Genomic DNA, 72089 nt, shown 5'->3' with positions numbered 1-72089 from the left:
GAACAAGAACAAGTCTTTTAGGACTCCAAGTGTCGTCCCTCCGTAGATAGTCCACAGCACGTCCGGATCCGCCTTAAGATTGACCAACTAGAATCGCCCTTAAGGTACTAGAAAATTTCGGCACTTTATGAGCAAGATGTGTTTTAATTTTCTCTCAAAAACTCACTTTTGAATACTTTGAAACTTGTGTATAAATTATGACCCCTAGGCCTTTATTTATAGAGTTATGGAAAAGGAATCGTAATCCTAGTAGGATGCGAATTAATTGGAATTAGAATTCTACATGAATTCTATTTAATTAATTTATCCAATTAGGAATAGAAATTTAATCATACACTGACTCTTGTAGATTCAGGAATCACGCATGAGCACAAACTCACACACACACGGCAGCCACAAGGGCTGCCCATGCGCGTGCGAGCAGCAGCCCGCGCAGCACGGCCCACGCAGCCGTGGCCCTTGGCGCGCGCTGGGCCTGCCTTGCGGTAGGCCTGGGCGCTGCCTTGGCTGGGCTTGTGGCGCGCATGCTTGCTGGGCGATGGCCCCGGCTTCGTGCTGGGCCTTCGTCCGGCAAGCCTCGTCCGATGCTAATTCGTACGATACGCTTCCGATTAAATTTCCATTTCCGGAATCTATTTCCGATACGAACAATATTTAATATTTCCGATTCCGGAATTAATTTCCGTTTCGAACAAATATTTAATATTTCCGTTTCCGGAATTATTTTCCGATTCCGGCAATATTTCCGATTCTGACAATATTTCCGTTTCCGGCAATATTTCCGATTCTGGTAATATTTCCATTTCCAATAATATTTTCCGATACGTACCATGTTTCCGTTTCCGGCAACATCTACGACTTGGATAATATTCATATTTCCGATACGATCCATATTTCCGTTTCCGGCAATATCATCGTTTCCGGAGTATTCATTTCTTGCCTGTGACGATCTTAGCTCCCACTGAAACCAAGATCCGTCGGTTCCGAATATTCATAGATGGAGTATTTAATGCCATTAAATACTTGATCCGTTTACGTACTATTTGTGTGACCCTACGGGTTCAGTCAAGAGTAAGCTGTGGATTAATATCATTAATTCCACTTGAACTGAAGCGGCCTCTAGCTAGGCATTCAGCTCACTTGATCTCACTGAATTATTAACTTGTTAATTAATACTGAACCGCATTTATTAGACTTAACATAGAATGCATACTTGGACCAAGGGCATTATTTCCTTCAGTCTCCCACTTGTCCTTAGGGACAAGTGTGCATTTCCTAATTCCTTTGTCGCTCGATGCTTGCTCTTGAACATAAGGTAAGAGTTGTCATCCTTATTATGTCCAGAGGTGTTCCTCGGTTTCAGAGTTCAACTGATCAAATAAACAGATAATCATAGCCTATGATTCATCCGAGCACGGCCATGCATTTCACAGTTTCTAGCTCTCCGAGTGGCCTTGTACAACTTTTAAGCATCTCATCCCGATTTATGGGAGGACAATCCCAATCTTGCGATCTTGAGATTAGACTTCGTTTGATAGGTGATTACCTGAGCGTTGCCTTTATAGCCTCCTTTTACGGTGCGACGGTTGGTCAACGTCAAAGCAACCAGTTCTCAAACAAGTAATCTCAAATCACTCAGGTATTGAGGATTTAGTGTCTAATAATTTAATGAAATTTACTTATGACAGACTTTCATCTCTTACAGTAAAGTTTCATAGGTCTTGTCCGATACTAGTCTTCCCAAAGTAAGTATCTATGCAAATGATTATGACATTGCCATGTCCACATAGTTCAAGAAACAGAACTACTAGTCATCTTGCACTCTAATCGTCTAACGTTTTCTATGCGTCCAATTTTATAGAAAACTCCAATTAGGGACCATTTTCAACCTTTGACATTCAAGTTCACTTGATAGACATTTCTTAGTCACAGGACTGGTCCTGACAGTCTATCTTGAATATATCGTCAAATTGAAGGGACTCATCATTTAATAAACCACAAATTAAATGGAAAAATGAATTTCTTTCATTTATTGTGAATGATTAACCAATAATGTTTTACAAAGATTTAAACTCTAAAACTTTAAAACATTAAACAGAGACATCAAAGCCATTCTCCAATATGCTTGATTCCCATAGCTGCAGTGTGCGAGTTGTGCTTCGCTTGCGGCAGAGGTTTAGTTAATGGATCTGATATGTTGTCATCAGTTCCAATTTTGCTTATCTCGACTTCTTTTCTTTCAACGAACTCTCGTAGAAGGTGAAATCTACGAAGTACATGCTTGACTCTCTGGTGGTGTCTAGGCTCTTTTGCCTGTGCAATAGCTCCGTTATTATCACAATACAGGGCTATTGGTCCTTTAATGGAGGGGACTACACCAAGTTCTCCTATGAACTTCCTTAGCCATATAGCTTCCTTTGCTGCTTCATGTGCAGCAATGTACTCCGCTTCAGTTGTAGAATCCGCAATGGTGCTTTGCTTAGCACTTTTCCAGCTTACTGCTCCTCCGTTGAGGCAGAAGACAAACCCAGACTGTGATCTGAAATCATCTTTGTCGGTTTGGAAACTTGCGTCCGTATAGCCTTTAACAATTAATTCATCATCTCCACCATAGACCAGGAAGTCATCTTTGTGCCTTTTCAGGTACTTCAGAATGTTCTTGGCAGCAGTCCAATGCGCCTCTCCTGGGTCTGACTGGTATCTGCTCGTAGCACTGAGTGCGTACGCAACATCCGGGCGTGTACATATCATAGCATACATTATTGAACCAATCAATGATGCATATGGAATCCCATTCATTCGTCTACGCTCATCAAGTGTTTTTGGGCACTGAGTCTTGCTTAGAGTCATTCCATGAGACATGGGTAGGTAGCCTCGCTTGGAGTCCGCCATCTTGAACCTATCAAGCACCTTATTGATATAAGTGCTTTGACTAAGTCCAATCATCTTTTTAGATCTATCTCTGTAAATCTTGATGCCCAATATGTACTGTGCTTCTCCTAGATCCTTCATCGAAAAACATTTCCCAAGCCAAATCTTGACAGAGTTCAACATAGGAATGTCATTTCCGATAAGCAATATGTCGTCGACATATAATACTAGGAAAGCAATTTTGCTCCCACTGACCTTCTTGTATACACAAGATTCGTCCGCGTTCTTGATGAAACCAAAGTCACTGACTGCTTCATCAAAACGTATATTCCAGCTCCTGGATGCCTGCTTCAATCCGTAGATTGACTTCTTTAGCTTGCATACCTTTTTAGCATTCTTTGGATACTCAAAACCTTCAGGCTGTGTCATAAACACAGTTTCTGTTAAAATGCCGTTTAAGAAAGCAGTTTTGACATCCATCTGCCATATTTCGTAATCGTAATATGCAGCGATTGCTAACATTATTCGAATAGACTTTAGCATTGCAACTGGTGAAAAGGTTTCATCGTAATCCACACCGTGGACTTGCCTGTAACCTTTTGCAACCAATCTAGCTTTGAAAACTTCAAGTTTCCCATCCTTGTCCTTTTTCAGTTTGAAAACCCATTTGCTTCCAATGGCTTGGTAGCCATCTGGCAAATCGACCAAATCCCATACTTGGTTTTCAGACATGGAGTCTAATTCAGATTGCATGGCTTCTTGCCATTGCTTGGAGCTAGGGCTCGTCATAGCTTGCTTGTAAGTCGCAGGTTCATCACTTTCAAGTAATAGAACGTCATAGCTCTCGTTCGTCAAAATACCTAAGTACCTTTCCGGTTGAGATCTATATCTTTGCGATCTACGCGGGGTAACATTTCTAGATTGACCATGATTCTCACCAGATTCTTCTAAAGATCTCTGAGTTTCATCCTGAATGTCATCTTGAGCATTCTCTAGAGTTTGTTGTTCGACTCGAATTTCTTCGAGGTCTACTTTTCTCCCACTTGTCATTTTGGAAATGTGATCCTTCTCCAAAAAGACACCATCTCGAGCAACAAACACTTTGTTCTCAGATGTATTGTAGAAGTAATACCCCTTTGTTTCCTTTGGATAGCCCACAAGGATACATTTGTCAGATTTTGGATGAAGTTTGTCTGAAATTAATCGTTTGACGTATACTTCACATCCCCAAATCTTAAGAAAAGACACATTTGGAGGTTTTCCAAACCATAATTCGTATGGAGTCTTTTCGACAGCTTTAGACGGAGCTCTATTTATAGTGAGTGCAGCTGTATTTAGTGCATGTCCCCAAAATTCTAATGGAAGTTCGGCCTGACCCATCATTGACCTGACCATGTCTAGCAAGGTTCTGTTCCTCCGTTCTGACACACCGTTCCATTGTGGTGTTCCAGGAGGAGTCAATTCTGATAGAATTCCACATTCTTTCAGATGGTCATCAAATTCATAGCTCAGATATTCACCGCCTCTATCAGACCGCAGTGCCTTGATCTTCTTGCCTAATTGATTCTCTACTTCACTCTGAAATTCCTTGAATTTGTCAAAGGATTCAGACTTATGCTTCATTAGGTAGACATAACCATACCTACTGAAGTCATCAGTGAAAGTGATAAAGTAGCTGAAACCACCTCTAGCATTTGTACTCATTGGTCCACATACATCTGTATGGATTAAACCCAATAGTTCATTTGCTCTTTCTCCGACTTTAGAGAAAGGTTGCTTTGTCATTTTGCCAAGTAAACATGATTCGCATTTACCATAATCCTCTAAGTCAAATGGTTCTAGAATTCCTTCCCTTTGAAGTCTTTCTAAGCGTTTCAAGTTTATATGGCCTAATCGACAATGCCACAGATAGGTGAGATCTGAATCATTCTTTTTGGCCTTTTTGGTATTTATGTTATATACTTGTTTGTCGTGATCTAATAAATAAAGTCCATTGACTAATCTAGCAGATCCATAAAACATCTCTTTAAAATAAAACGAACAACTATTGTCTTTTATTATAAAGGAAAATCCCTTAGCATCTAAGCAAGAAACTGAAATGATGTTTTTAGTAAGACTTGGAACATGGAAACATTCTTCCAGTTCCAAAACTAGCCCGGAGGGCAACGACAAATAGTAAGTTCCTACGGCTAATGCAGCAATCCGTGCTCCATTTCCCACTCGTAGGTCGACTTCTCCCTTGCTTAACTTTCTACTTCTTCTTAGTCCCTGTGGATTGGAACATAAGTGTGAGCCACAACCTGTATCTAATACCCAAGAAGTTGAATTAGCAAGTATACAGTCTATAACGAAAATACCTGAAGATGGAACGACTGTTCCGTTCTTCTAATCTTCCTTTAGCTTCAAGCAATCTCTCTTCCAATGCCCCTTCTTCTTGCAGTAGAAGCATTCGGATTCAGAAGTGGGTTGACTGACCTTCCTCTTTGCAGATTTGGCGCCAGTTTGCTTAGTTGGGCTGGCCTTGTTGCCACCTTTCTTAGCATTCCTCTTCTTTCCAGATTTCTTGAACTTGCCCCCACGCACCATAAGCACATCCTGCTTATCACTTTTGAGCGTCTTTTCAGCGGTCTTCAGCATACCGTGAAGCTCAGTGAGCGTTTTGTCCAGACTATTCATACTGTAGTTCAGTTTGAACTGATCATACCCGCTATGAAGAGAATGGAGGATGGTGTCTATAGCCATTTCCTGAGAAAATTGCTGATCCAGCCGACTCATATTCTCAATGAGTCCAATCATTTTGAGAACATGTGGACTTACGGGCTCGCCTTTCTTAAGCTTGGTCTCAAGAATTTGCCTATGAGTCTCGAATCTTTCGACTCGAGCCAGATCTTGGAACATGTTCTTCAACTCACTGATGATTGTGAAAGCATCTGAGTTGATGAACGTTTTCTGCAGATCCGCACTCATGGTGGCGAGCATTAGACATTTCACATCCTTGTTGGCATCAATCCAACGATTGAGGGCAGCCTGAGTGACCCCGTCGCCTGGAGCTTCGGGCATCGCCTCATCTAGGACATACTCCTTTTCTTCCTGCATAAGAACTATTTGCAAGTTCCTTTGCCAGTCAAGGAAGTTTTTCCCGTTCAACTTCTCCTTTTCGAGAATTGATCGAATGTTGAATGAATTGTTGTTTGCCATATTAAAAACTACAATTGAAAAGAATAAACAAATAAATAACCATTCACAGTTTCTCTTAATAAACTTAAATTCTAGCATACATGCATAATTCAATGTTTATTAAGCATTTTATTCAAGTTATGTGTTCCGGCAGGTGTGAATAAAATGATTCCAAGATCCTAAAATCATTGAAGAACTAAGCACAGTTTGTCGACTTAATCCTAGAACATCTTAGGTAAGCAAAAGCCTTTTGCTAATAGTCTAGAAACTATTCTTGGTTGATAGGTACGTCTAAGAACTTATTAGGTAAACCTATCGAATTTGCCACGACATAAAAGGACTCCTTACTTATATCGTTGAGTTTCACCAAAACTAACATGTACTCACAATTATTTGTGTACCTTGCCCCTTTAGGACCAATAAGTAACACCTCGCTGAGCGAAAACTATTACTAGATTGATGTAAAGGATATCCAAGCAAGTGTATATTTTGGCATGGCACCTTTTAACTCAATTTTTAAGTTTGGAACTTAAGGCTCTTACTATGTTGGTTAGATTTTAAGTGAACTAAAATCCTTAATCATGCAACATAATCAAGCTTTTGATCTCATGCATTTTAAGACATATTTAAAGCAATAAATAACTTAAAACATGCATAAGATATTTGTGATCTAGTATGGCCCGACTTCATCTTGAAGCTTTGACTTCAAAGTCCGTCTTGAAAATCTCCGTGGGAGGCACCATTTTCTTCAAATAGGATAAGCTATAACTAATTACAACTATTTGAGGGTACGCAGACCATTTTGAATTGAAAAATAACTTTGGTGCTTTAGACCAATTACATTCAAATTAATGGTACGCAGACCATATTTTCTATCCTATTTGGGCCATACTAGTCACTTCATAACCTGCAAAACAGTACATATACAATATATACCATTCACCCATTCATTATCATGAATGGCCCACATAGCTGGTTAGTAAAACACATTATGCATCACGTAAACATTTGCAGCAATTAATCAAGGGCACCAATAATCTACCAATTATTCAGTCCTTATTAATTCTAATCAAGTTGTTTTAACCTTAAGGATTTGTAGACCTAATCAAGAGTTTATGACTAAAAAGCGCTCCCACTCAAACCAATAAATTCATATGCTTTACTAATTTTAAACATAAAATTGTATTTCTAGTCTAACCGGAAACATACAAATTTAATTAAAATTTAAAGCTCATATAAATTTATAATTGAATCCAAAAAGTTTAATTTAATTTCATTCGTATTTAAATTAATTCATGATTTTAATTTTAGTAAAATAATTAGAATAAATAAAATTTCATTGCTGGCCATGTGCGCGCAGCTCATGCGCTCGTCGCATAGCTGCCGCTGTCCTATCGCAAGCCTCCGCACAGCGCCCCATCGCACGCGAGCTATCGCTCGCAGTGCGCGCGCGCGAGATCGCTCGCTGGGCGCGCTGGCTCGCTCGCTGTGCGCGCGAGCCATCGCTCGCTGGGGCGCGACATCGCTCGCTGGGCGAGCGACATCGCGCGCTGCGCGCGCGAGCTATCGCTCGCTGGGGCACGACATCGCTCGCTGGGCGAGCGACATCGCGCGCTGCGCGCGCGAGCAGTGCTGGGCGCAGCGCTCGTGGCACGCGAGCTTGCGCTTGCTGCGCGCGAGGCTGCGCGCACTTGTGCGAGGCAGCGCGCGTTGTGGCGCAGCTCGCTTGCTGCCCACACGCGACTGCCTTGGCTCGCCCTTCGCCCATGCCCATTCGTTCATTGCTCGTGGCACACGACACAAGGCAGGGCTGCTGCCTTGTGCTCGTGCACTACGCCCTTGCTCATTGCATTCGTGCCGCACGGGTGACGAGCTCCCTTGCTCGTCGTCGCATGCCCGCATTGTACAACACCCCTTAAGGGTAACACGAAGCGTCCATTGCTTCGTGCGTGCAAGTTATTTGAACGAATCGCATAAAAATTTAAAATTTATATTTAAAATTAATGACAAATTAATAAATATTATTAATTTCATAATTTTAGGGCGAAAAAATCGAAAATTTATTATCCAATTGATTTCCGATTGATATGGATTCAAGTCTAGGTCATAAAAATTTAAAATTTATCGTAAATTTACAATTTTTATGGTGGTTTTTAATCATAGGTTTCTAATTAAATTACAATTAATTATGAAAATCAAATTAATTCTAAATTATTCTAATTTTCAACAAATTAATCATAATTACAAATTAGATTGCATAATTAACAAGACTAGGCATTCAAACTTGTTAAACATATGCAGTAGGTCAATCAAAAATTCAAGATTTATCAACAGGAATCGCAAATATTTAATTTAACATCTTAAATTTACGAAATTTTGCATTCGAAAAACTAAAACCTTCGAAAAGTCATAGTTAGGCTTCGAATTTGAGAATTCTGGGTTCGGCAGAAAAATACTATTTTTGTCAAAATTTTAGAATGCCTTTTACATGCGGAATTGACACAAAAATCACTCAATTCGGATGAGTAATGAAGAAACTGCCGAAAAACTGCGTACATATAATTAAATAAACGCAATTTGCAATTAATTAACAATTACGAAAATTAATCACCCCTTTTAATTCTTGCAAATTTGTAATATTTAACCATGTTCATGCAATTTAGATTATGAAAATAATAAGGGGCTCGTGATACCACTGTGAGGTTATGATACATATGACACTACATAGATCATGCGGAAACAACCATTAACCCAGGACAACATATTATTTACACATAATCATATAGCATAATTTAGATGCATACTCTTTGTTGCGTGCCCTCCCTAGCTGCGCCCGAACCGAACAAGAACAAGTCTTTTAGGACTCCAAGTGTCGTCCCTCCGTAGATAGTCCACAGCACGTCCGGATCCGCCTTAAGATTGACCAACTAGAATCGCCCTTAAGGTACTAGAAAATTTCGGCACTTTATGAGCAAGATGTGTTTTAATTTTCTCTCAAAAACTCACTTTTGAATACTTTGAAACTTGTGTATAAATTATGACCCCTAGGCCTTTATTTATAGAGTTATGGAAAAGGAATCGTAATCCTAGTAGGATGCGAATTAATTGGAATTAGAATTCTACATGAATTCTATTTAATTAATTTATCCAATTAGGAATAGAAATTTAATCATACACTGACTCTTGTAGATTCAGGAATCACGCATGAGCACAAACTCACACACACACGGCAGCCACAAGGGCTGCCCATGCGCGTGCGAGCAGCAGCCCGCGCAGCACGGCCCACGCAGCCGTGGCCCTTGGCGCGCGCTGGGCCTGCCTTGCGGTAGGCCTGGGCGCTGCCTTGGCTGGGCTTGTGGCGCGCATGCTTGCTGGGCGATGGCCCCGGCTTCGTGCTGGGCCTTCGTCCGGCAAGCCTCGTCCGATGCTAATTCGTACGATACGCTTCCGATTAAATTTCCATTTCCGGAATCTATTTCCGATACGAACAATATTTAATATTTCCGATTCCGGATTTAATTTCCGTTTCGAACAAATATTTAATATTTCCGTTTCCGGAATTATTTTCCGATTCCGGCAATATTTCCGATTCTGACAATATTTCCGTTTCCGGCAATATTTCCGATTCTGGTAATATTTCCATTTCCAATAATATTTTCCGATACGTACCATGTTTCCGTTTCCGGCAACATCTACGACTTGGATAATATTCATATTTCCGATACGATCCATATTTCCGTTTCCGGCAATATCATCGTTTCCGGAGTATTCATTTCTTGCCTGTGACGATCTTAGCTCCCACTGAAACCAAGATCCGTCGGTTCCGAATATTCATAGATGGAGTATTTAATGCCATTAAATACTTGATCCGTTTACGTACTATTTGTGTGACCCTACGGGTTCAGTCAAGAGTAAGCTGTGGATTAATATCATTAATTCCACTTGAACTGAAGCGGCCTCTAGCTAGGCATTCAGCTCACTTGATCTCACTGAATTATTAACTTGTTAATTAATACTGAACCGCATTTATTAGACTTAACATAGAATGCATACTTGGACCAAGGGCATTATTTCCTTCAAGAGCACCATTAGTAAAAAAACGCCTAGTAGTTCTTTAGATTGATAGAAAAAAATAATAGAGACTTTAGATGGTCCTAAGGCCCCTTAGAATATGGGTCAGTTTTATTTCAGTGTGTTTTCCTTACTTTCCAAATCAATAAAGGCGTAATATTTCTCCTAAAAATTTTATTCTAACACTAAATAAACACCAAATGTACTTGCAAAATAAAAAATAAAAAGGAAGCACCCCACTCTAGGCCCAACAAACAAAGCCCACTCGGTTTTGAAATAATGCCATGTGAACCAGTTCCCGAAACCCACAAAATAAACCACACTATCCCATCCTCAAAACCTAAAAAGCCAACCAATGTCATCATAAGAGCCAATCCATGCAACCCAAAATCAAAAGGAAATCAAAAATTTAAAACAAATACAAATGTTACCAAAAAAATAAATTCATAAAACATAGATTCCATCATACCCTTCACTACCAACCTACCTCCAAAGCCTACACAAAGATCTTCATAAGTTCCGCACCCTAACTCCATTTTCAAAACTGTTTTGAGTCACCAATAGAAAAAATTAATCTGGACAAAAATGCGTTTCACGCTAACAGTCAAAAAAGCCTCCAAAACAGCCTCAAAATTAACTTTAACTACAAAGCAAAATATCAAGGCACCAAAAACGAAATAGAAATAAACGCAAGAACATGTGAAGCAAAACGTCAAAAATTGACCGCCCAAGTCATTTTCAGCGCCCAGGGCTGGGCGCCGAAATTTCTGACGCCCCAGCCTGGGCGTTGAAACTCTCTGCCTGCCAAAGGTTTTCTCTTTCGGAAGTGCTCGTCATTTTATCCGCACACACCGGAAAAACAACGAACACTTGGGGGGTACAGTACGTATCCAAATAGGTTTACCAACAAATTGGTCGAATTTTACGCAACCTATAAAAAAACGGCAGATGAAAATAAATGGCAAATACTTCACTCATTTGACCGATTAAGTAATATGTTTCCACTTCAGGACATATCTACCGAAATCCGGCATACTAGAACTTATTCTAAAGCTAGAACTACGCGCGACCTAATTCTGACAAGATACGTAGGCAATCCTTACCAAGGATTCGGTCCAAATAATAATAAAAAAATTATATTCTTTGTGTAAAAAAGTGTTAGACATATAAACAAAATTGAATGGAAACTAAAAATACGCCTTTATTAAAATATAATAAGAAGGAAAACAAAGTGCTAGAAATAAAAAACAAACACAACTGAAATAAATAAAGGGCACCTACAGCCTAGCAAGAACTACACTACTCTAGTTCTTCCGGATAATCAAATAAAGTCTTGTAGAGAGCAATGTTCGCAGGATCCACCCCCATAGTCTTTTGCGCTGCCCCAATATCAATCTCCATAAGAGCCGGCTCCTGGACACTAACATCCAAAGATGTCAAGGCTTCAGAAATATTCTCGATTATAGCCCGCTCAGCCTCGAAGGCACAGGCAATGGTGGGAGAAGGACTACTATCGTCAACTGGACTAGCCACTGTTTCTACAGGCGGCTGAGCCTTCCTAACCCATACATTGTTCCGGCGACAATCTCCGCGAGAGCTTGCATTTCTTTTAACAACAGCAGGCCCCTTCATGGTAGGCATCTTTTTAGGCCTGACACTGGAACGGGGAAGAACTTCCTTTCGCTTTCGATCAGGACGAGCTTTCACAGTCTTAAAACTATAGGTACGAGGTCTGGCAGAATCAGGACCCTCATACTTAACACGAATACGAGGTATCAAAAGCTCAGCCGGCTCCCCATTACGAGCCTCGATCCTCACATCTTTGTCATCGGAACTCATCCACAACTTATAGTTTGCAGAAAGACCCACAAAGCCATTTGTAGCTACGGCCCAACGCGGGAGACCATCATAATACCTAGCCCACGCTAAGACCCGTGTTTGTGAAAAGGCCGCTACCTTAGGTGGTAGCGTATCAGAAAAGGGGATAGTCTGCCTTAAACCATATTGACGCATGACTCGGTAAGGGAAAATATAAATGGGACAAGATAGCCCCAACAAAGAAACATAAACCGATACATCAGACCCCCCTGTCATAGTAGTCAAACCCCACCATGGTACCACCCACTTAATAGAACAAATGCCATAAGTAAAAAAGGAGGTCCATTCGGCCTCGTCCTGGCCTTGGTGCAAGTATTTTCGGTTACCCAAAGCTATAGGGCGATAATGTTTAGGATCGGCAGGAGCTTCCAAAAGTCTAAGCCGTTCCGCAAGCCAAATCTGCAAAAACAGGTACGATCGAATCAAAAGAATGAAAAGAAAGAAAAAAAAGGGTTCCTCGGGCGCAGTTTCAACGCCCAGGACCAGGCGCCGAATATTCCAGCGCCCAGCCCTGGGCGCTGAAACTCAGCCCCAGGCAAAAAGAAATATATAAAAGTGATGTATGTATGAGCAAAGAAAAAATAGATTACCTGCAGTAATAGGGGGCTTCCCTTAAAAATTTCGGATTTGGCATCCTTCTTCAGCTCATCCGCACTCAGCAAAGTCTCAGCAACAACCAACGGCATAATAGAATATCAACTTTCCATCTGGCTAATCAAGGGGATCAGCCTTATGTCACCGAACTCACCATTATTATTCGACAGCAAATAATGATTCAACAAGCAAAATACAAGGGCTCGAATGTTCAATTTTTGTTCGGTCATATTCTTACTAGGCCTAAAATGATGTTTTGCGAGTTTCGCCAAGTTAACCTTATCGTCTACAACAAGTTCAGCAAACATGTTATCATCTAGCCCTAGGAAAGCCCTTATGGTTGTTTTACCCTCTTCAATAGTGCCAGGGGTAACAGGAGTAGCATTAGTAGGATAACCAAGGGTCGCAGAAAATTCATCAGGCAAAGGACATATTTCATTGCCCCGAAAGGAAAAAACATGATGATCGGAGTCCCAAAAGTTTAGGGCAGCATGCAGAAAATTATAATCAATATTAATTTGTTGTAAACCTAAAAGTGCCTCTAAGTGGTATTCTTTTAACAAAGCCTTTTCTATGGGAGTAAGGGCTCGTAACCAACGCCTAACAGTCCGTTGGAGTGAGAAAGTAGGGATCGACATGGCAAAAGCAGTAAATAATTAGAGCACAGCAAAAGGAGAGAAAGAATTTGAGAATGGTGGAAAATAAGTACGTACCTAGCCCCTATATATAGCTGAACGCACCCAATAACATCCTGATCCCATTCGGAAACGTGTTTAGAAATCCGAAAATCAAATATTACAAGGAAAGAACTTTCAGCGCCCACCTCTGGGCGCCGAAATTTTTAACGCCTGAGCTTGGGCGCTGAAAATGCAGCCCAAGGCCCAGATTTCACAAAACACGGAATAGGAAAGGACTTAAGACCGTGTTGCTAAAACACGAGGCCCTATTACAAGTAAGATCAAGCCCAAAGCACCTTTAGTTCCCAAATAAGCAAAAAATAATAATAACATTGAAACTTGGTCGAAACTTAGACTCGTCTCAGAAAACGCTCATGTACACTTTTCAAAAAAAAAAAAAGCAAGTTAAATATCATGGTCATTCTTCGAAACACCAAAAAAAATGTGTCGTCAAGTCATTGGTTTTCCAAATAGAAAATGCCTGTCTGTCAAAGGGATAATCCGAGCCAAGCCAAAATCGGATGTCGCCTGAAAACTAAAGTCGCACTCCACGGCTTCACTAAAATAGCACACTACTGTAGGAGGTCGCTCGCACATACGAGCGTGACCCCAAACATGATTACAAGATGCGAAAAACAACCGACGAGCCCCAACGTTTGGGGGCTCGCAAAAAGTGGATTCCAACAAGGAGCGCGCAATCAAAATCACATTCCCAGACTGCGCCACGCACCATATCATGTTTGGATATCTCAAAAAATATATTGTTAAATATACACAGTGTGGACCCACTTATAGGACACATCTAATCAGGAAATATTACGACCCACCAACAGGTTGTAATCACCAAAAGCTCTTCTACATAGGCAAAATAAGAAATTCAAAATGGGCTCGCCTACCCTCAGCGGGCGGGGTCTGCGTCACTAGCCGCGCAGGTCCTCAGTTTTCGAAGAATAAAGTCTTCAAATTTAAAATAGGCTCGCCATCTTCAGCCGGCGGGGTCTACGGCGCAAACCACGTAGGTCCTTATTTTCAAAAAAAAAAAAAACAAAATAAAATTTCAAAACAGATTCGTCCACTTCTATCGGACGGGGCGTCCACCCTCAGCGGACAGGTTCACCATCTTCAACCGGCTGGGTCTACGTCACAAACCGCGTAGGTCCTTATTTTCAAAAACATCAAAACAGATTCGTCCACTTCTATCGGACGGGGGGTCCACCCTCAGCGGACAGGCTCGCCCACCTTCAGCGGGCGGGGTCTGCGTCACTAACAGCGCAGGTCCTTAGTCGCTGCAGCGATAACTTTTATCGATTTTCCCTTTTTCCGAAAATCAAAGGATCGGTTTTCCCATTTTCCGAAAATTAAAGGATCGGTTTTCCCTTTTTCCGAAAATTAAAGGATCGGTTTTCCCTTTTTCCAAAAAGGATTGGTTTTTCGTTTTTCCAAAAAAGAACGATGTGCTGGATTTTCCTTCGTTTTACGTCCTATAAAAACAAGGGGGTTTTCTCGTTTAGCTAGCCCTGAAAATGAGAATCTTTAAAAACGTTTTTTACCTCGTGATTGGGCTTGGCCAGGCCCAATTACACTTTATAGCTTTGATTTCGAAAAACTCTGTAGCTACTCCCAATGACAAAGTGAGGGAGTTTCTACGCACCTTTAGATCCTTCCAATGACAAAGTCAGGAAGTTTCTATACTATCAGTTGACAATCCCAATGACACGTGAGGGATATGTCGACACTTCAAGTGATGACCCTTAAGTCAAATGTTATCACTCGGGGGCTCGTGAGACCCTCGCAAAACAGGTCACATACACCATGGCTTGTGTGACGCACTCCGTCTAATACTTTGACCATCGTCTTACTCCAAGACTCAGTCAAAGTGGGGGCTAACTGTAGACACCTACTTTTGTCCCCATTCCCGCAAGGGAAAGGTTCGATGATGAAGGCATAAAAACTCCACTTGACAACGCATCTCCTATAAAATAAACGAATCTCGATTTCCCATTTCATTTCACCCGAAACCTGCTATTTATGGAAACCTGCTAAAAATAGTAACTGCCGTAAAAGGTAGCTTCTAAAAGTGGCAAATCATAAAAGATAGAAACCTGTTAGAATTAGGTGTTGCACTCCAACATAAATCCTAAATGAGATAGAAAACCGCGAGAATCCTATTCCTAATAGGATTCGGAAATAAGAGTTACGTATTAATCAAAATCCTAACGAGCCTAGAGTTCGTAACGGGCCCAGACGCATTCCTTCATGAAATTGATACGCGCTAAAAGACTCGAATTAATCTCAAACTCTACGGATTTTAGGAATCCGAATCTGACTAAACAAAACTGCCCAGATCCTATTTTCAACGCCTGGCTCTGGGCGCCGAAATCTTCGGCGCCCAGGCCTGGGCGCTGAAAGTACCTGGGTACGTCTCTTTTCCTAATTCTTTGCGGATTAGAACTCTGCAATTCTATCTTTCCACGAACTCTTCCCTATAAATAGGCCCCTAGTTTCGACGTGAAATAACACAACAACACATAATATATTCTGAGTATTGACTCTAAACCCCTTAGCCTAAGCCTCTCGCTGCGAAACTGTTCACGCGTTCTGTCGCAATCGATCCATAAATCGAACAGAACGTATCCTGTCCCATATTTGAGATTCGTTAAATAAAAAGGAGAAATAGCAAAGTCAAAGTGGTTAGTTTTCTGAGAACCGTGACGCACCTCTCAAGGGTGCGTCGTAATGTGTCCCTTTTCGATGATTTAACTGCTTTGCTCGCCCTTTTTATGAACTGTTAAACTAACCTAATCTGATTGTTCTATCACGCCTAACAAATATAATATTTTTGGGAAATCGGATTATCATGCTAGGTCCCTTAATGCTATTTAAATCAGATAACCACGATCGAATTAGTATTATATGTTGCATATTGCTAAAATCAACTCAGATTAGTTTAATAGTTAACGCATGTCCCTTCAATTATTTATGCTGAGCTAGTAAGGATATCCTGCCTCTGGAGTTATCGACGAGCGAATTACTCCTCTCGGTAGTTACAGTCCCCCGAACCCTCAATCTCTACCTTGCGGGTGTATATTGAGAGATCCCCACACCAGGGATCACAAGGGAACCTACGGCCGTCGTGGTCAAACATAATTGCACTCCCTTTATGTCACGATAACCGGGTTTTGTCAGTTTTTCTCATTGTCGTTAAAAACTGAATGGCGACTCCTACATTACTAGTCAATTGGGTGTATACTCACAGGAAATCCAATTACACTTGATTGAATAAAAAGAATCGTCACACCCACGAGGGACAAGGTCACGCATTAGCCCCGCGCTTTTTCGACCCCCTTACAATATGGTGTCATTTTATGCCTATATGTTGATGATATGTTAATTTTCGGAACGAACATGATTGGCATAAATGAAATCAAAGCTTATTTAAGTTCTTGTTTCAAGATGAAAGACTAAAATGAGGTTGATACTATTTTAGGTATCAACGTGAGAAAAAATGGTGGGGGTTATTCTTTGAGTTAGTCTCATTATGTTGAGAAGATGCTTAAGAAATTTGACCATTTGACTTTCAAAGAAGCAAATACTCCATATGATACATCATGCAAACTTAGTGTGAATAGTGGAAGAGATGTAGCTTAGCTAGATTATGCTAGTGAAATAGGTAGTTTGATGTATGCTACTCATTGTACTAGACCTGATATTGCATTTGCAGTTTGCAAGCTCTCAACGTTTACTAGCAATCCTAGTACAGAGCATTGGCAAGCAATTGGAAGAGTTTTTGATTATTTGAAAAGAACCAAAGGTTATGCTTTGCACTAATGAAAACTTTTCGGCTGTACTTGAAGGTTACACAGATACTAGTTGTATATCTAGTGACGGGGATAATAAATCCACAAGTGGTTGGATTTTTATGCTCAGTGATGGTGTTGTTTCTTGGGCCTCAAAGAAACAAACTTGCATTACTCATTCCACCATGCAAGCTGAATTTTTTGCTTTAGGGCAGCAGGAAAAGAAGTAGAATGATTAAGAAATATGTTATTGGATAAAAAGTTGTGACCACAACCCATGCCAGCTATTTCTTTGCACTATGATAGTGAGGAAACATTGTCTAGAGCTTATAATAAGATTTATAATGGTAAGTCTAGACACATCAGTTTGAGATATGCATATGTAAGACAATTAATATCTGACGGGATTATAACTGTAATTTATGTAAGGTCTTGTAACAATTTGGCGGATCCTTTCACCAAAGGACTTCCTAGAGAAATAGTTTATGGAACAAGCCGGGTTATGGGCTTAAGACCCATTTGATTAATGAGCAACAATGGAAACCCAACCTTTTATTAAGAGTACCCATAATAAAAGGTTCAATGCGGTTATAACAAATTGTTGATAACTGATTATGTCACACTAGTTTATCAATTATTCTGGTGTATGTTTTGGGGTGAGTTATATACTCTTAATGAAATTCTAGTGATAGAAGATTTTCACCTATATAGACATAAGGAGTGGTGGCGCTTCTAACAAAAGTTAAAGTAAAGTCATGGTGACTTCGGACTCCAACCAAGCTATAGCTCGTATTTTACAGGTTGCCCCAAGCAAGGATGCTAACTCTATTATTGTGAAACAATGCAGAGATCTTAATATGCATATGACTGATGTCACACTTCATTTCGAGCCTAGGACGACTAATAAGGTGGCGGACATATTAGCATGACTTTGTAGAACTGACGTAATAGTTAATTACTCTCTCCGTATTTATTTAAGGGATACATTTGCCTTTTCCGGCCCACTACAAGAAATTGTACCATTAATGACGGGAAATCCCGTCGCGAAAGGCCAATAATCGTTGATTAATGACGGGGTTTCCTGTCGTGAACCCGTCATAAAAGGGGGTCGTCGTTAATAGAAAATCCCGTCGTTAATCCGCCGTAAAAGACATTTGCGACAGTTGTTCCCGTCTTTGTTTCGTTGTTAGCCCCGTCGCAAAATCCTTTTACGAAGGGATTTTTGACCCGTCGTAATTAGGTTGTCGTTAAAAGTACAAATTCTTGTAGTGGCCGTATTTATTTAAGAGATACACTTGCTATTTTTAGTAACTTATTAACCCCACCATCTAATTAAATAATCTATCTAATATATCATATGTCCCACCACCCTATTGAACAAATAATTTCATAACTATACACCACCCTCCACCTCCTAAAATGACATGGTTTACTTATTAAAATATCTATACAACCCCACTTGTTTTAGAGCGATTTCCTTCAATATTGCATAAAAATCTAATAATTCCCAGAATACGTTACTGTTAGGTTATGATTCATATGACAAAACATAAATCATGCGGAAAAACCATAAAGCCAGGAAAGCATATTATTTACACATAATCATTTAGCATAGTTTAGATGCATACACTTTGTTGCGTGCCCTCCCTAGCTGCGCCCGAACCGAACAAGAACAAGTCTTTAGGACTCCAAGTGTCGTCCCTCCGTAGATAGTCCACAGCACGTCCGGATCCGCCTTAAGCTTGACCAACTAGGATCGCCCTTAAGGTACTTAGAATTTTCGGCTATTGTAGGCAATTATATGACTGAATTTTTGCTCTCAAAAATCACTTTGAATACTTGAATACTCGATATAAATTATGAGCCCTTAACTCATATTTATAGACCATGGAATAAGTAATCGAATCCTACTAGGATACGAATTAATTAAATTAGAATCCTAGTAGAATTCTTATTTAATTAATTTATCTTTTAGGATTAGGAATTTTAATCATTAAACAAATCCTATACTCTTTAGGTTTCGTATGTGAACACAAACTCTACACGAGCATGACCCGCAAGCGTGCAGGCCATGCCCGCGCACAGCCCACACGGCCGCTCGGCCCACGCGAGCTACAAGCCCACGCGTGCTGCAGCAATGCTAGCAGCCCATTGCTGCGCGCGCTGCGCGCGCTGCCATGGCCTGCTGGGCCTGGCCTTGCGCTGGGCCTGGCGTGGCCTTGGCTGTTCGTGTGGCGCACTTGGCTTGCTGGGCGATGGCCTGGCTTCGTGCTGGGCCCTCGTCCGGCAGGCCTCGTCCGATGCTTATTCGTACGATACGCTTCCGATTAAATTCCCGGTTCCGGAATTCATTTCCGATACGAACAATATTTAATATTTCCGATTCCGGAATTAATTTCCGTTTCGAACAAATATTTAATATTTCCGTTTCCGGAATTATTTTCCGATTCCGATAATATTTCCGATTCTGACAATATTTCCGTTTCCGGCAATATTTCCGATTCCGGCAATATTTCCATTTCCGATAATATTTTCCGATACGTACCATGTTTCCGTTTCCGGCAACATCTACGACTTGGATAATATTTATATTTCCGATACGATCCATATTTCCGTTTCCGGCAATATCATCGTTTCGGGAGTATTCATTTCTTGCCTGTGACGATCTCAGCTCCCACTGAAACCAAGATCCGTCGATTCCGAATATCCATAGATGGAGTATTTAATGCCATTAAATACTTGATCCGTTTACGTACAATTTGTGTGACCCTACGGGTTCAGTCAAGAGTAAGCTGTGGATTAATATCATTAATTCCACTTGAACTGAAGCGGCCTCTAGCTAGGCATTCAGCTCACTTGATCTCACTGAATTATTAACTTGTTAATTAATACTGAACCGCACTTATTAGACTTAACATAGAATGCATACTTGGACCAAGGGCATTATTTCCTTCAGTTACTTTCTAAGTTAATTCCCACCATACCGTCCACGTCATCAAGGAAGAAAGAAAAGTATTTTTTTTTCCGGTTGAGCGTTGAACCGGCATCTGAGATGGCGGTTCTGTTTTAAAGAAAACCGCCATCTCAGATGGCGGTTTAACAAAGCATGATAAAAAAAAACAGCCGTCATCACCTACACGGAGGAGCGACGGCGGAAGAACGACGGAAGACAGGGAAGAAGCACAGACACATAAGAGCACTGAATATATTAATTCAAAAAAAATTAAAAGTTAGGGTTTACCTGAGGAAGAAGAACCAACATGGAGGAGCGACGGCGGAAGCTTGACGCACAGGAAGGACGGAAGACGGGGAGCCGGCTTTGGTTGTGGGCCACGGAGAGGGAGGAGGCAGGAACGAAGGAGATCGAGGAAGAAACAGAACTTACCTGAGGAAGAAACACCGACACGGAGGAGCGACGGCAGAATAACGGTGGAAGATCGACGCAGAAGAACGACGGAAGACGAAGAGCCAGCCGGTGGTTGCGGCGACGCCGATGGTTGTGGGCCGCGGAGAAGGAGGAGGCAAGAGCGAGGAGAGGAAGACAAAGAGCGAGGGTTTTCTATTTTTTTTGTTTGATTTTGATATGTTAACAAACTGCTAAATGAGATAGCGGTTAACCCTATAAACCGCTATTTCATTTAGGGGTTTTGGGCTGATTATTAAAAAAAAAATAGACCGGTTTACCATGCTGACGTGGACGGTATGGTGGGAATTAACTTAAAAAGTAACGTATTTTGGGAATTATTTGATCTTTATGCAATATTGAAGGAAATCGCTCCTTGTTTTATTACTTTATTTCATTAAATTTTTCCTTTTAATACCCGTGCCCGGTCAAGTGTATCTCTTAAATAAATACGGAGGGAGTATGACTTAGTTGTTTATGAATAAACCCAAAAGTATTTTTTGGATGTTCTAATGAAGGATAAGCCTCTCTGAGACGAAAAGCTACATATACCCTTAGGGTATGATACCCTTAAATTTTGGTCTAAAATTTTAAATTTTATGTGGGATTGCTATTTTAGATTTAAATTTTAATTTCATGTGGAGTTGCTTATGTGAAAACAACCAATGAGAGCTCAGAATATGTTACTATTTGATACCCTAAGGGTATATTTAGCCGCTTCCTCCCTGAGAACTTGTAAACTTTTTAACTCTCTTGATTTAATTTAAGTTCCCAACTTTACATAAAAATAAAAATAAAACAAATCCTCTTGTAGCCTATGCCCGTCTACAAAAGTCACATTTCCTTCCCCCTTCTTTGGGGTTAAAGGCCATGTAACTGCGGACTGCGGTGAGATGTGAACGTGTGATGCAAGCATTTTTGGGACAACATGCACATACCAATTAAGCATAATACTCCAATATAGTTAGTGTAATTTGTTGCATGCTTAATTTGTTCGTATCCTTTATACCAAGTACTACATATTAGATTATTAGGTAGGTAAGTAACCGACACAACAAATTTGAAAGGCATATGATTTTATACTCAAATAACTAGCTTTCAACAATCAAATCACTAATTAAGGTGATCGGTATGACGACATATAAAAAAAATATAGATCTAATAAATACATAATAAACTGAATTAAATAAAGGTTTTCTTCATTAATATTACGGCCGTTGAATAGATATTAGATTGCAGAATCGCATACAATGTTGGAGCATGCATCATGTTTAGAGAGAGAGTCTAACGATTTATTGTAGCCGCGAGGATGGTTTTCACTTAATTTATCTAAGCGTACTCGAAAAATTGATATTTGTTGCAGTTCCATAAACTTTATCACAAAACGAATTCCACATAAATCAACTATAAGGAACGAGAAACCAAACATATTAAACTAAGTCCATTACAGGAAGACAAGCAAATAAAGATGAACTCCGCTATAGTATGAAGGTTTATTGAATTTAAGTGATAATTGCTAAATTAATTAAGAAAAATTTTAGGTTTAGACATATGACCCGTAATTTAAATTTGTTTTACACATGTGAATGCATGTGAATTGGAGGGGAAAAAAATCATACTTTTCCATTATTTATTTGTTAAAAGAAACAAGGAATATTCTTTTTTACTATCAAAAAAACACCAATTTTTAAATGGATCCTGGTCTACATTAAATTTATTGTGGATCATGCCTAAAAAAAAAATCAACTTGTTTCTAATTTATTTTGACGTGTTTATTACTGTAACATTATTATGAAAAAATATCAAATTAATGTCGTTCGTATATGTTGTGCTTGAATAATGTGATTTTAAGTCACAGTTTTTTTTTTTTTTTTAAAAAAATATAGGATTACTTTAACTTAAAAAATTGTTATTATATCTATAAAATATGGTGTTTAATTAATTATAATCACCGTGTGAACAATAAAGGTCACTATGTATGTAAAAAAGTGTTAGAGAAAATGGTTAACTTTAAGTCCACCATAATATTATTGTGTACCAGGTTCACGCAAGAATAATTAATAAAATTAAAAAATAAACAAAATCGTTATGATATAAGCCGAAAGGTGAAATCAATTTTTTTTTTTACATGAGCTTAAACAAACAAACAAAACTAAGGAAAGTTAGCAAAAGATAAAAATAAAGTAGAAGCCGCTTTTGCAAGGTCGTGTCAAGCAAACAAAACTAAGAAAAGTTAGCAAAAGATAAAAATAAAGTAGAAGCCACTTTTGCAAGGTCGTGTGCTGGCTGAACTCGTCGGTGCTCTACCTTGCTGATGCAACACCAGTCAAAACCTTCCCCAAGACCTCTGATCTCAGCAATATAATTAACCATTTGACCAGCACATCTGAAAAACCATCACGAGTTATAATTGAATCTAGCTTGGTCGCAATGGAAAATGAAACTTCCATGCAATTGAAAATATGTGAAGCCATGGCTATAAGGACATAATTTATAAGGACCAGCTTCTAGTTCTGAGAAAGATTACAGGAGTTCCAAGATGAAAGTTTCCCCGCAACCTTATCAACTATGAACTGGAAATTAGTATGTTTCTTACATGGTAAGTCAATTGGAACTCCTAAATGTGATCCTAAGCTTGGAACCAATTGCATCTGCAAGATATCTTTAAAAGCTTGCTTTATATCCACAGGTGTATTAGGGCTAACCTTGAAGTGAATTTTTTTTTCAAATTTTGTTGTTGCCCTACAATTTCACAAAACCCCTGAAGAACTTTTAAAACCTGCGAACAACTGTTATTCGTTGCAGAGAAGAACAAATGAGCATCATCCACGGAGAATAGATGGGCCAATACGATGAAATTACGATGTTTAGATAACTGAACATTAACTAGGTGGAATGTGGAGTGGATAACAATATTAACCAACAAGAATTAGTTGGAGAATAGCAATGCTACATACGTAAGCACAAATAAAAAGGCTAACACTACAAGAATTTGTATCTTTAACGACAATCTAATTACGACGGGTCAAAAATCCCGTCGCAAAAGCCTTTTGCGACGGGGCTAACAACCAAACAATGACGGGAATAACCGTCGCAAATGTCTTTTACGACGGGTTTACGACAAATTTACGACGGGATTTCTATTAACGACGGCCCCCTTTTATGACGGGTTCGCGGCAGGAAATCCCGTCGTTAATGAACGTTTATTGGCCTTTCGCGACGGGATTTCCCGTCGTTAATAGTACCATTTCTTGTAGTGTAAAGACATACGGAGTACTACATACGACGATTAAGGCTTTGTTCTCTCTATCTACTCTGGTTTGATTTTTTTATTTTGTATTCTAATATGATTTGAATATTTTTTAACTTTTCTAATCTGATATGACCTGATCCGATTTTTAATATACCTAATGTGATTGTGCAAGAAAGTGTACTTTTACTCGCATAATATAAAAGGGTGCGAAAATCATTTTTTTATTTAAAGATAGTGACTGAAATATATGAAATCAGACCATGAAAGTAACACCAAGTTTTAAAGTCAAATGAATGAAATGATGCATGAACCTACTTATAAGTATGACTGCTTTTACACACTGATAAATCTACATATACTGCGTGCACATCATCTCCGCATCGGATCGGATGAAAGTTTGACCAAATATTTAAACGGAAAATTTGTACCTTACGGTTGGGGTTTGTATTTGTGTCAATTAGAAGATGGATACCAGATTGTTTGTAGCTTTACATGCAATCGGGTCATTTTGTATTATTAATTATTCAAAAAAATACATTTTTATTGTTTAAAAGCACATGTTTATCGATTAAAAGCACGTTTTCAAACAAAAAAACACATCCTCCTTAAAAGAACATCTTGTTAAGTACAACACAATAACTAAAATAAAAAAAAATCTAATTTTTCTAGAAAAAAAAAATGTGCTTTTAAACTGTAAAAATGTGCTTTTAATGTACATTGTAAAATTGTGCTTTTAAACTCAAAAATGTGCGTTTAAATCGGAAAAATGTGCTTTTAAACCATAAAAGTATGTTTTAACCCGGTTGCACGTAGAGCTACATATAACCTGGTGCACCTTCTAATTTGTGGTATGTGTGTGGAGATGAGTTCAAGGAAAACCAACAAGAGACGACATATCGTAAGCCACAAGTAAAACATGAATTTGGAGGAGCATTTCTTGAAGTCGCGCAAAGCCCGGGGGTGCGAGATCCCTGCCCTCGCCCTAGCAGTTTCAACTCGGCAAAACCCGCGGGTGCATGTTCCTACAAGGCTGAATCTCTACTTTGTTCCTAAGTCGTTTTATGAGCAACGTGAGTTGTTTATGTTCACTGGATTAATTTGTTTGCCCTAAACTACATACACTCATTGAAAGCATTTTAATTAAATAGAGGGTGACAAAAGAGAGCAAAGATGTATCTTTATATAAGCTCATACACTTATGGCATATTTGGATTGAGATTAATGAATTAACGGGATAATAAAAGTAAAACTAAAAAAATAAGGTAATTAAAGTGATGATGAGGGGATGAAGTGTTGGCAAAGAGAATAAACTAGTGTTGGCAAGAAGAAAATAAAAGGAAAGGGGGAACAAATATCCTCATTATTTGGGGAATAGTTACCCACCATCCCACTAGGGTGATTATTACCCTCATTTGGGGGGTAATAACTTCCCCCTTCCTCCCTTCTCATCACAACACCACCACTACAACAACTTCTCATCACAATACCATCAAATTACCCTCCTTGCAACCACCTTAATTCACCTTCATTGTTTTTTTATTAAGGTGGTTTGACTTTTATTACCCCATAATCCATTACACTCAATCCAAGCATGCCCTTAGGGGTAAGTAAGGAAGAGTTTGAGGGGGAACTTTCATGGTTGATGAAAGATTCCAAATCTTTGTTCTTGTTCACCATTATCATGTTCTTCATATAGTGGATTAATGATGGATTTTCTCTAGACACTTGGGTTCCCACAGTAATTTTTCTTTTGTCTCCATTTTCATACTTGGTTTGCTTGTTTGATTGTTCTTTGTTATTGTCAATCGTTGTTAATCACATACGAGTTAGTGTCACACGTTGTTCTGCTATCCCCATCTATTATTACATAACTTATTGACTTAGGTAATAATTGACAAACTTGTCCTAATTGACAAATATTCGTATTAAAACTTTGTGTTGATACAATACAATTTTCAAACCCGAAATTTCATGAACCGAATGTGACATCCGAGTTAAACCAAGTGACCCAGCACTTAAATACGAATCAAACTAAACTCGCTACATCCTAAGGATCCTACTACATGTACACCTAGTGTACAAGACATCTTATACATCATGTTTTTCTATTGGTTGAAATGATATATTTATTGTCTTTCATTCTCATTTTTTAGTGGGTTTAATGATGTGTCAACAAATTAATGGTGGTGTACATGAGAATCTTGTACACTAGGTGTACATGTAACTTTTTCCACATCCTAATGACTCGAAGGCCACCTCGGGAGTTGCCCCCCTCTTACCGGAATCTAACCGTATCTTTGAGAACTCCCAAAAAGTTGGTTCAGCTAGAAAATTTAATAGTTGACACAATTATATCATACGGATAGGAGAAGGCATACATGCTAATGATAACCAGAAAGGAAGAAGGCAATGAACCACACGGCAATTCAAATATTACCCTTTTGAAGTCTGTTTCAATTTATGTGTACCAGTTTGTGTAGGTGTGTTCATTTATAGGGCGGTTTCTAATCTCAAGCTCACTTAATGTTTGATGTACCTATTTAACTAAGTAGATGTACAACTTTATCATACCAAGTTTTTTTTAATGACTTATCCTACTTTGTCTCCCTCATTTATCAGAGGTCAGACATCTTTCATCTTTCCAATTACATTGCATGTCCATTTTAAGATATACTACCTCGTTTCAAAATAATATTTATATTTTTCGTTTTAGTCACTTTTGTTTGTTTCAAAATAATATTTATATTTTTCGTTTTAGTAACTTTTGTTTTATAATGTACATTTTTTTTTATTTATAAGTGGTGTACGATAAATATTATACACCGGAGTAAAAGGTAACTCAAAATGTTTAAAAGTTACCCATATACATGTAGAAGTTATATATTTTTATTGGTAAATTTTTTTTGATTTTAATAAAAATTATTTTTCAAAATTATTAATAATGTATGAAATTAATCATTTAACCCTTTAAAATGTTTATCTATCAACTTTTTTTATAATATAAAAATTAATCAAAACTTTTTAAAAATTACAAAAAAAACTAGGTACAAGTTATTCTGGTGTACACGTGCAGAATTTGTCAAAGGATTCAAACTTATGCTTCATTAGGTATACATAACCATATCTACTGAAGTCATCAGTGAAAGTGATAAAGTAGCTGAAACCACCTCTAGCATTTGTACTCATTGGTCCACATACATCTGTATGGATTAAACCCAATAGATCGGTTGCTCTTTCTCCAACTTTAGAGAAAGGTTGATTTCTCATTTTGCCAAGTAAGCATGATTCACATTTACCATAATCCTCTAAGTCAAATGGTTCTAGAATTCCTTCCTTTTGAAGTTTTTCTATGCGTTTCATGTTAATATGGCCTAATCGACAATGCCACAGATAGGTGAGATCTGAATCATTCTTTTTGGCCTTTTTGGCATTTATGTTATAAACTTGTTTGTCGTGATCTAGCACATAAATTCCATTGACCAATTTAGCAGATCCATAAAACATCTTTTTAAAATAAAACGGGCAACTATTGTCTTTTATTAAAAAGCTAAATCCCTTAGCATCTAAGCAAAGAACAGAAATGATGTTTTTAGTAAGACTTAGAACGTGGAAACACTCTTCCAGTTCCAAAACTAGCCCAGAGGGGCAACGACAAATAATAAGTTCCTACAGCTAATGCAGCAATCCTTGCTCCATTTCCCACTCGTAGGTCGACTTCTCCCTTGCTTAACCTTCTACTTCTTCTTAGTCCCTGTGAATTGTAACATAAGTGTGAGCCACAACCTGTATCTAATACCCAAGAAGTTGAATTTACAAGTATACAGTCTATAACGAAAATACCTAAAGATGGAACGACAATTCCGTTCTTCTGGTCTTCCTTTAGCTTCAAGAAATCTCTCTTCCAATGCCCCTTCTTTTTATAGTAGAAGCATTCATAATCAGAAGTGGGTTGGCTCACCTTCTTCTTTTCAGACTTGGTGCCGCCAGCTTGCTTAGTTGGGCTGGCTTTCTTGCCACCTTTCTTAGCATTCCTCTTCTTGCCAGATTTCTTGAACTTGCCCCCACGCACCATAAGCACATCTTGCTTATCACTTTTGAGCGTCTTTTCAGCGGTCTTCAGCATACTGTGAAGTTTAGTGAGCGTTTTGTCCAGACTATTCATGCTGTAGTTCAGCTTGAACTGATCATACCCGCTATGAAGAGAGTGGCGGATGGTGTCTACATCCATTTCTTGAGAGAACTGCTTATCCAACCGACTCACATTCTCAATTAATCCAATCATCTTGAGAACATGTGGACTTACGGGCTCGCCTTTCTTGAGCTTGGTGTCAAGAATTTTCCTATGAGTCTCAAATCTTTCAACTCGAGCCAGATCTTGGAACATGTTCTTTAACTCACTGATGATCGTGAAAGCATCTGAGTTGATGAACATTTTCTGTAGATCTGAACTCATGGTTGCAAGCATTAGACATTTTACATCCTTGTTGGCATCAATCCAACGATTGAGGGCTGCCTGAGGGACCCCTTCGCCTGCGGCTTCGGGCATCGCCTCTTCCAGGACATACTCCTTTTCTTCCTGCATAAGAATTACTTGGAAGTTCCTTTGCCAGTCAAGGAAGTTTTTCCCGCTCAACTTCTCCTTTTCGAGAATTGATCGGATGTTGAATGAATTGTTGTTTTCCATAATTAAAACTTCAATTGAAAAGAATAAACAAATAAATAACCATTCATATATTCTCTTAATAAACTTAAATTCTAGCATTCATGCATAATTCAAAATTTATTAAGCATTTTATTCGAGTTTTTGTGTTCCGTCAGGTGTGAATAAAATGAATCCAAGATCCATAAATCATTGAAGAGTTAAGCACATTATGTATTTTGACTCGATTCTAAAATATTTTAGGTAAGCAAAGCCTTTGCTAATAGTCTAGAAACTACTCCTGGGTTATAGGTACGTCTAAGAACTTATTAGGTAAATCTATCCCATTTTCCACGACATAAAAGGACTCCTTACTTATATCGTTGAGTTTTACCAAAACTAACTTGTAGTCACAATTATTTGTGTACCTTACCCCTTTAGAATCAATAAGTAAAACCTAGGTATGGCGGAAAACTATTACTAGATTGATGTAAAGGTTATCCAAGTAAGCGTTATTTTGGATGGCACCTTTTAACTCAATTTTTAAACTTTGAAACTTAGGGCTCTTACTATGTTGGTTAGATTTTAAGTGAACTAAAATCCTTAATCATGCAACATAATCAAGCCACAATCTCATGCATTATTAAGACATATTTAAAGCAATAAATAACTTAAAACATGCATAAGATATTTAAATGTGATCTAGTATGGCCCAACTTCATCTTGAAGCTTCAACTTCAAACTCCGTCTTGAAAATTGATTGAAAACTCCGTCTTGAATTTCACCATGGGAGGCGCCATTTTCTTCAAATAGGATATGCTATAATTAAAACTAATTACAACTATTTGATGGTACGCAGACCATATTTAAATAAAACTTTGGTGCATAAGACCAATTTTACATTCAAATTAATGGTACACAGACCATATTTACTATCCTATTTGGGCCTTACTAATCACTTTCCACAACCTGCAAAACAATACATTTATAATATACCATTCATCCATTCATTTATCTATGAATGACCCACATAACAAGTTAGTAGAAAAATCATGCATCACATAAACATTTGTAGCAACTAATCAAAGGTTCCAACAATCTACAAATTATTCAACCTTATTAGTTCTAATCGAGTTGTTTTAACCTTAAAGGAATAAAGACCTAATCAAGAGTTTAATGATTAAAGCTCCCACTAAAACCAAGAATTTACATGCTTTACAAATTTTAAACATAAAATTGTATTTCCTAGTCCAACCGGAAACTTACAAATTTAATTAAAATTTAAAGCTCACATAAAATAATTTTAAAATCCCTTTATTTTATTTTCAGTTGATTAAAATTAATTAATTATAATTTTACCAAGGTTTTAGTTTTTTAAAATAATTAGTATAAAATAATTTATAATAATTAAATTAATCAAAATTAAATTCCTAGAAAAATTAAAATTACGAAATTTAATTAAAATCGACGCTCAACCGAAAATTAAACGAACGACCAACGTGCCAAGGCAAGGCCGTAGGCCGAAGCCCACGCCTCGCCCAAGCAAGCGACACAGCAGCGCCAATGGGCCGCGTGCACAAGTGCAGCGCCCATGGCCTGCTTGTTGCTGGTCGAGAGCACAACCATCGCAGGGGCTGGCGCGAGCAGTGCTCGCTTGTGCTTGCTTTGCCAGCCATGCCTCTTCGCCCTTCGCCTCATCGCTCACTACACGCGACGTGCACAACGCTGGCCGAGGCCTTGCGTGCACGTTCGTGTTTGCTCGTCGCCTAGCACCGCGTGGGCGACGAGCTCCCTTGCTCGTCGCCTAGCACCGCGTGGCCGACGAGCTCCCTTGCTCGTCGTCGCACGCCCGTACTATTGCAACACCCCTTAAGGTTAACACTTAACTTCCATTGCTTCGTGCGTGCAAGATTGTGAACAATTCATAAAAATCAAAAACTTTTATATTTAAATTTAACGACAAATTAATAATCCTTATTAATTTCACTAAATTTAGGCTAAAATTCAAAAATTTATTATTCAAATTAATTTCCAATTACATATTTTCTTAGGGATTAAAACCTAGGTCATAAAATTTTAAAATATTTCAATTTTAACAAATTTTATTGTGGTTTTTTTAATCATTGGATCCTAATTAAATTATCAATTAATTATGAAATTCAAAATAAATTATAAATTATTTGAAATTCAACAAATTAATTATAATTACAAATTAGGGTGTATAATTAACAAAATCAGACCTTAAAATTATTAAATATATACAGTAGGTCAATCATAGATTCAAGATTTACATACAAGATTCGCAAATATTTAATTTAACATCATGAAAATTACAAATTTTGCATTCGAAAAACTAAAACCTCCGAAAAGTCATAGTTAGGCTTCGAATTTGGGAATTATGGGTTCGGCATCAAATCTTTGATTTTTGTCAAAATTTTAAAACGTCGTTTACATGCGAAATTCACTATAAAAACATAAGATTTCGATCATTATTGACAAAATCGCCGAAAAATCCTGCGTACATATAATCAAATAATCACACGAATTTGCAATCAATTACATCCACGAAATTAATCACCCCTTTAATTCATTGCAAATGTATAAAATTTAATCCATGTTAACTATAATTGATTATGGAATTAATTAGAGGCTCGTAATACCACTGTTAGGTTATGAATAATACAATAATATAATTCATGCGGAAAAACCATAAAGCCAGAATCCAAATTAATTGCCACATAGTCAATTACCATAATTTAGGTTACATACAATGTGATGCGTGCCTTCCCTAGCTGCTCCCGAACCGAACAAGAACAAGTCTTTAGGGCCCCAAACGTTGCCCCTCCGTAGAAAGTCCACAACACGTTCGAATCTGCCTTAGGTTCAACCAACTAGGATTTTACTTAAGGTTTTATGTATTCGGGTTAGACTATTTTAAGTTCTCCCTTGAACAGAAAGTAAGTAAAGAATATGATTTTCAATGTATTGATGTGTATAATTATGAGGGCCTAGCCTCATATTTATAGGGTAGGAAATAAGGAGTTTGAGTCTTACTAGGAAAAGATTTACCAACCCTACTAGGATTGAAATTCTTATCCAATTAGAATTGTAGTATTAATTAAACTCTTAATCAAACCAATTCTAGTAGGACTAAGAATGCTTAATCCCAACGTTACTTGGAAACTAAGTAATCGGACTTTTCTTGGAGCCTAAGACGAAGCAACACACGCAGGCACGATGGGCCACGCTGGTGCGCGTGCCTGCCTAGGCCCAGCCGCAGTTGGCCAAAGGCCCAGCGCGCTGCAGCCTTGCCTGGGCGGGCTTGCATCGCTGATGCCTTGCTTGTTTGGCGCGGCCCAGTGTGCTGCTGTTGCCTTGCTTGCTCGGCGCAACCCACCGTGTTGTTGCTGCCTTGCTCGCTTGGTGCGGCCCACTGTGCTGCTGGCCCATCGACTGGGCACTGGCGCTGGGCTTCGTGCTCAGTGCTATGCGCTCGGCCTTTGCTTGTCGAGCGATGGGCCGGCTCGCTTGCGGCTTGTCGCTCGTCGAGCTTCCTTTCCGATTCCGGAATCCATTTCCTTTTCGAACAAATATTTATGTTTCCGTTAATATTTCCGATTCCGGAAATAATTTCCTTTTCCGGCAATATTTCCGATTCCGGTAATATCTCTGTTTCCGGCAATATTCCGATTCTGGAAATATTTCTATTTCCGACAATATTTTTCCGATACGAACCATGTTTCCGTTTCCGGCAACATCTACGACTTGGATAATATTTATATTTCCGTCATGAACCATATTTCCGTTTCCGGCAATATCTTCATTTCCAGAGTATTCTTTACTTTGCCTTTTGACGATTTCAGCTCCCACTGGAACCGAGATCCGTCGTTTTCGAATGATCATAATGGAGTACTTAATGAATAATATATTCACTTACATACTTGATCCGTTCACGTACTATTTTTGTGACCCTACGGGTTCAGTCAAGAATAAGTTGTGGATTAATATTATTAATTCCACTTGAACTGAAGTGGCCTCTAGCTAGGCATTCAGTTCACTTGATCTCCCCGAATTATTAACTTGTTAATTAATACTGAACCCACGAAAGCCTTTGCACTTGCCCCAAATGTTCACTAAGGTGTTTGAACGCCATCCCAGCATCTTCTATATTTCTAAGAAAAGTGATACGCAGACAGTAATTCTTAGGGAAGCCGACAATGGATCTGAGCTTCTTGAGAAGCATCCGCTTGTAGAAATCAGGCGACAGTATGCTGAAATGATGAAACAGGGATTTTTGGATAGAAGCCGGTGCTTATATCAGGAAGCTAAGGATATAGAAATTGAACAAGAACAAGGGTTTGAGTGAAGTTGATAGCAATCATTTAGTAAACCCTAAACTTACTCTTGGACATTGATGAGTGATGACATTGTGATTTGTGATGGAGTACAGCTGTTATTAGTAGCCTCATCGGTGAAATGCTGCTGGCCAGAGGCATTTCTGAAGTCACATCTGAACTATAAGCCTCAATGGGATTACTCTGAAGTCAGGATAAATTTTCTCTGCTCACTATCTGTTCCATTGTGCAGGTAAATCCCCAACTTCCTTACTTGGTTAGATGTTTTGGTTTTAGTGAACATTTCAATTTGATTAAATACTAAGTCATCCTGCTAAAAAGGATGCAACTTTACACTCCTGAGATATTGTTACTCCGTAAGTGATAAGAGGTTAATGAATGGCATTAGCTTGGCACATAATTTGTTCAATGTCAAGATATTCTTAAGAGTTTAGAAAGTTCAACAGAGAATGGTTCTGTGCCTTCAACTCCTGGCATAAGAACATCCAAATAGTTCAAGATTTATGCATCTAAACAATGTGAGAAATTATCTTCCTAACATCTTGTGGATTACTGAGTTGACAATCTCTGAACTGTTCCACGGGATTTACTAAGTTTTTTTCGAAATTGCAGTCTTGTTTTTGTATAACCGGGGGAATCAGATAATAATCCCGAAGTGATTTACTGATTACAAAAGGATGGTAGCACTGAATTAGACAATTAGTTAACTTGAAGTCCCACGGAAAGCTTCTAGGAGAAGAGATGTGGACCAAAACAGAGATGCAGGTTGGTATAGAGGCTTGCTTGGAATTAAAATTCTCGCATTTTAATGGATTGTGGGATTACCTGCTTAAGATCAAAGAGGAAACCGGATATGCGGGAAAAATGATGTGTAATCATGAATTAGGGTATCAATGAGAAGGGTTTTTCGCCCCCCGTTAGAAAATAAATCAAAGTCTCCACTTCTGGTCAAGTGAATACAGAGAACTGCTGGAAACTACAGATGCATCTGAGCAGCCGCCAACGCTGCAAGAAACCGAAAAAGAATTGTGCTCTCTATATTAGAACTTCTGATAAGTACATTAAGATAGTATTTTACTCCTAGTTTTGTTAATGTATAACAGACAACTTTTGTTCATCTAATAATGATGTAGAGGTGATTTTTTAAAGTCAACTATTCGTGTACAGTCATCTAATTAGTGGCATTTATGATATTTTTAATGCATACAATCATATCCATATTTTGTTGACTAGTTAGTTAGACCATACCCCGTTTGGTTCGACCACATGTATAAGGTATAAGTTTGAGTATCAAACTCATGGGTTTAGAATCAACGATACCTAGAAACCCATACCTTATTCCACCTGTTTGGTAAAATGAATTTAGAATTTAATCATATCGATATTATACTCTCCCACTCCTCATTCTCATCTTCTTTTTTTCTACACCTCACCCTCCTATTTCTGCGTAAAGATGTTAGGAAAAAAACTAAAATTCAATCAAATATAAAAGGCATGCATTATATTTTGATCTATGGAACCATCTCCATCACCACAATCGCTCGCTTTGCTTCGTTCCTAATCATCACATCCTTCTGTCACTAGACGAAATTTGATTTTTGGTGGTTGTTTTTTTTACAATTGAAGGTACAAATCTAGACTTCAATGTCCAAAATTTCAACGATTAACAATATATCTAGGTATTTTATTCAAAGATATGTTTAGTTAAATTATTTTTTACGGATATTTCATGAAATGCCCCTGAGTTTTGATGTAATTCACCAAATGCCCATCAAGTTCCAATAATTCACCAAATACCCCTGACAAATCGAACAATATCATCAAATGCCCACACAGTTAACGGACCTTAACGCTCCGTTAGAGGGAGTTCACTATATTGCCCTTATTTTGCTTTTGGGCGCCATAACCCATCCCTGCCCCTAGTTACCCATTCTACAGTTCAAAAAATTTCCGACCCTTAAACTACTTCTCTCTCTTTCTCTCTCTTTCCCCTGTTCTTCCTCATTCTTCCACCATAACTGCATCATCATTCACACAAAAAGCCTGGAAATTTTGGTGCACATTGAGTTCGAGAAGTCGTTTTCTGGGTTTTTGAACACACGCGAATTCTCATAAAGGGGGTTTTTGCGAATTACGTAAGGAAGCTGTAGAATTTCAAGTTCAAGTGTGAATTTCGCGTTCTTTGGTTACTCGCTCATCGATTAAGGTATGTAATGTCAATCGCTCAACTTTTTTTCCGTTTCTACACACTTCTGTTGCGCAAATTTAGGGTTTAGGGTTTCTGGACATTTGATGTTGGAGATGACTTGTTTGTTTGCGTTTTCATGAAATTAAGTATGATTTAGTTGTTTAATGTCTTGCATGTCAAGTTAGTAATGGAAATTTTTGGTTTTTTGTTGATGTTGTGTTGTGTGTTAGGATGTCTGCAATATGGTTGTTGCTGCACTATAAGTCACATGATTTTGATGTTAAGGTTCTGGACACTGATAGATGTCAATTGATTGACATTTTCCAAGATATATTTGTGGAATCATCTAAGCAGAATGTATTTTTGCCTGATAAGTTTAGGTTGTACACTCAGTCACCCAAAGGGAGGGTAGAATTGGTAGATGATAGTGTGATGATGAGAATGTGGGGGTGGAATAGGGGGAAGGATACAGTGGAACTGTGGGTAGAGGAAACAGATTCTCCAGGGGTAGCTTTTAGGTCTGCTATAGCCTTGATTGAGAAGCAAAGAAAGGAGGAAGAAAAAAAAAGTTAAGGGAGAGACAGGAGGAGCTTTTGAGGATGCAAAGAGAGGCTGAAGAACAGAGGAGGGCAGAGGAAGAAAAGGAGAGGTTGAGGAGGGAAATGGAGGAACAACTTAGGTACACAGTTGCTCTGGAGGTTCCATTGGTGGATTGTGAGGATGATGGGATTGAGTATGTGAGGATTTATGACACACTAGATGCTGATGAGGTGTTTCCTGGGGTTTCTCAGCCACAACCTGAACCAGAGCAAGAGTCCCCCCCTCCTAAGCAACCTTCCAAGGCCAAACCTAGGAAGAAACTCACCCCAAAAAAGAAGACACCAAAACCTGCCGCCCCACAACCCACTGAAACCACAAACACACAAGAAACAACACCACAAACACCCCCACATCAAGCTGAACCACTGCTGTTGAGAAGGCAGACAACAGAAGATACACTGCTGTTTGTGCAGTGGAGGGTTGTGATTGGAGGATTCATTCCTGAAAAATGGTGGATAAGTTTAGTTGGGCAATCAAATCATTGACTTGGGAGCACAGACAATGTGGTAGGCTTGAGGTGAACCCCATAGTGACCACCAAATGGTTGGTTGGGAAGTTGTTGCCAGAGATTGAGGCAAACTTAGATATTCCTGTCTTAACATTGAAGAAGCTGACTCAACAGAAGTATAGGATACAAGTAAAATCAAGGTTATTCTACAAGGTTAAAGCATTGGCTAAGGAGGTTATCAATGAGAGTTTTAGTGAGTCCTATGCACTGCTACCTAGGTATGTAGAGATGATAAAGGAGACTAATCCTGGGAGTTATGCACTGATCACATGGCATAGTGATCCTGGGGATGTGCAACCAAAGTTCAAGGCTTGCTTTTTTTCATTTGGTGCACAAGTAAAGGGATTTTTTAAGGGGTGTAGGCCAATAATAGGAATTGATGGATCTCACCTCAGTGGGTTTTCCAAGGGGATTCTTCTGTCAGCCTTCGGGATTGATGGCAACAATGAGATCTTCTTGTTGGCTTATGGGGCTGTTGACACTGAAAGTCAAGAGAGCTGGAACTATTTTATGAGGAACCTCTGGGCACTGTTTGAGAGAGAAGGCTGTAGCAGGGATGACTGCACATTCATCAGTGACAGAATGAGGGTAAGATCTTACCTTTTATCTCTTATTCATGTTTTTATAAATTCACCAAATACCCCTTAGTTTAAAGTTATTTCACCAAATACCCCTAAGTTTAAAGTTATTTCACCAAATACCCCTAAGTTTAAAGTTATTTCACCAAATACCCCTAAGTTTAAAGTTATTTCACCAAATACCCCAAAAGTTAAATAACTTCAGTACATTGTTTCATCAAATACCCTTCACTCTAAATGTTTTCTTTGCCTAGCTTGCCTTGTAATTTCAGTGGGTGGATTTAGCTGTTCATGAAAACTTTCCAAGGACCACTAGATGGCTTGAGGGTCATCTACAACCAGAGACTTGACCCTGTGGACTTTGTTTCCAATTATTTCAAAGGTGCTACTTATAAACAGGCATATGCAAAGCATATGCACCCAATAGCTGGCCCTACTCAGTGGCCTGGATCCACACTGCCCACCATTAAACCTCCTGAGATCAAGAGGAGTGTTGGAAGACCACAAAAACAGAGAAGGGGGGGTGCCATGGAAGCTAGGAAGAGGCACACTTCAGTTAAGTGTAGCAAATGCAAGGAAATGGGCCACAATGCAAGGACCTGCAAGTCTGGTGCAGGCACTTCCAAGGCACCACCAAAACAGAGAGCTGCAACAAATAAGAGAAAAACAACCTCTGATGGTGCAAGCACTTCCAAGGCAGCACCAAAGGGCAAGAAATCCAAGCAAGCCAGAGGGGGGAAATGATCTGTCAGCACATATGTTTTTTGGATAGTTTTTTTCACAAATGTTTTGATCTTGCAAATATTGAATGTTTTGTAATGTAAGTTGGTGCAAAGTTTTGTAGTTGAAGCTAAAAACAACATTAAAGTTAGTTAGTGCAATGTTTTGTACTTGAAGCTAAAACAGAATTGCTTCCCATTTAGGTATTTTGTGCATATTTTGCAACAACAATAGTTAATGAAATGTGATATTATTTCTCATTAATTGTGTTTACTTCATGATTACAAACAGTAGGATTACAAACATCAATATCCCATTTGTATTACAACGTTAACTACTTTTTGTTGATGTTTTAGCTTTTTCTTCATTTGCTTCAATTCCTCTTCCATCTTATGGCTTCCCCTGTTTTCAGCACTTTCTCCTTCGTCTAAGCTTCCCCTTTGTTGTCCTTCATGCTGTTGCCCCCTGTTTTCTTGCTCAACTACTCCCTTGCACCATCTTAGATTGTTGCAAGGATCACACTTGTAGTACAACCTTTGTGGATTGAGCGTTGTATCGGAGCTTCGGATGGCAAATTTCCTACCACAATAACAAACTTTGTTAGGTACTCTAATGTATGTGGACTCATTGTGTGTGGATGATGATTTGGAAACAAAAATGATGACACAAATCTAATGAAATTAGCAAAGCAAAGCAAAACAACATCTAAATGACAAGAAACATTCAGAAAATGGATTTTTATAGCCAAGCAAGGCCAACGGCTACTTTTCAAATGACAAAAACTAGCCGTTGGAACATCAGAATACTATTTATAAGTTTTGGGCATTTGGTGAAATAAGTTTAATAATAGGGGTATTTGGTGAAATAAGTTTAAAAAAAGGGGCATTTGGTGAATTATGAAACTAGACTAACGGACCGTTATCAGTAAGGGTATTTTGGGTATTAAGTCGTTTGTCAGGGGTACTTGGTGAATTATTGGAACTTGATGGGCATTTGGTGAATTACATCAAAACTCAAGGGCATTTCATGAAATATCCGTATTTTTTAGTATTCTAATTTCGTCCTTTTGGGTTCTTATGGGGGCGCTGATGGTGTAGCGTAGGCGATTTGATGTCGAGTCGACGGGGTAGTAACTATGTAGTGTAATTTTCATGGTAATGATTTTTTGGGTTGCTTGGGCGGCGATGGTGGTGGAGTAACGTTAGCTAGGCTGTCATGATAGGTTTGAATGAGTTTGCAATGACTATTTTATTTTCAGTTAAAATGATTCAATATACCCGCCTCCCCTTAAATATGAGAATTCGATACCATATACCAGAGGAGTTTTAGAGGGAGGTCCACAAATTTTAAATTTTATAAAAGTAATTAACCAAACATTAAGTATGGAGTTGGATGATTTCAAACCCATACTTGATTTTAAAATATGCTGAACCAAACACAACCTTGATTTAATTTCCATTTGTCTACTTCGGCCAGGCCCAAATTTGTAACACGGTTTCGTAAAAAAGGCTATGCAAGTGTGAAATACAGAGTATCTTCTTCAACCTAATTTCAGTTTTCTGGCAGAAAACTTTGATACAATTAGCAAGTTTGCTTGGGAAACGTGAATATTAGATTGAAATCTCGTTTCCCATTCGTATCTGGGATGAATTCAGTTTCAAATACGTCTCTATTCTTCTGAAACGGTTTTGGCGCGTTCCGAAACGCGTTTCCCGGTTTCCCCCTTCCAGGACGTTTCGGAAACGGTACGTCGTGATTTTTTGGCATTTCCGTGCACCATAGCTGGTGAGTTCTCTTCCTGCTGCTTCCCACCATTTCTATGTGTTTCTTTTTGTTTTTCGCGTTCAGTGTTTTATGATTTTGTTATCATTTACTTCATTTATCAGAGTGAGGTTGCTTGCATGCTTTCAGGTGTTATAATGTGCGGGAATTTTTTTGGATTTATGTAATTTTTGATTGATGTTGAGGGTAGTTCTTATTTGATCGAACTATTTAGGGTAATGTTCATAAAATCTGAATTATAAGTATGCACACCAGGTGTTTGATATATTGTTTATTTGAGAATTCAATATTGTCACTTTGATCGTTGAAACAGTCACCTAGAAATTATATACAATTTATGTCCTCCGTTTTTTTTTTTTAAAGAATCGTATCATTTGTGCACAATGTAAAATATCTTAATTGTCTTTTTGAAAGTGTCTTTTTTATCAAGACGAATCTAACAAGACGAATACATTGTGAATATTTTCCTTGCATAAAAATCACAAAATAATGGTCAAAAGGAATGTGTGAATAGAGTTAAATTCCAAATGGTGTAGTTGTTAAAAGAACGGAGGAAGTATATGTTTCTTGTAAAACATCTGAAATTTGAAAATGATTAATACCCTTTTCATTGTAACTCATGAAGGATGAATTGGTGGCTGGTCAGAGGTTTTGGGCTTTCCTGTAAGGGTCAAAAGGGATATAATTACTTGCAGAAATTTAGTCTTGTAAACATAAAGCTGAAATGGGTTAAAGATAAGACACTTGATTCAGCTGTTGCGGGTCAGAAGGACCTTAAGGCGGCTTGCACCCTTATTTCCGTCATTTTCTCTGATTCCGAGGGCTGTGTTCCAATCTATCGTCTTAGGCGCCACCGTAGACAGCTTGGAATCCCTGATGAACTCAAGCTGTCTACCTTTGTAAGGAGATACCCGACTATCTTTCATGAGTCTTCTTTTCTTGATAGTGGAGGTACACCTGTCCCCTTATTTAGCTTGACCCCTGGAGCATTGAGTCTACATGAGGAAGAACTTAGAATTTTTCAGGAAAATCAGTTGGATATAGTTAACAGGCTACAAAAGCTGCTGATGCTCGTCAAGGATATTACTCTTCCGTTACAGACGATTGACCAGTTAAAATGGGACCTTGGTTTACCCTATGATTACCATCAGTCTCTGATTTCCCACTTTCCTGAACTTTTCTCTGTCGTCAACCTTGAAGATGATCGTGTTGGTTTAAAGCTGATGTCATGGGATAATCACCTCGTAGTTTCTCATTTGCAGAAGAATTTTGATCTGTCAGGAAAAAATGAAGGTGTGTCTGATGATTGTCTAGCTTTTCCTATTGGATTCCCTCGGGGGTATGGTTTGAAAAGGAAGTGCATGGAATGGTTAGAAGAGTGGCAGGGACTCCCTTATACTTCCCCGTACAGTGATGCTTCTCACTTGGATCCCCGTACAGATGTTGCTGAGAAACGGATAGTTGGGGTGTTTCATGAGCTTTTACACCTCACAATTCTAAAACAAACTGAACGCAAAAATGTTAGCAACCTTCGAAAGCCTTTGCACTTGCCTCAAAAGTTCACTAAGGTTTTTGAACGCCATCCCAGCATCTTCTATATTTCTAAGAAAAGTGATACGCAGACAGTTATTCTTAGGGAATCCTACAATGGATCTGAGCTTCTTGAGAAGCATCCGCTTGTAGAAATCAGGCGTCAGTATGCTGAAATGATGAAACAGGGCTTCTTGGATAGAAGTCGGGGCTTATATCGTGAAGCTAAGGGTATAGATATTGAACAAGAACAAGGGTTTGAGTGAAGTTGATAGCAATCATTTAGGAAACCCTAAACTTACTCTTGGACATTGATAAGTGATGACATTGTGCATGGAATACAGCTGCTATCAGTAGCCTCATCGGTGAAATGCTGCTGGCCAGAGGCATTTCCGAAGTCTAAATTTTCTCTGCCCTCTGTTCCATTGTGGAGGTAAATCCCCAACTTCCCTACTTGGTTAGATGTTTTGGTTTTAGTGAACATGTCAATTTGATTAAATACTTATATATATGTGAATTGAGAAGCCATCCTGCTAAAAAGGATGCAACTTTACAATCCTGAGATATTGGTACTCCGTAAGTGATAAGAGGTTAATGAATGGCATTAGCTTGGCACATAATTTGTTCAATGTCAAGATATTCTCAAGGGTTTTGAAAGTTCAACAGAGAATGGTTCTGTGCTATCCAACTGTAACTCGTGGCATAAGAACATCCAAATAGTTCAAGATTTATGCATCTAAACAATGTGAGAAATTATCTTCCTAACATCTTGCGGATTACTGAGTTGACAATCTCAGAACTGTTCCACGGGATTCACTCAGTTTTTTTCGAAATTGCAGGCTTGTTTTTGTATAACTGGGGGAATCAGATAATAATCCTGAAGTGATTTACTGATTACAAAAGGATGGTAGCACTGAATTGGTTAACCTGAAGTCCCACGGAAAGCTTCTAGGAGAAGAGATGTGGACCAAATTAGAGATGCAGGAAAATTGCTTTGTAATCATAAAATAGGATATCAATGATAAGGTTTGTTCGCCCCCCCCATTAGAAAATAAATCTAAGTCACTCCAGAATGGCCTATTGACAAAGGCTCCACTTCTGTCAAGTGAATACAGAGAACTGCTGGAAACTACAGATGCAGCTGACAACGCTGTAAGAAACCGAAAAAGAATTGTGCTCTCTATATTAGAACTTCTGATATGTACATTGAGATAGTATATTACTCCTAGTTTTGTTAATGTATAACAGACAACTTTTGTTCATCTAATAATGATGTAGAGGAGATTTTTCTCATTCCTTACTGTGTCCCAAAATCATCTTCCGATCTGCACCGTTATGTCATTTAGACTGATTTCGGGGGTGCTTCTTAAAGAAAGAATGGAACAGATAATGATTGTGATTTGAACACTCAATAATATTACAGAATGATATCTAAAATGCTTATATCTATCTACATTACATTCAAGTGATTACAAGCCTATCTCATGTACCTAATTTTAACTTTTCAAGAAAAATCAATCACTATCTTCTGAATTCCCTGTTAAAGAGATCCGAGGAGTTGCACCAGAATTCGGTCTTCAGATGGTTGTATCTTGTATTAACTGCATATAATTCTCATGTCGAAGAAAAGCACACATATACATGTGCCAGTATGCTCAATTCATTTGTACACCTCTGTAATTGTCTAGCAAACAGGAAACGGAAACTTTTAAGTACTTCTGTTCAAAACTGTCACTTCGATAAGGTGATTGAATATCTTTTCAACCTTAGGCGGGTATTGGCTGAGGGATATCAACTAATCGCTCCATGGTCTGAAGTTGATCATACGGTGCAATCTGAGCCATGATGAGAAACAATCAACAAATATGATTACAGGTTATGCAGTTATAATGTTGAGGAATATTTAGGGTTTGTATCATATTTATCCCAAAAATAATTCACTAATACGAACTGCTCACCCTTGAATACCATCTAAATTGAGAATTTTTCTACCATAGAGATTATTTCTCCCAACCAATCTATTAAATTCCAAATCCGGATTTAAATAAGATCACTTTTAATTATCAAAGCACTTCGACTAATGAGGTAAAAGAAATCTTATGAATGAAGAAAAATTTCAGTTATCCATTTAAATGTCAAAAAATGAAGCAAAATTACCTGGTTAAACCCATCTGGCCATGTTATTTCCACAGCATAATTACCCATAGGTCTGATTTCTTCGGGTTCAATATCTTCTGAGATATCAGTGTACTGTAACATTTGCTCACCAGTCCATTCATCCTGTTAAAAGTAACATAACAATTTAACCAAAAGTTACTTGAGCATTCGGTTTTGACTTTTGAGAAAAGAGTTTGTCACAAGAACTTTTATTTCAACACCTGCAGCATTATTTTTACCATGAGTGAATGATGAAATGTTTGTAAAGGTAAAACCCAACTGTAGTTAAGCTAAGCTTACCACACTCTGTGCAGACCGATCATTCCGTCTCACAGTTGCAGGATGAAGAAGAAACTCCTCATCTGAATCAGGTACCTTCACCCTTATTGCCTTCATTGCTTTGTCATAGCGGACAGCAGTTGATACTGGCAATAAACACAAATTTTTGAAGTACTTGCTTAATCAAAACATCAAATCTACATTTAACTCACAAATCTAGAGTTTTTATTGATTACACATAAAAGATTAATGCTAAAAACGTATGGGGTAACAACCTTGTTGGCGAATCTTGGCACATTGCTGTACAACACAAACTCCAAGGTCTTGAAATGTCTTCGCAACCTCTCCTAGCGGATCAGCTACCACTTCTGGTTGTCCACTATCTCCAGAAGCAGACAACTAGAGAAGTAAATATGTAATTAGGATAGCGTTCAAAGTATGCTTTTAATCTCCTACCCCGTTCACGTGATGACTAAAAATAAAAAATTTAATTCATTTTAATCATCACGTGACAGGCACGCGCGGGTCAATGCCAGAAAATTGGAGTCAACTGTTGGAAAATGGGTAAAGGTCCCATCTCACAACAAAAAATCAATTTTAGGTCCCATCCCAAAACAGTTTTTTTTTGTCACAATTTTTTGACTTAAAAAGTCCTTTCTGACAAAGAGTCCTTCAGATTATCTAGTTCATAGGTGACATTATTCATGCTGTAAAGGGTTTCATCAACAAAGTCAGAGCACATACAGCTGGCTTTATTGGAAGTTCGAACAGATGCGGAATTCCAAACTGCTCAACAACCTGCAAGGACAAAGACCACAATGGTTGAGTTAGGTTCTCTCAGGACAGGCTGGAGGATTGAGGCAGCACCAAAGGAAGCTCAATGATCAACCATTGAAGAAGAAATCAATAAAGTCTGAAGATCAGCTGCATGCCTGAGAGCCCGAACCTCTGCCAAAAGGATAAAAGCGCTTCCCATCTGCATCAAAATGACACATATTCTCCACAACAGCAACGCATGGTACCTGGACATTGTAAAAGTAACCCATAGTAAGCTGAGTGAATAAAGTCATTTGCAAAAAAGCTTAGGTATGTTTCTTATCATGAGCAGTAAATAGAAACACAGAAGGTAGATAACCATAAAATAGCATTCTGTAATAAGGAAATAAACCTTGAGTTTTGAGAACATGCGAACTCCTTTAGCTACGTCAATGAATGCTAGCTTTTGTGGAGTTGTAACAATGACTGCTGCTGTTAATGGAACAACCTGACAAGAATGTTGTACAAAACTCAGAAAATCTAAGGGAAAACCAAATTTGTTTCATTTTGTTCTCCTCTTTTTTGCCTAGAATAAGTATAAGCGACAAGTACCTGACACAAAGTTAGCTGAATGTCACCAGTCCCTGGTGGCATGTCAATAACAAGGTAGTCGAGTTCCCCCCTGCACAAATAAGAACAACCAACTAAGAATCTCATCATTTACTCAGTTTGTACGACAGTTTTGGGGAAAATTTAGAGAGAAATAGATGCAATAGTAAAGACAACGATTTGTCTCTAATTTGGTTCAGTAGAAGAGCAAGATACTGAAGGGAAGACTCTTACCATTCAGTTGTAGTAAGTAGCTGGTTAATAACTCCAGAAACCATTGGTCCCCGCATAATTGCACGACCTTGCCCAGCAAATCCAAATGATATCAGTTTGACACCCAAATATTCAGTTGGAAGTATGGTCTTCGTCTCTGCAATCTGAACAATCAAATAATATTATCAAGAATTACAAAAAGCACAGCCAAATACAAGTTTAATGGCATTGCTTTCACCATTTCTAGTAGCCTATTCTCTGGTGAAACCATTGTTGGCAAACTGGGACCATACACATCAGCATCGAAAATACCAACTCTAGCACCCATCCCAGCAAGAGTATAAGCAAGATTAACAGCAACAGTTGATTTTCCTACACCTCCCTGTAAATTCCAGACAAAGGAAAATATGTTGGATTGTGCAAAAACCATCAGAGTTATAGATGAACAATAGATTCTTACTTTACAACTAGAAACGGCCACAATATTTGAAACTCTCTGCAAGCACTTTGGAAGGTCTGCCCCTAAAATTGGTTTTGAAGGTTGGGCTGACATAGTAACCTTCACTTTTACAACCCAAGGAAGCGCTAACACCACCTCATTTGCTCTTTGCTCAAACTGCAAAGATTATAAACCCCAAGTTAATGCATATGATTGCTGCCTGAATTCAAAATCCAAAGCTTTAGGCAATATAGAGTCAGTTAGAGGTTAGTGTATAAGAAAGAAAATAACACAGAATTGAAGAAATTGATTATAAGGGCTTTGCATGGATATAATACTGACTCATTTCTCCAAGAGAAAAATAATCACAAGAACACACATTAGCAACAATCAAATTATAATACGGATATCATTTACCATGTCCTTTACTGGACAGGCTGGGGTCGTAAGCTCCAAGCGAAATGACACCTGAAATTCAATGTTCAGAGCTCAGCCGGTTGTATTAATTCACAAAGATATGGAAGAACACAATGTCATCTGAACAACCTCTCCCACAGTTTCATCAATTTGTAGGTCCTTTACAAAGCCACAAGAAACAATGTCTGTCCCAAAGTCTGGATCTATGATTTGAGACAATGCTTTGAGGACATCACTCTCAGCTGTTTTGATCGAAGATGCTGAAACACCAGCTGAATTACGAAAAAAGGAGTAAGACATTGGCAAATGAGTGACAACTAGTCATGCAAACTAACATTAATTACTATTATTCAACACAAGTTTCTGATCTTTACACCTAAGGATGTTAATTAACTTCGTTTTTTGAAAAGGTAAGTTCAAATATAATGCAAGTTAGATCAAGCTAGTTCCAAGGCAGTTTTCGTTCTGGATACCCCTTTTTTGTATAAAAATCCAATTTTTTTTTATTGAATCAGAGACCAAAGCTCAAAAACCAAATAGCAAGACACCTACAAGACAAACCCTCACACCCATAGTATAAAAACCGAAGCTTAAAGATACCATGACAACAAGCCACATGCCTCATTTGATGCCCCAAAATATCAAAACATACAAATTGATTCCCCAAAATATCATAGCACGTAGGAACTGAGACTCGAGATACCCAATAACCCAACAGCAACTATCAATTTATTGAAAATAACTCCCAAAGATCCAAAATCATGGCAACTAGAGGACAAAGCCTTAAATCCTCATGTAAACCAAAGCTCAGAGATACCCTACAGGACTATGTATAACCATAATAGTCAAACCGAAAAACACATATAGAACACCTGCAATAAGAAAGAAATAGTCAATACACTGCATAAGTTCTCACTTTGACCTTTTTTTTTTCCAATATATATTGGATTTGTCTCAATATATATTTTCAAAATATCAAAATTTACTAAACGGTACTATGTATTAGAGATACTAATAGTCAAAGTTGTGTTGGCAAACATAAAATTCCATATGGAACAACTATTGTAGAACGAAGGGTGTATTAAGTTTCCTCAACTTTTTCGCCAACTTTGTATTGTCTCTTTCTATTTCGAGTGTAAGACAAATGAAGAGTCCGAGCATCAACTTAACAATCTAATAACAAGACCTAAGAAGATCATCCATAGTTCCATACTTGACAAGTATTTCAAACACTATAAAGAAGGTTATTACTTCCTCTATTATATTCCATATTATCTGACTACTTAACTAACGTTTTCCATTCCACCTTATCAATCACTTATACCCTCAATGCCGCTATCCGCCATTGATACATGTATGCATAACCGTAAAAGACATTCGTATTGGAATAATCAATAAAAACTAATCCCTCCATTCCTTTCGAAGGTTCTTGAATTCTAACTAGGTTTGTCATACTAGAAATTTCCAATTTCCTTATTTAGTAACATTTCCATGTTTTTTCAACATCACCCCTCACATAATAATTCAGACAATCAAGTTCAACCAGTCCAATCAAATCATGTTTAGAACTTGACAAATGAGATTTTACAACAATTCCCAAGAAAAATATTAGTAGAATTTTGTATACCTTCAACAGAAGAAGCTTTAACTGTAATTGAACCAAAATTAACTTGATTATGCAAACCCCATGTAGACTTTATCTGCCTGTTCTGTTGAATCAATCCATTGAACACTAACCCTGCAAAAAAAAAACATCAAAAAGTTTGCAAATTTAAAATAAATAAATTTAAGGCTGAATTTTTTGGGGGGAAATTGTATTACCATTTTTATGCTGGAAAATTTTCGAGGGTTGAAATGAAAGATTAGGAGGAATTGGTGAATGAAGTAAATGCATTTTTCGAGCAGAAAAAAATGGAGGAGAGGGAAAGAGAGAGAGAAAGTGGAGTTTGAGCTTCAAAGTGTCAGTACTCAGAAACTCATCATCTGAAAATCCAATCTTTCTTGCAAATGCAACGACATCGTTTAGCCTATGTGTTGGTGTTGCTTTGCATCGTCGTACTCGTATCGACCGTTAATATTGTTGGCCCCACGGCGCCTTTCTTTGTGGCTAACATATTTTAGTTTTATTGGGATAGAATTGTGGCTAAGAAATCAAGATACTCCGTAGTGTATCCACATTACTACATTAGGCCTTGCTTGTAGAGTTGTAGAGTTAGGGTGTGGGCTGTGGGCAGGCTAGAAAGGTCTGGTATGATCACAGCCCGATGTGGTACGACTTTTTTCTGCCCCAACGACTCGACGAGATAGGTACCGATTTGCCGATGGTCGTGCATGGACATTGTTTATGAAAATTAGCACCATCAGAACAAGTTGGTTGAAATAAGGACTAACTTATCTAGATTGCTCAAAATCCGATTGCTAAACTATGTTAGAGTCATGCCAACCATTTAGTAATTTTTGGCTTTTTAGGAAGGAGAACTTATCACAAAATTCATAAATTAAAGTCTCCTAGATAAACAATAAGAAGTATACGTTAGCCCAACTATTAGGGTACATCCTTCTCATTATTACATTTCTAGATAAATTTTCACATTTCTTATCAAACACTGTAAAATTTTCTCACATTTACTATTTTTCCAATAACCTCTAACTGATGTACCCCGGTACAGCTAGATCCGGCTGTAATCCCCATCCCCCCACCCAAACGACGCGCTTGTATTATTTGTTCTTTCATGTTGTTTTTTAAATTTATCATAAAATTGTTCATAATTGTTGCATTGTTTGTTCTTTCTTCTGGGATTTTATGCTACGTTTTTATATTGTTTGTTCTTCTTTGTTGAATTTTTTGTTCTTTCTTGTTTATTTGTTTGTTCATAATAATCATCTGGTTAATGTTCATAATGAAATTAAGCTCTTCAATGATCTTTTATGTTTTTACAAGCGTCTGTATGTTTGTTCTTTCTTTTAGTATTGTTTGTTCTTTCTTGTTGTACTGTTTGTTCTTTCGTGTTGTTTTTTTAAATTCGTAATAAAATTGTTCATAATTGTTGTATTGTTTAATTGTTCTTTCTTCTGGAATTTCATGTTCTTTTATATTGTTTGTTCTTTTTTGTTGAATTATTTGTTCTTTCTTGTTTATTTGTGAACAACCAACCATCTGGTTAATGTTCTTTCGTAATTAAATTGTTCATACTTTTTGTTTTCTTGGTCATACCTTTTGTATTCTTTGTTTTTTCTTGTTCTATTATTGAGCATCTTTTAAACCCTTGTTCTCTCTTTTTAACCTATATGTTTTCTTTGCATGCTCATCATTTTCAAATCAGTAAATGTTCAATTTTAAATCAGTAAATCATATCAAATTACTTACGAGTACTATTTTCATTTTCAGCCTACAACAATGAGGAAAGTGAAATCGTATAAGTCAAATATTATGTTCAAATTACACTTCATACACACATTCAAACGTATAAGAACTCGAGACAACATCAAAAGCAAGATTCAAGATTGAAGATATAGAAAATTAAGTGGAGGATTGCTACCAATATCTTATAATTCAAGTACAATTTTACAAAGGCAATGCCTAAAATGATCAATTTTTTGGTAAAATATGTTATTTGACATGTTTTAATTGCTCAATATATGTACTCCGTAAATATATGTTCAAAGTAATGACATAGTAATGCAATAACTATGTTCATTTAAAATTAGTAAATACTCATTTTACAATCAGTAGATGTTCATTTCTAAATTGGTTGAATAAATGTGGATTGCCAAATAATTAGATTAACGTTCATATTCAAATAAGTAGATAACTGTTCATTTCCAAATAAATAAATAAATGTTCATTTCCAAATAAATAAATAAATGTTCATTTCCAAAATAGTAAATGTTCATTTTAATACCAGTATATTAATGTTCATATTAAACAATACAAAACGACGTCGTTTTGGATGGTGGTACAGCCAACTCTGGTTGTACTCGGATACAGCCAAAAAATTGCGTATTTCCAAAAGTTAACTACCAACAAGTGTTTGGATCAACCGTTAAAGGAATTGTTTCGGGTTTAACCATGGTCTTGGGTTGAAACATTGGAAAAATAACAACATTTACTAAGAGAGTTCTTCAAAATCTAAATCTGACCCGACTTAAATCCATATTAGTCGGAGTGTAGTAGGCTCTGAATTGCCATTTAAAATACCCTCAAACTTCCTATGTCAAATTTGAACATTTTCAGCATTCACATTGTAGAATAATTGCAATGTTGCTTCTTTTTCCACCACACAATTTCAACAGGGGACCCATCATGGTTGTGGCAAATCCCACCAGCAGTTGACTAAGTCAATGGATGAGAAAATTGTGTCAATGTATCCAAGTAGTGGGCAGTGTTTCCACTCTCGTTTACTGATCAATTGACTATGTGGATATCCGAGATCAAATTCCGTCTACATTATTTATGCTTATGACACTCCTTACCCATAAAAACTACACTATTCGTTTTCAAATGATAGTTCTAATGACTTTTCACAATTTCAACTCAATATTTAAATGTGAATATCTCTAATACTTATGTTAAAAGATAATAAATATTTGATATTGTAACACTAACGTCAGGAGTCTCAGGACGAATTAAACAAGATCTCACCTGTGCAAGTCTTGAAATATATATTGCAAAGAACTAAGAATGGTCTCTTCAATTGTGAATAGTGTCAAAATTTCAAAAAGGGGCTAACATTCGAGGAAAAAAAAAAACGCTTGTACGGAGTAATCAATTGACTTTGAACAGAAACTTTGGTATGCCTATAAATAGAGGATCAGCTATTAGAAACATTACAGCACAAAACAAGTGAGCAATACTACTATACTAGTGAGCAAAATGAGGATGAAAGCAGTTGTAGTTGTGATCTTTGTGATTAGCCTAGCCATCTCTGTCGCGAATGCTAATACTGGGTTTGCTGTTTACCATACTCATCGTACTCGTAAGTACATTTATTTATTTATGCCTTTCAATCAAACTTTTCTTACAAGTAGATAATAACTTCAAGAACTTAAATGAACGAGTATATTTACGTTCATGTTCAAGCTCATTATTTATCGAGCTTCTTATTGTGTTCAAGCTCGTCTCATTTAATCTGAGTCTAATCATGAGTTGTTTATTGAGAGTCTCGACTCATTTACACCCTTTAATTTCAATATGTTGAAAATGATATAAACAGCATCGGCATGCTACGGAAGCCAGGACAATGGACCATGGATAGCAGGGGTAAGCAATGCCCTATGGAACGGTAGAGGAGCATGTGGAAGGTATTACAGGGTTACTTGTATTGGAGGAGCTAATTTGGCTCCTCACCCTTGTAAAGGAGGAAGTGTTACTGTCAAAGTTACTGACTTATGTTCTAGTTGTGCCGGTGACATTAACCTTTCTCAAGAAGCTTTCAATTCCATTGCTGACCTTCGAGCTGGCAAAATCCGTGTCCGATACGACCCGTAAGCATCCACACTCTCTCCTTAATTACTGTTTAATCAATAGACCCGATCAAAAGACGGGGCTATGTTTCAGGGCATGCCAGAGGGTCGGGTTCAAGATGATGATCCTGTTTAGTGTTTAACTTTGGAGTATGAAATTCTTCTAGACATGTAAAGGTTATATATATTCTAATCTTTCTTCTTTTTGATCTAATTTTCTGCAGATTATAAAAAAGTTATAAGCCTATGTTGTTGAGAGACTGACGGCACGCCGGCATCATGGAATAAATAAAGTCTCATGGTTTATGCCATAATATATGAAGCATTAAGTAAAAATTAGAGCATGGTAATGCTTAAAGTAGAGTTATATTAGCATGTGTGGATGTGGAGAAGTTATAAAGCCTTGCCATATACAAATATGTATGACAAATTATAAGGTGTTTATGGTTTCTTCTGTTAAAATGGAGTTGTTACAGTTATCAGTTTAATTTACTACTCGGTACTTTGAAATTCTAAGTCCGTAAGAGGCTAAAAAGTTGAGATAAGATAAGTTGAGAAATTTTCATTATCCACATCCGTGCACACGGTACAACCACACCAATTCTGGGCAAATAAGCAAAAAAAATGCAGTTGGCTCTGTTTTCACTCATTGCAGAAGCAGAGCAAACAAATGAACCCCAACAGGCCAATCATTCTGTTATTGCTAACAATACTTGTTAACAATAACGGAATCGAATAGCTGGGTCCAAAAAATGGGGTTCTGGTTCAATCAAGAATCAAGAATCAAGAAACTGAAGCTTACAAAACCCATCAGGAAAAAATAATCCTCTGATTCCTTGTGAAAACAGACTAATTAACTAATAAATTAAACGTGAATTAACACATCCATTGAACCATCCTTCCTTAAATTAGAGAAGGTAACAATAATTGTCTCAATGTGAATCTTTCTACAAATGAGGTTAAGGAATCTAACAAATACCTCCTAAGAATATGCAGTTACCCACTGAAATGAAATCCCTTTCTGGAGGACAACCAGGTGACTTGCTTCCTAAGAACTGTGTCCTAAACATCTGAAATGTATCCGTCCCATCTATATGATAGATATTCAAGAAGGAATACCTGTCAAGAGCAAGATAAAATCAGTCCAAACTCCAACGAAGGAAAGGATTAAGGAAGTTTTGAAAGAATAAAAAAAACTACTTCAAACATCGGCCTGTTCGGTATATTGTAAGTTTTCAGTTTTTGGTTTTATGATTTTCAAATAAAGACAAAATATATTCTTCCTACAATAGTCGTGTTGATTTTGAAAACTAACAACAAAAAAACAATACTAAACAAGCTAATTTTGATAAATAATGGACATGAACTTACTAGTGAAACTATTCCTGGGCTTCTTGCTAGATACAAGATCTCCAAAGGAGTCCACGAGCTGCCCTGCCAAGCTCTTTGGATCATCCATGAGGGTTTGAATGAAGGTGTTGACAACCCGACGCTCTTGTTCAGTAGATCTTAAGCTAAACCAAGTCAACAATTTCAATCTAAATTCCTGTTTTAAGTAGCCGTCACACTCCAACCACCGTATGACCTTCACGCAATACTCAAAGTTACTGTCTAGGGGTCCAGGCCCACCAGAAACCCGAAACGGCGACCCATTTATCAGGGCGCTGTCACAATCATGGGTCTCTTCATTCGAACTTGAAGCTCTCTTCCGGCGAATCTCCGTCAAGGAATCAACGTCTCCATTTCGAATGGTTGCCCAAGCCAGTGAATCATCACTTGGCCCACTACCATTTGACCTGGCAAGCCCAAGCCCATTCTTCTCAACACCATGAGAAGCAGCATCATCATCAGGACCAGTAGCACGCTCCAGCGTACATCCATTATCTTCATCCCTGGAAGACTCGAGAGGCGGGTTAAGGTCTTCATTTAAATCTGGAACTGAAACAACATTTAGGTCAAGCTCACGAGAAACTGGCGGAGGTGACTGGTGATCTTTAGGAGATTCATATTTTGTAACTCCACAGCATTGTTCTACATCAGCACTGCAGAAGCCTTCGAGAAAGCCCTGTTCTTGAGCCCAAGCTAGTCGTAACACTTTCCCAAGGTCCCGCACCTGAAATCCAGAAGATGAGTTGGGTTGCTCCTTTGTAGGTGAGGAGCTTCCCTCAACTGAAGGAGTTTCCTTCTTACAACCTGATGTGGTGGGATTCTTATGGTTATGAAAAATCTCTACACTCTTGGTAAAACACTTGGCCTCAGAGTGGCCTAAATCATCAGTTTCTGTGTAGGAAATTATTCTGAAGGTGTACTCGGTGCAAGGATCAAGATGTGTTACAGAAATCCTTCTTCTCTCCCTTGGAAAGATGGATTGAGGCTCCTTTGAAAATGTCTCCTGTCTGCTTTTGCAGTACCATAGCTTGTAGCCTCTGATGGAATCAGTTATTGGTGAGGGGATATCAATCAAGACTATTACAAGTGAAGAAGAGGTAACTTCTTCAAACAGGAACCTGCATGCAGCGGGAAGTGAATCCACTGCCAAGATTATGCCAAAACAAATTTAATAATTCCATTATGATATAACGCCCAAGAAATTGAAAAACAATTATGAAGGTTTTATGGTTCTGACCTTTGTAATTTGGAGACACGATGGAAACGTTGGCAAGCAATTCATTAGCTTTATCAATCGCATGTGAACAGAGTTTTTGTACATCTGCAGCAATAGTAAGCCTGCTAACTATACCTCTAGCCATCTTGACAGAGTCACCATTCATGGGACCCACCTCCGCCTCCAATTTTATTTTAGCTTCTGCAACAATCTCTTGGAGGTCCTTAAATTTAGCCGTACCATCAAGTAGCCTGTAACTCAGCAATATTCTATAACAAAGCACATCGACACGTCTAGCATCCTTTGCTATAGCCAACTGTTTTTTCCAACATCTGCCAATTAAAAGTAAAGTAAAGCATATCAGTTGAGCTGAGCCCCTAAATTGAACATAAATTAATTTAGTACATGATACTTTACCGGCCATTTAATAGCTATGTATGTTCTTTTTAATTAATTATCACCCATCAGAACAAGCATGACCTGAGGATAAAATATGACTACATGAAGCAAACTACCTACCCAAGCACACCAGAGACTTTGCCGCAAGAAGCGCAGCAGTAACTCCCATCTAAATGCATGTATTGCCCAAGGTTCACGACTCCCAGCTTCTCTTGTTGAAATGCACACTCAATGTGGCATGATAATCCACAAGAATCACCCTGTCCAGACTCAGATTCACAAACCAACCAAAGGCTAGGGTCTTTATTATCATCAAATTGGTGGCAGATGCAACATGAGCACCTCCTACAAAACGCATCATCTATGGACAAAACAGCTCTACACGCAGAATTTTTACATATCCAGGTACTAGAACATCCAAATTCAGAAGGTTGCTCAGTTTTCGATATGAGGCGAGCAGGATTTTCTCCCTTCCTGCTTTGCTTCTTAGAAGCAGTATTATTGGAAATGGAACCATTCTTCCTGCTCTCAGGATTCTTCACATTTTTGTTGCATGCTTTCAGCTGCTGCTCTATCATACTGCCTTTTGGAGAAGATTTTAGTTTCGTTTCTTTGTTAAAGCAAGTCTTCAATAGCTCTCTCTTTTGGACCAGATTTCAGAAATTCTTGGAGAAGTTCCGACCCTTTTGATGTATAACATGTATTTCCATTTTTCTCCGGAGTGCTTTGCACACTAGATGAATGACTTTGAATACCTGGAGCCAATAAAGGGAAATGAAGCCTATCAAACTTAAGAGTAATAGCAACAAGTACAAATGGACATTCAAATGCAAAATGTCCCTATAGACAGAGAAGATATGCAGATATGGCATCATCATTCGTCTATGTAACTCATATTATTTGCCTAGGCAAGTCATTACTGAATTGACATAAAACAGGAAGATAAGACACAGAACCTTCATATGACACTACAAAGTAATACCACTTCTACATCTCAATAAATTCCAAGGCCAGACAGGACGCAAATGTTACACAAACCCATCCAGATAAGCCGAGTAACCAACTATCCCTTTTACTTATGTGAGACGAGGAGCAAAGGGTAAGATGGGAATTGCATAAAAAATATGTCAAAGTGTTAGCTACTTGCTAAGCAGTGGCTCGGTGTCTTGAGCAGCAAACACTAGGAACTCAAGTAATTTTGCAGAATAGTTAGCTACGGAGAGAGGATGGTGTCAGGAAAGAGGAAGTATAAATAAGGAGGGGATGTAATAAGAAAAATATTGTCCACTCTTTCCTTTTTTCAATAAGAGTAACCAGCCCCTCCGAGGCCTGGGATTATAATGCTAAGTTGATGATTCCATAGCCTCAATATTACAGACAAGATATCAGATACTACGGAAAAAAATTCCCATTTTCATTTCTCTTCCCTTAATCTCCATCAATTCTATTTCAATAAACCATCAGATAAGGGAGGGCAGGGAAAGACCTAAAGCACAATCAAGAAATTTTTCCAGCAAACCCAATCAGCAGATAAACAAATGATTACGATGCATTTAGTAAATTTTAGAGTTGTCCAGCAAAAAACTTCTTACTCCGCTCAACCCAATGAACACATATGGGAGTAGGAAGCTATCAAGGGCAACAGACTACAGCATTAGAAACACTTTGATCACTTTTAAACAACAAATAAGAAGCATAGGAGTCCTAAAGGATATCTTTATCAGGCCCTCCTATATAATGACAAGCAAAGAAAGATTTTGGCCAGAAGTCTTAAATTCGAGTGGTATCCACAAAATTTTCTGAACTCAAAAACAAAGGAAAGTTTGACATCAACAGTCCCGACTATGGAGGTCCGCTTTAAAAGGTCTCAACTTTTGATCAAGGAGGTCACAATTTTTGGGGCTATCACCTCAAAACGGTCTTCACCTGTAATTAAGTTGTTCAATCGGTTAATACTTAATAGTCACCTGAATGAGCAAGGGGTTGAGTGATGAAAGAAACAAGGGTGGCAAGGCCAGGTTTTGTGGTTATATTAACCGGTTGACCAGATTAATTAAGCAAGAGGAACGTTTTGAGATGATACCCTAAAAGTTGGGACCGCTTTGAGTTAATCAAATTTGTGACCTTTTAAAGTGAACCGTCCACAAGTGGGACTGCTGATGTCAATATTTTCCTAAAACAAACAAACCATTACAAGCTAGCCAGCATGCTCCTCTAGATCGCACTGCGGTTAAGAATAAAAAAAAATAATTGTAAACAATAGCACACGGCTTTTGGAATACTAACAGATCTAAATTTTCCCAAGAAAGAGAAATTACCCGGATAAAATAATTTTAACAGATTTATAAGAAGAATGTGTTAATTTAACAGATATATATCAGAATGTATCCACAAAAAAATTTCTGAACTCAAAAACAGATGAACCATTACAAGCTAGCCAATATGCTCCTATGGATCTCTATTAAAAGAAAGTGTAAACAATAGCACACGGCCTTTGGTATACTAAAAGATCTAAATCTTCCCAAGAAAGAGAAATTACCCAGAATAAATAATTTTAACAGATTTATAAGAAGAATGTGTTAATTTAACAGATTTATATCAGAATGTATCCACAAAAAATTCTGAACTCAAAAATAGATGAACCGTTACAAGCTAGCCAACATGCTCCTATGAATCTCTATTAAAAGAAATTGAAAACAATAGCACGCAGCTTTTGGCATACTCACATATCTAAATCTGCCCAAGAAAGAGAAATTGGCCGGATAAAATGATTCAGCAGATTTATAATAAGAATGGTGAATTGATGCTTAAACCAGGGAGGGAGAAGAGAACTAATCTAGCAACGAGCATGAAAAACAAACAGACGCCACAAGATGAAAAATAGCAGGGAAGAAAGAAAAATAGAAATTCAGCAAGGTGAAAAAACAACCAGATGTACCTGAAAGAGATCCACTGCCAATTCAGAGAAATGACAGTAACAAGACAAACCCAGAGGAGGCACAACAATGGAAGTTTTTTAAATGACAGCACTAGCGGAGGAAACGAGGCTCTTGTAGATGCTCCGAGAACCTGAAGCGTCTAACAGCTCTATTTGACAATAATTGAAATCTTTTTTTCTAAAAATCAGAACAGATCCTTCAATATGATATTTAGGGAATATACAATGTGCCTTATACAATCAAATTTATAACAAAATTGCAGAACTTGCAAGAAAAGTAATGTCGCTGCGCAACAAATGATGAAAATTAACAAAAAAAGAAGAGGCTTAGGGAGTGAGAGAAATCGCGTGAAAGAAGGGATTACGGGATTAAAAGGCAACGTTACTCAAAATGGACGATTTGGTAATATCAGCTATAGAATTGGCTGGACACGTCGAAAGATATCTATATTAAAGTGTCTTAAAGGGAATGAATTGATAACTCATTGTAGACCTCCTGTAACCACCAAAGGGTCCCAACGCGAGGTTGGGGACATAGGGGGGGCAAGCATGGTAGAGGACATAACCACAGTAACAGTCACGGTGCTGTGGAACCAACATTTCGTGGATGTAACATCACATTTACACCTAACAGCTATACCATATAAACTTACATTTGGAGAAGTTTCACTTCATTGAAATTCAAGAGTTCCCAAACAAATGTTTTATGAAGTATTATATTTGAAAATAATTTTTTTTGCACCTTATCTTGTTATTTAGAAAAATAAAAAACCATGACGTTCCAAATATTTATAGTGATTAAAATATACGTTTAGTTCTCCAATATGTGATCTTGAACAATATTAATGCGTACAAAAGCAATAATAAAAGATTGTGGCAGCTGAAGAGGTATTACTCCATATAATGGTGTACAAAGGATCACATTATGTGAATTTTTGCATTTTATCGAATGAATTTTTGCAGAACAAATCTGATATCCTTAAATAAACAGCTTTTGCATAAAAACTAAAAAAAGGACCTGCCTTTTACTCCATAATTGGTTTAAACCCCATTAATCCAACTTCATGGCTGGAGGATGTATTTTGCAGGACGTTGGACACTTTCTTATCTCCATCCCCGGACACTAAACCTAAAAGGCTAAAAACTTGCCCACTCCACACACGTTACTAGTTAAGAATTAGTCATTGTTGATAACCATGCATGCAAATTATTTTTGCCAAAGAAACAGATGAATTTTAGTTCTAGGGGTAGCTATAAAATAGTCATAGGAAAATAGGTTGGTTAGGGGAGCTGTAATACGCTAATACCAAATCAATTGATTTTTTTGGTAAAATACTGCAACCTAGTAGAGATAGCACCCCAGGCCTATGATTTTATGAGAAAATTACAAGGATACGGTAAAACAAAAATGGACAATGCAGTTCATGGAACACTGAACAATGATCACAATTTCACATAACTGTGAAATGTACACAAGGCTTGCACAATAGAAAATCGGAGCATAAGATATGTTGGCAACCTGGTCAATGTTAGATTGTACAAAAGTTTCCCATTTTTACCAAAGCCAGCACAAAGCTAAAATTAGTAACAAAACTGATACTCTTATAAAACATAAAGAGGTCAATAAAAGGAAACCTCACACAAGAATTACCATAAGCATCAAGCTCCTCTTGATGATAAGATAACTTCTAAAAGAATGCAATCCAAGAGAAAGATCAAGTGACGAAAACTGAGCTGTAGCTCTTTGGTATTTTAGAAATAATCAGCAAATTTTCTCAAACATGGTATTAATTGGATCGAAATAAAATATTCAAGCCTTTAACGTGGAGAGATAGAAACTTTAACATTCAGAACCGAATAACGCATTAATTTTTATAACTGTATTTGGACCTATTAGTCCCAGAAAGAGCATGGATTACGAACAATGGAACACTTGTCTGGGTATAACAAAGAATAACGAAAACAACATTGCTAACAGAAGGTAATGAAAATAAATGGTCCAAAAGCTAGCAGGGATAGCTGAGAACAAGGTCCTCTTTAACAAATTTTAATTACTGGCAATTAGCAGGTATAGATGAAGCAAAGAAGTTTATACGTATTTTCATATCAGGAAATTATCCATCAGTAGAATGAATGAAATCCAATAACTTTTGACCAAAAGATAGGAAGGGAAGGAGAAACGGTGAGGGGAGCCAGAGAGAGAAAAGTTGTTCAGATACCTTCAGATATGAAAGAAGGGGGTGTCCATAGAAGTATATCAAAATACAGTGGCAAACACCTAAATGCAAGAGATATTTCAATGCTGATAGACTCAGGCTTCATTTCTTTAGACTTGAATACTCCTTACCTGAACTTTTCTGAACTGACTTTATTGGCCCTAGTCAGAATTTACTTAGTTGTGAATTAAAATTGAAAGCCCTGATCTGAAGTTTCCTGGGAATTATTTTTCTTTATGGTGAAAAGAACAAGGCTGTATTACTAGAGTTTATACCGAGTCTCTTGCAATTTGGCTGTATTACTAGAGTTTATACCGAGTCTCTTGCAATTATAAATCCAATCACAATTAGCAACATCTCCTTTTCCTCTGTAACCAACTAACCTTTCCTAGAGTATCGTTGTACTGTTTCCTGTAGGTGCATTCATGTCTCTAGAGTCTGGACTACAGATACAAAGAACTTGGTGCTCAGTGGTTTCATCGGTTCATCCTCTCCAAACAGTCAAGGATATTTCATATTTTCACATCATCAATCATAAAACGTATCAAAATACCCAGGAAAAGCAACTCCAAAATACGGCATCATACCTATATTAGGGAACTGATCTTCAAAACTCATGCTCTAGACTGCCAATCCTCAACTCCAGCTAATAGCCATCCATTTAACAATGAATCTGTTAGATATCCTTCTAAAGCCATTCCTCCCTTCCTTTCCTTTCCTCACCTCTCTTCCACCTTTACCACAAGACAGGGAAATTGTGTTGAAGTGGTGCCAATAGAAGGACTATAGTCACTATACCCAAAACTAAGAAAAGTATAACAGGAGAGATTATAAGAATATTAATAATAAAGAACTGTGGTAAAAAACAGCCTGCATATAATTCCCGCAAGCGGCAAAAACAACCACAACGAACAAAGAAGACGGTATGTTTTTTTTTTTGCCTTCAAGGAATCTTGATCTTTAACATGAAACATGTATACACAGTCCATAAGCATCTATGATCATTACATAACAAACATGAAAACATGTTTTAGATACAATAGGTTTAGCATTGACCTAAAAATTCGACATGGAAAGAACTAATATTGAAGTCCAACATATTAATCAGGTACTCATAACAAACACACAACAAATCATATTTGAGGGGAAAAACATTGAACACAAAATTCAGGATCTGGTAATAGAAGTATATAAGGGGGCAAAGATCACATGAAAAGAAAAAAAAAAGGATTCAACTCAAAAATTAGTTCTGGAAAGTGGAAACCTTTCATTACTTGTCCTTGTCCCTACAATTTCAACCTCGGATAGGGAGAAAAAAATAATCTTCTTCCTTCCTCCAGGATTCTATATGGTCAAAAGGCAGGATTAACAAAATTTCACTCCTTCTTACTTCGTATAATTCACATTTAACCAAGTGAATTCAACCCTCAACTTCAAAACATCACATGATCATGTTATTCCACCAAGATACTAACATACAAACAAATCAAATTTATCCATACTCAGAAAAAGAAGTCCCTCGGATGCATTTATCAGTTCCATAGAAACAAGATAAGCTTTGTCGCAATGTACTCCAGAAGAAACAAACAAACATGATAAAGATATAATAGGTTCCTACATTCATGCATATTGGTTCTCACAAACCAATGCTAGAAGATAAACCTCCAACTATAACTTCAAGCTTTCTCTTGCCACTAACAGCTCAAGTACAGGAGCACATGATGCTTGGGATCATGACATGCTTGAACAACAGAGAAACCCAATTCAATTTGGCCACAATCTCACATAATTAGTCTACATTATAAGTTTAAGAAAACACCAAATATTTCATTTTACATACACATGCAACAAGCCAATTCTTGCAGAACAGCAAGACAAACGCCTAGTAAACCAAAATAAGCATTCGCAGATTTACAGGTACCAGTACATTGTCAAAATAATCATAAAAATCAACAAGAAACAAATAAAAAAGTGAATTAAACTCAAATTAATAATTAAAACACAAACCCAATTAAACTCACTAAAATGGCATTAAACTAAATCCGAGCTTTGAATTAATCCGATTGACAAACACAAAACAAAGCAAGAAACCCCAGATTCACGAATTCAAATTTAAAGCGGATCTGAGACGATATATGGAATTCGTGTCAAAATTTATCAATTGAAATAAAGGTCGACTTTAATGGGGTTGAAAAGGGTGTACCTGTATTGGATGAGTGTTAATTGATGAGGTAAATCTAGGGTTTTTTTTGGAGGGAGAATAAAAAACCCCAAAAAAAATTAGAGGGAAGAAAAAAAAGAGGAAGAATTCGTGTGTTTTCGTGGAATTGGATGAAAATCAAAAAGTCTACCCTGTTTGTTGTTAGTTGGTTAGCTAAAACTCTCTCTCTACACGCAGGCGCGTGAGATAGACAGAGTACAAAAGACGGAATACGGAGTACATAGGGTAAATAATCTGCATTGTACCCTTCCACGGTACTCTGTTATTTATTTATTTTTTTGGAGTTTTTATTCGAGGTTATAATCTGCTAATAACGCTCTCATTTTAATGATAAAATTACACTATTACCTCTAAAAAAATTTAAACCCCCCCTCCCTCCCCTTCCCCTCTCACCTCAACCCTTCCCCCTTACCTCCGTCAATCACCACCATCACTGCACACACCGCACTGCACCGCAACCACCACCATTGTTGAGCCCCTGCTCTGCGCCGCCGTCCCAGGCTCCGCCTGCTGCGCCCCTGCTCCTGCGCCCGCCTTAGCGCTGCTGCTCCACCCACTAAAACAACGTGTCGCTGTTGCTGATGCTTCACCCACCCAACGCCGTTGCTGTTGCTGCTCCACCCACCCAACGCCGCTGCCGCTGATGCTCCACCCACCCGACGCCCTGAAAACAGAGAGAAGAGGAGTTGTAGAAGAAGCACGACGAAGAGGAACGACGAAGAGTTAGCCGAAGATGCCATTAAAGAGGTCGACAATGGCGTCGCCGTCCCAGCCTCCGCCTGTGTCGCGGCTGCGAGTGGTAAGATTTTACTTTTTTTTTATATATATCCCTTGTGCCGCCCAGAAATGGTGATAGGGACCATGGTTGTGCCGGCCTTGAAAAGTGATGACGACCATGCTTCAACCGCAGAACTTGGGCGGATGAACCATGGTCGGAACTGCTATTCCAGGGCGACACAACCATGGTATGTTCAACGCCGGCATTGTGTATTTAAAAAAAAAAATTGAATTGTTATTAAGTGCCTATTACTATTTGAATTTTTTTTAAAAAAAATTATTTTAGCAATTAATTATATTTCGTAATACACCTACATATGTTTTGATTTTTCTAAATTTATGAATATTTTGAAATAATTTTTTTGTTAATTTAATTGTAATCATTTTGTAGTGTTATTTAATAAAGTGTTAATTTAATATTAGTACATATTAATAATATTATGTAGTTTTTTTTAAGGGCTTGTTATTGTGAAGTTATTAGAACTATTATTATTATTATTATTATTATTATTGTAATTAACGGCATATTTAACCATTTAATTAACGACATGCTTTAATTAAGGAAATAATTTAATTAACAGATTACAAAAATTATTATAATTATTAAAAATAGTTAAAAAAATAGTTGATTATAAATATTTTATAATTTATTATAAATATGTTTATACATATATTCATAAATACATTATTATTAATTCTTATTAATATTAAGGATCAAGAATATTAGGGATGATGTCAACTTAAATATATTTTAAAGTATAGTAATAAACGAATATTGTTGCGTTGATATGAATTTATGTTAATACTATATTATTGAATTGAGATTAAAATTATAATGAGAAAATTGGTTAACACATTTCGCGTTTGATTAATAATAGAAAATTGGTTAGAGTTCTCTTAGCTACGATGTTGATAATTTCGTTAACGGTTCTGGAGCTAGGCATACCAGAAGTCGTTGTGTAAATGCTTCAATTAGAAGGGAGAGAGGTGGCTTTGCATTCGATGAGGAGGAGGAGAACATGACTACAACTTTGGATACGGCTTTGGGAGCCACTTCGCCACCGACGCAGATGCTTTACTCGCCTCATCGTTCATTGGGATACTCGCCACCTCGTCCGATGAGTTGTTTATCACGTCAGTCGATGGCTGACCTCCCCCGCCATGAGGAGGATGGGTACGAGGAGGAGGATTGGGATGAGGAGGATGGGGATCAGCAGGATGGGGATGAGGATGAGGGGGATGGGTATTAGGAGGATGATCCGGATGATGAGGGCGAGGAGAGGGATGCGCGCGTCAAGGAGAGGGATACGGGCGTCCAGGAGAGGCACATGCGCGTCGAGGAGAGACACACTTTCATAGTTCCACCCCACCACGCTCCTGTTACTATTCAGAGACGTGATAGTCTATTTATTCATAGCTCTTAGGGGAGTACGACGACCACCAGTCTAGGGCTAGAGACGATTGGATATGTACTGCCCCGATGGGGGGGAGGTCCTAAAGTTGTTAGCCTTATTCCTAGCTACCCGACTCACGTCGATGCGTGCCTATGGGATGGCACTTTAGATCGAGGTAAGCTACAATGTCAGTGTAGATTTGTTGTTTGTAAGAAAATTAAGAGTTGATTCTATAGCATGAACCAGGAAGCCAAAGAGAAAGTTCTGGATACTCCATTGAGTCATTTGTCTTTGATCATGGCTCCCCACATCGACGCTCCTTTGATATCTTCTTTCGTGGAAAGGTGGAAACCAGGTACAAACACTTTTCACCTTCCATTTAGAGAGATGACGATCATGTTGCACGACATCGAGGCGATACTGGGGATCCCTATTGAGGGGAGTGCATTGAGTACCCGCCCGACCGACCAGGATAGGTCCTTGACTACTCGGGTTTGTGAGTTGCTTTCGGTGAGAGAGGATTAGGGATGGCAGGTGGGTATAATTTCGCGGATTCCGCACCGCAACCGCCCCAATTAGAGCGGGTATGGATACGTCTTTGGTGGGTAGTGTTAGGTTATGATACATATGATATTACATAAATCATGCGGAAACAACCATTAACCCAGGATTACATATTATTTACACATAATCATATAGCATAATTTAGATGCATACTCTTTGTTGCGTGCCCTCCCTAGCTGCGCCCGAACCGAACAAGAACAAGTCTTTAGGACTCCAAGTGTCGTCCCTCCGTAGATAGTCCACAGCACGTCCGGATCCGCCTTAAGATTGACCAACTAGAATCGCCCTTAAGGTACTAGAATTTTCGGCACTTTTGAGCAAGATGTGTGACTGAATTTTTCTCTCAAAAACTCACTTTGAATACTTTGAAACTCGTTATAAATTGTGAGCCCAAGCCACATATTTATAGGGGTATGGAAAGGGAATTGGAATCCTATTCAGATACAAATTAATTAAACTTAGAATCCTACAAGAACTCTAATTAATTAATTTATCAAATAGAATTAGGAATTTAATCATTAACCGAACTCTGCACGTTTTAGGAATCGTGCATGAACACAAACACTTACGCACACACACACGGCAGCCACGATGGGCCGCCCATGCGCGTGCGTGCGAGCAGCCCACGCAGCGAGGCCTACGCGAGCTACAAGCCCACGTAGCTCCTTCGCGCGCTGCGCGCGCTGTGCGCGCTGCCACGGCCTGCTGGGCCTGGCCTTGCGCTGGGCCTGGCGTGGCCTTGGCTGTTCGTGTGGCGCGCTTGGCTTGCTGGGCGATGGCCTGGCTTCGTGCTGGGCCCTCGTCCGGCAGGCCTCGTCCGATGCTTATTCGTACGATACGCTTCCGATTAAATTTCCGATTCCGGAATTCATTTCCGATACGAACAATATTTAACATTTCCGATTCCGGAATTAATTTCCGTTTCGAACAAATATTTAATATTTCCGTTTCCGGAATTATTTTCCGATTCCGATAATATTTCCGATTCTGACCATATTTTCGTTTCCGGCAATATTTCCGATTCTGGTAATATTTCCATTTCCGATAATATTTTCCGATACGTACCATGTTTCCGTTTCCGGCAACATCTACGACTTGGATAATATTTATATTTCCGATACGATCCATATTTCCATTTCCGGTAATATCATCGTTTCCGGAGTATTCATTTCTTGCCTGTGACGATCTCAGCTCCCACTGAAACCAAGATCCGTCGATTCTGAATATTCATAGATGGAGCATTTAATGCCATTAAATACTTGATCCGTTTACGTACTATTTGTGTGACCCTACGGGTTCAGTCAAGAGTAAGCTGTGGATTAATATCATTAATTCCACTTGAACTGAAGCGGCCTCTAGCTAGGCATTCAGCTCACTTGATCTCACTGAATTATTAACTTGTTAATTAATACTGAACCGCATTTATTAGACTTAACATAGAATGCATACTTGGACCAAGGGCATTATTTCCTTCAGTCTCCCACTTGTCCTTAGGGACAAGTGTGCATTTCCTAATTCCTTTGTCTCTCGATGCTTGCTCTTGAACATAAGGTAAGAGTTGTCATCCTTATTATGTCCAGAGGTGTTCCTCGGTTTCAGAGTTCAACTGATCAAATAAACAGATAACCATAGCCTATGATTCATCCGAGCACGGCCATGCATTTCACAGTTTCTAGCTCTCCGAGTGGCCTTGTACAACTTTTAAGCATCTCATCCCGATTTATGGGAGGACAATCCCAATCTTGCGATCTTGAGATTAGACTTCGTTTGATAGGTGATTACCTGAGCGTTGCCTTTATAGCCTCCTTTTACGGTGCGGCGGTTGGTCAACGTCAAAGCAACCAGTTCTCAAACAAGTAATCTCAAATCACTCAGGTATTGAGGATTTAGTGTCTAACAATTTAATGAAATTTACTTATGACAGATTTTCATCTCTTACAGTAAAGTTTCATAGGTCTTGTCCGATACTAATCTTCCCAAAGTAAGTATCTATGCAAATGATTATGACATTGCCATGTCCACATAGTTTAAGAAACAGAACTACTAGTCATCTTGCATTCTAATCGTCTAACGTTTTCTATGCGTCCAATTTTATAGAAAACTCCGATTAGGGACCATTTTCAACCTTTGACATTCAAGTTCACTTGATAGACATTTCTTAGTCACAGGACTGGTCCTGACAGTCTATCTTGAATATATCGTCAAATTGAAGGGACTCATCATTTAATAAACCACAAATTAAATGGAAAAATGAATTCATTTCATTTATTGTGAATGATTAACCAATAATGTTTTACAAAGATTTAAACTCTAAAACTTTAAAACATTAAATAGAGACATCAAAGCCATTCTCCAATATGCTTGATTCCCATAGCTGCAGTGTGCGAGTTGTGCTTCGCTTGCGGCAGAGGTTTAGTCAATGGGTCTGATATGTTGTCATCAGTTCCAATTTTGCTTATCTCGACTTCTTTTCTTTCAACGAACTCTCGTAGAAGGTGAAATCTACGAAGTACATGCTTGACTCTCTGGTGGTGTCTAGGCTCTTTTGCCTGTGCAATAGCTCCGTTATTGTCACAATACAGGGCTATTGGTCCTTTAATGGAGGGGACTACACCAAGTTCACCTATGAACTTCCTTAGCCATATAGCTTCCTTTGCTGCTTCATGAGCAGCAATGTACTCCGCTTCAGTTGTAGAATCCGCAATGGTGCTTTGCTTAGCACTTTTCCAGCTTACTGCTCCTCCGTTGAGGCAGAAGACAAACCCAGACTGTGATCTGAAATCATCTTTGTCGGTTTGGAAACTTGCGTCCGTATAGCCTTTAACAATTAATTCATCATCTCCACCATAGACCAGGAAGTCATCTTTATGCCTTTTCAGGTACTTCAGAATGTTCTTGGCAGCAGTCCAATGCGCCTCTCCTGGGTCTGACTGGTATCTGCTCGTAGCACTGAGTGCGTACGCAACATCCGGGCGTGTACATATCATAGCATACATTATTGAACCAATCAATGATGCATATGGAATCCCATTCATTCGTCTACGCTCATCAAGTGTTTTTGGGCACTGAGTCTTGCTTAGAGTCATTCCATGAGACATGGGTAGGTAGCCTCGCTTGGAGTCCGCCATCTTGAACCTATCAAGCACCTTATTGATATAAGTGCTTTGACTAAGTCCAATCATCCTTTTAGATCTATCTCTGTAAATCTTGATGCCCAATATGTACTGTGCTTCTCCTAGATCCTTCATCGAAAAACATTTCCCAAGCCAAATCTTGACAGAGTTCAACATAGGAATGTCATTTCCGATAAGTAATATGTCGTCGACATATAATACTAGGAAAGCAATTTTGCTCCCACTGACCTTCTTGTATACACAAGATTCGTCTGCGTTCTTGATGAAACCAAAGTCACTGACTGCTTCATCAAAACGTATATTCCAGCTCCTGGATGCTTGCTTCAATCCGTAGATTGATTTCTTTAGCTTGCATACCTTCTTAGCATTCTTTGGATCCTCAAAACCTTCAGGATGTGTCATAAACACAGTTTCTGTTAAAACGCCGTTTAAGAAAGCAGTTTTGACATCCATCTGCCATATTTCGTAATCGTAATATGCAGCGATTGCTAACATTATTCGAATAGACTTTAGCATTGCAACTGGTGAAAAGATTTCATCGTAATCCACACCGTGGACTTGCCTGTAACCTTTTGCAACCAATCTAGCTTTGAAAACTTCAAGTTTCCCATCCTTGTCCTTTTTCAGTTTGAAAACCCATTTGCTTCCAATGGCTTGGCAGCCATCTGGCAAATCGACCAAATCCCATACTTGGTTTTCAGACATGGAGTCTAATTCAGATTGCATGGCTTCTTGCCATTGCTTGGAGCTAGGGCTCGTCATAGCTTGTTTGTAAGTCGCAGGTTCATCACTTTCAAGTAATAGAACGTCATAGCTCTCGTTCGTCAAAATACCTAAGTACCTTTCCGGTTGAGATCTATATCTTTGCGATCTACGCGGGGTAACATTTCTAGATTGACCATGATTCTCACCAGATTCTTCTAAAGATCTCTGAGTTTCATCCTGAATGTCATCTTGAGCATTCTCTAGAGTTTGTTGTTCGACTCGAATTTCTTCGAGGTCTACTTTTCTCCCACTTGTCATTTTGGAAATGTGATCTTTCTCCAAAAAGACACCATCTCGAGCAACAAACACCTTGTTCTCAGATGTATTGTAGAAGTAATACCCCTTTGTTTCCTTTGGATAGCCCACAAGGATACATTTGTCAGATTTTGGATGAAGTTTGTCTGAAATTAATCGTTTGACGTATACTTCACATCCCCAAATCTTAAGAAAAGACACATTTGGAGGCTTTCCAAACCATAATTCGTATGGAGTCTTTTCGACAGCTTTAGACGGAGCTCTATTTATAGTGAGTGCAGCTGTATTTAGTGCATGTCCCCAAAATTCTAATGGAAGTTCGGCCTGACCCATCATTGACCTGACCATGTCTAGCAAGGTTCTGTTCCTCCGTTCCGACACACCGTTCCATTGTGGTGTTCCAGGAGGAGTCAACTCTGATAGAATTCCACATTCTTTCAGATGGTCATCAAATTCATAGCTCAGATATTCACCGCCTCTATCAGACCGCAGTGCCTTAATCTTCTTGCCTAATTGATTCTCTACTTCACTCTGAAATTCCTTGAATTTGTCAAAAGATTCAGACTTATGTTTCATTAGGTAGACATAACCATACCTACTGAAGTCATCAGTGAAAGTGATAAAATAGCTGAAACCACCTCTAGAATTTGTACTCATTGGTCCACATACATCTGTATGGATTAAACCCAATAGTTCATTTGCTCTTTCTCTAATTTTAGAGAAAGGTTGCTTTGTCATTTTGCCAAGTAAACATGATTCGCATTTACCATAATCCTCTAAGTCAAATGGTTCTAGAATTCCTTCCTTTTGAAGTCTTTCTAAGCGTTTCAAGTTTATATGGCCTAATCGACAATGCCACAGATAGGTGAGATCTGAATCATCCTTTTTGGCCTTTTTGGTATTTATGTTATATACTTGTTTGTCGTGATCTAATAAATAAAGTCCATTGACTAATCTAGCAGATCCATAAAACATCTCTTTAAAATAAAACGAACAACTATTGTCTTTTATTAAAAAGGAAAATCCCTTAGCATCTAAGCAAGAAACTGAAATGATGTTTTTAGTAAGACTTGGAACATGGAAACATTCTTCCAGTTCCAAAACTAGCCCGGAGGGCAACGACAAATAGTAAGTTCCTACAGCTAATGCAGCAATCCGTGCTCCATTTCCCACTCGTAGGTCGACTTCACCCTTGCTTAACTTTCTACTTCTTCTTAGTCCCTGTGGATTGGAACATAAGTGTGAGCCACAACCTATATCTAATACCCAAGAAGTTGAATTAGCAAGTATACAGTCTATAACGAAAATACCTGAAGATGGAACGACTGTTCCGTTCTTCTGATCTTCCTTTAGCTTCAAGCAATCTCTCTTCCAATGCCCCTTCTTCTTGCAGTAGAAGCATTCGGATTCAGAAGTGGGTTGACTGACCTTCCTCTTTACAGATTTGGCGCCAGTTTGCTTAGTTGGGCTGGCCTTGTTGCCACCTTTCTTAGCATTCCTCTTCTTTCCAGATTTCTTGAACTTGCCCCCACGCACCATAAGCACATCCTGCTTATCACTTTTGAGCGTCTTTTCAGCGGTCTTCAGCATACCGTGAAGCTCAGTGAGCGTTTTGTCCAGACTATTCATACTGTAGTTCAGTTTGAACTGATCATACCCGCTATGAAGAGAATGGAGGATGGTGTCTATAGCCATTTCCTGAGAAAATTGCTGATCCAGCCGACTCATATTCTCAATGAGTCCAATCATTTTGAGAACATGTGGACTTACGGGCTCGCCCTTCTTAAGCTTGGTCTCAAGAATTTGCCTATGAGTCTCGAATCTTTCGACTCGAGCCAGATCTTGGAACATGTTCTTCAACTCACTGATGATTGTGAAAGCATCTGAGTTGATGAACGTTTTCTGCAGATCCGCACTCATGGTGGCGAGCATTAGACATTTCACATCCTTGTTGGCATCAATCCAACGATTGAGGGCTGCCTGAGTGACCCCGTCGCCTGCAGCTTCGGGCATCGCCTCATCTAGGACATACTCCTTTTCTTCCTGCATAAGAACTATTTGCAAGTTCCTTTGCCAGTCAAGGAAGTTTTTCCCGTTCAACTTCTCCTTTTCGAGAATTGATCGAATGTTGAATGAATTGTTGTTTGCCATATTAAAAACTACAATTGAAAAGAATAAACAAATAAATAACCATTCACAGTTTCTCTTAATAAACTTAAATTCTAGCATACATGCATAATTCAATGTTTATTAAGCATTTTATTCAAGTTATGTGTTCCGGCAGGTGTGAATAAAATGATTCCAAGATCCTAAAATCATTGAAGAACTAAGCACAGTTTGTCGACTTAATCCTAGAACATCTTAGGTAAGCAAAAGCCTTTTGCTAATAGTCTAGAAACTATTCTTGGTTGATAGGTACGTCTAAGAACTTATTAGGTAAACCTATCGATTTTGCCACGACATAAAAGGACTCCTTACTTATATCGTTGAGTTTCACCAAAACTAACATGTACTCACAATTATTTGTGTACCTTGCCCCTTTAGGACCAATAAGTAACACCTCGCTGAGCGAAAACTATTACTAGATTGATGTAAAGGATATCCAAGCAAGTGTATATTTTGGCATGGCACCTTTTAACTCAATTTTTAAGTTTGGAACTTAAGGCTCTTACTATGTTGGTTAGATTTTAAGTGAACTAAAATCCTTAATCATGCAACATAATCAAGCTTTTGATCTCATGCATTTTAAGACATATTTAAAAGCAATAAATAACTTAAAACATGCATAAGATAAATGTGATCTAGTATGGCCCGACTTCATCTTGAAGCTTTGACTTCAAAGTCCGTCTTGAAAATCTCCGTGGGAGGCACCATTTTCTTCAAATAGGATAAGCTATAACTAATTACAACTATTTGATGGTTCGCAGACCATATTTGAATTGAAAAATAACTTTGGTACCTTAGACCAATTACATTCAAATTAATGGTACGCATACCATATTTTCTATCCTATTTGGGCCATACTAGTCACTTCATAACCTGCAAAACAGTACATATACAATATATACCATTCACCCATTCATTATCATGAATGGCCCACATAGCTGGTTAGTAAAACACATTATGCATCACGTAAATATTTGCAGCAATTAATCAAGGGCACCAATAATCTACCAATTATTCAGTCCTTATTAATTCTAATCAAGTTGTTTTAACCTTAAGGATTTGTAGACCTAATCAAGAGTTTATGACTAAAAAGCGCTCCCACTTAAACCAATAAATTCATATGCTTTACTAATTTTAAACATAAAAATGTATTTCTAGTCTAACCGGAAACATACAAATTTAATTAAAATTTAAAGCTCATATAAATTTATAATTGAATCCAAAAAGTTTAATTTAATTTCAGTCGTATTTAAATTAATTCATGATTTTAATTTTAGTAAAATAATTAGAATAAATAACATTTATTATAATTACAATATTCAAAATTAAAATCCAAGAAAATAATTTAAATTATTAATTTTAAAATTAATTAAAATTACGTGAACTGAAATTTTCAAATTAAACATTCAAAACGATCTAATCGTAACGCAAACACCCTACGCATTGCACGCCCATGGGCCGCACGCACACAGCCATCGCTGGCCATGTGCGCGCAGCCCATGCGCTCGTCGCATAGCTGCTGCATCTCCATCGCAAGCCATCGCACGCTGTGGTGCTTGCTGCGCGCGCGCCAGCGCTCGTCGCACGCGAGCCATTGCTCGCAATGCGCGCGAGCCATCGCTCGCTGGGCGCGCGACATCGCTCGCTGTGCGCGCGAGCCATCGCTCGCTGTGCGCGCGAGCAACGCTGGGCGCAGCGCTC

The 72089-nt window shown here is 38.2% G+C and overlaps 4 protein-coding genes across 12 annotated transcripts; 2 read left to right on the top strand and 2 right to left on the bottom strand.

The window, feature by feature from the left end:
• Nucleotides 1-38763: 38763 nt before the first annotated feature.
• Nucleotides 38764-41917, top strand: LOC110794231 (protein WHAT'S THIS FACTOR 9, mitochondrial). 4 transcript variants are annotated; one of them, XR_002534967.2, is made up of 3 exons: nt 38764-39094; nt 39717-41054; nt 41461-41917. XR_002534967.2 is itself a non-coding variant. In XM_021999187.2 (2 exons), the coding sequence occupies exon 2, from the start codon at nt 39718-39720 to the stop codon at nt 40885-40887; it is 1170 nt and encodes a 389-aa protein (XP_021854879.1). In that variant the 5' UTR covers nt 38764-39094; nt 39717; the 3' UTR covers nt 40888-41917. The 4 variants fall into 4 exon arrangements, 1 of the variants encoding a protein (XP_021854879.1); XR_008928014.1 differs by having other exon boundaries at nt 41147-41917; XR_002534966.2 differs by having other exon boundaries at nt 39717-41366.
• A 67-nt stretch (nt 41918-41984) lies between these two features.
• Nucleotides 41985-47508, bottom strand: LOC110794230 (fe-S cluster assembly factor HCF101, chloroplastic). The gene is made up of 16 exons (XM_056837052.1): nt 47313-47508; nt 47119-47229; nt 45621-45763; nt 45492-45542; nt 45096-45251; nt 44874-45017; nt 44657-44799; nt 44426-44495; nt 44226-44321; nt 43990-44079; nt 43802-43855; nt 43333-43456; nt 43079-43203; nt 42779-42901; nt 42387-42456; nt 41985-42305 (listed from the first exon to the last, which is right to left on the bottom strand). The coding sequence occupies exons 1-15, from the start codon at nt 47383-47385 to the stop codon at nt 42388-42390; spliced, it is 1572 nt and encodes a 523-aa protein (XP_056693030.1). The 5' UTR covers nt 47386-47508; the 3' UTR covers nt 41985-42305; nt 42387.
• A 2797-nt stretch (nt 47509-50305) lies between these two features.
• LOC110794229 (EG45-like domain containing protein) lies at nt 50306-51374 on the top strand. Its single transcript, XM_021999183.2, has 3 exons — nt 50306-50467; nt 50705-50975; nt 51179-51374. Exons 1-3 carry the CDS (start codon nt 50365-50367, stop codon nt 51183-51185), a joined length of 381 nt encoding a protein of 126 aa, XP_021854875.1. The 5' UTR covers nt 50306-50364; the 3' UTR covers nt 51186-51374.
• Nucleotides 51375-51764: 390 nt separating this feature from the next.
• LOC110794227 (VIN3-like protein 1) lies at nt 51765-61569 on the bottom strand. 6 transcript variants are annotated; one of them, XM_021999180.2, is made up of 7 exons: nt 61316-61472; nt 59700-59846; nt 56897-57074; nt 54079-54713; nt 53581-53891; nt 52326-53486; nt 51765-52073 (listed from the first exon to the last, which is right to left on the bottom strand). In XM_021999180.2, the coding sequence occupies exons 4-7, from the start codon at nt 54534-54536 to the stop codon at nt 52060-52062; spliced, it is 1944 nt and encodes a 647-aa protein (XP_021854872.1). In that variant the 5' UTR covers nt 54537-54713; nt 56897-57074; nt 59700-59846; nt 61316-61472; the 3' UTR covers nt 51765-52059. The 6 variants fall into 6 exon arrangements, with proteins under 6 accessions (XP_021854872.1, XP_056693029.1, XP_021854870.1 ...); XM_056837051.1 differs by having other exon boundaries at nt 56897-57027; XM_021999178.2 differs by lacking the exon at nt 56897-57074 and having other exon boundaries at nt 61316-61569.
• Between the last annotated feature and the right edge of the window lie 10520 nt (nt 61570-72089).

This window comes from Spinacia oleracea, chromosome 2 (assembly GCF_020520425.1).
Source record: "Spinacia oleracea cultivar Varoflay chromosome 2, BTI_SOV_V1, whole genome shotgun sequence".
Lineage (NCBI taxonomy): Eukaryota > Viridiplantae > Streptophyta > Magnoliopsida > Caryophyllales > Amaranthaceae > Spinacia > Spinacia oleracea.
This window is presented reverse-complemented; position numbering and strand designations above follow the sequence as displayed.

Coding starts and splice junctions, on each gene's coding strand:
- LOC110794231 (XM_021999187.2), top strand. CDS start 39,718: ATGAATTGGTGGCTGGTCAGAGGTTTTGGGCTTTCCTGTAAGGGTCAA.
- LOC110794230 (XM_056837052.1), bottom strand. CDS start 47,385: ATGCATTTACTTCATTCACCAATTCCTCCTAATCTTTCATTTCAACCC. Junction 47,230..47,312: donor AATTTTCCAGCATAAAAATG/GTAATACAATTT, acceptor TTTTTTTTGCAG/GGTTAGTGTTCAATGGATTG. Junction 44,800..44,873: donor AGAATAGGCTACTAGAAATG/GTGAAAGCAATG, acceptor TTGATTGTTCAG/ATTGCAGAGACGAAGACCAT.
- LOC110794229 (XM_021999183.2), top strand. CDS start 50,365: ATGAGGATGAAAGCAGTTGTAGTTGTGATCTTTGTGATTAGCCTAGCC. Junction 50,468..50,704: donor TTACCATACTCATCGTACTC/GTAAGTACATTT, acceptor TGATATAAACAG/CATCGGCATGCTACGGAAGC.
- LOC110794227 (XM_021999178.2), bottom strand. CDS start 54,536: ATGATAGAGCAGCAGCTGAAAGCATGCAACAAAAATGTGAAGAATCCT. Junction 53,892..54,078: donor AAAGTCTCTGGTGTGCTTGG/GTAGGTAGTTTG, acceptor TTTAATTGGCAG/ATGTTGGAAAAAACAGTTGG. Junction 53,487..53,580: donor CGTGTCTCCAAATTACAAAG/GTCAGAACCATA, acceptor TAATCTTGGCAG/TGGATTCACTTCCCGCTGCA.